Below are 72,089 nucleotides of genomic sequence, written 5' to 3'. Positions count from 1 at the left end.
GAATCAGGTTTTGCCTTTTTGTTTGATTAAACATGCTGAAAACGGAGAAGTATTTTCCGGTTAAAGACGGTTCCCTCAACGTTTAACCAGGCTTGTCAATAGCATGTAAATCGCGCTTGCCAATTGCACAACAAAAACACATGTACAATGTAATTTCGCTGAGTATACAGACACCAGATCTGATTGCACGTGCAGACACATCAGATTGATTCTGAGTTGAATATAACTTATTATCCTACAATACAAAGCCAATTACCCCACAGACAATGTTAGCCGGGGCTTCTAGAATGTTATTTCATGACACGAATTTCAATAATAATATACATCTTACGCCCACTTACGCAATAAACATGATTTGTATTTAACAGGTGTGGAAATCAACAGAAACCTGGCGTGGATGCACAGAGAAGACAAACAAGAACAAAACATTTTAAACCAAGGAGACCTGACCATGATAATGTGATCCATCCAGATCTAGACGAGCAATTTGTATGTCTCGGTAAACAGTCGTGTGCTTGAAGTCCTGTCTAGGGTTTTGTGTTGTTTAATCTGTAGATTAACAGCTCTATATAATCTAGTAAGACTTGTTATGTCGTATCGCATATCGCACGGCGAGATACGCTTAGCTAAATGATATGTTTACATGCCAGACTAGATAACAGCTCATCACCGCTGGTTGTGGATATGGCAAGTTATATACTTGTATAAGCGTTTGTAGATCATTGATATATATCTCTAATATATCGGATCGAAAGATTGTAAAGCTGCTCAAAATAATAATGATAATAAACGTTAACGTGTATTTCATTCACAAAAACGTTACTAGAATTGGTCACTTGTAATTACTACATAGTGAAACAGGACGTGAAAACATGGTATGTATGTATGTATGTATGTATGTATGAATGTATGTATGTATGTATGTATGTATGTATGTGTGTGTGTGTGTGTGTGTGTGTGTGTGTGTGTGTGTGTGTGTCTGTCTGTCTGTCTGTCTGTCTGTCTGTCTGTCTGTATGTATGTATGTATGTATGTATGAATGTATGTATGTATGTGCGTGCGTGTGTGTGTGCGACATGTTTCAATGGCTACTTCAGGGAGAAGTCTTTTACATTTATATTTCCCAGGGTACAAGTATTTTCTCCACGAATCTGTGTCCTCTCCAAGAAAACACACAGCGACACACAGGTATCCACGAAGACGAGCATTTCCAGAGTTAAATGGAATGTAAATTTATTCTGGCTATGCCGTGTTATTATTCTTACTGCTATTGGCATATTAGTAAGAACGTTCAGTCAATGTTTAGTCGAGCTGAACTTTTAGTCATTCAACCTAGAGGCCGCATGTCATTTCTGAAATAAACATGAACGTTCGCCGTCAGTTGAGACATCTTTGCATTCCATCATGCTTTTCATCCGGTCGAATGGTCATCACCATTGAAGTAGACATAAAGTTGACAAACGTATTGTAATTTTTCACAATACTTGGTTGGTTGGCTGTTGTTTAACGCCGCACCCAGCAATATTCCAGCTATATGACGGCGTTCTGTAAATAATCGAGCCTGGACCAGACAATCCAGTGACTGACATCATGAGCATCGATCCACGCATTTGGGATCGATGACATGCATCAACCAAGTCAGCGAGCCTGGCCACCCGATCCCGTTAGTCGCCTTTTACGACAAGAAAAATCGCCTTTTACGACAAGCATGGGTTGCTGAAGAAGTATTCTACCCCGGATCTTCACGGGTCCACAAAAGTCGCATTTGGCCATGAATAAGACTATAGACTATAAGACTATAATGGTAAGATTTTTCATGTGTAATCTAAAAGTAAAGTCGACGTAATCATCCGTATATTTATTGCAGGCCAAATATAACTGATGTTTTTAGAAGAAAAAAAACTATTAAAAAAATGAAAATACTCAACATTAACTGAAACATATCAATGAAAGCTGATAAAGAGTTACGGTCGGTAAAAATACTAGGAATAATATTATGAAAATAAACGATATCTTGGCGGTAGAATATACGCAAAATGTCAATTTGTGTCTTTTTATCTCAGATGAAGACGGACCTTGTTACAACCATGTAAGCATAATGTGTACGTCGACCATCTGCAAGTCACAAGTCATTGGCAGTTTGGAAAACAGTCAATTTAAAAAGCTGTAAACGAAACGAGATTGCATCCCCAACATTCCTGAACACTAAGCATAGGTAGATAAATGTCAAACTAAACTCATGACAAATCCACTACACTTAATACATTGTTAATATACCGCCCTAATCACAGCAAACAGAGCCATAATATTTAGCAAGTTTACACCGCAGCGGACAAACTGGGCTATTGGTTCGAGGGACTAAATCCACGCATAGGTTCGTCGCTCAAGCCGGGCAGAGGGGTCGTCTCATATGTACCAAAGATGAATATTATAGAAAAATCAAAGAGTTTCGTGTGATAGTATATATAAATGATCAGTTTAAAAAAAAACAGAGCCGCTCAGTAACTGAAACTTAAATACATAATTTAATATGATAACCAATATTATTTCCTCTACCATCATGGATAATATCATGGAATAAAAGTTGACAAACAATTTCAAATTATGATCAAATTTTTTGTGTTCAGTATATGTATTATCTCTCCAGGTACCTAGTGTTTTGGTAATAATATGTCATTTGTATATACATTTTATCTAGAAGCAGAAAACATACTTTCATGCAGGTGTGTTTTATTGATGAAGAAAGGCCTTGGACTAAGAGTGAATGTGTGTTTTAGCAAATGAACATAATTTATATAATATTATAGAGTTCATACCAAATGTATTGGATTAAGATTTCGATAATAAACTAAGGGCCAAAAGAAACATAACCATTTTAAAAATGAAATTGTAAAAAGTTTAAAACACAAGTTTAAACAAAATCAATGCCAAATACATCGTCCAAACACAACAATGCTGTACAGTAAATGATACATGTCGACGGTACGTTTTTTTGTTTGTTGTAGAAACTACACGTGCAAGAAGGTTTTATACATGACACGGACGGCATTTCAGGCACTCACACTGATGGGGAAAAAACACAGAAATGCCATGATTGACACCAGAAAAACACAAGCTAGCCCTGAGTATGATACAGATGAGAGAGTACATTGCTAGAACACGTTCCCGTGTTGCTGAAACTAACCTGATGCAACATTACAGACAGACCGGGCAGACATCAGACAGGCCAGGAACAGGCAGATCCAGGGTAACAACGCCCAATGAAGACCGGTACTTGCGTGCTTTGCATCTCCGGAATCGATTCCTGATAGTAACGTCATCAGCGACGAATGCACTGTGGCATGTGGTCAGTTGACAGACAGTGGCCAGGCGACTCAGGACTCAAGGAATTAGATGGGCCCGGAGTGTAAGACGTTGGCAGCGACGTGACTGACAGAGAGTCGTCTTCACTGATGTAAGCCGGTTCTGTATGTTCAGAGCACATGTGAGGCGACGTGTTTACCGCTGAAGAGGAAAACGATCGGGGGCATGTTGCATTCAGGAGGTGGTGCTGTATGGTGGAGGGGGTGTTATGGTGTGGGGATGAATTTTTGCACATGAGAGAACAAGGCTGGTCATTGTAAACGGAAATTTGATACTTCAGCGTTACATGGACGAAATTCTTCGTCCGATTGTCCTACCATTTCTGCAACAGCTGCCAACCCCAGACCCCAAACAACCCGAATCGCGGCGAACTTCCTTTCAGCCAACAACGTCAACATGTCGCCGTGGCCTTCACGCTCCCCCAGACATGTCCCCCACAGAACACCTCTATGATATCATGGATCGTCGTGTTCGACAGCGACCCCATCCTCCAGCCAACCAACAAGAACAGACCCAGGCCCTCTAATGGGGACGTATCCCACGTGACTTTTTCTGTGTGTCGCAGAGGTTTTGCGTGTCTTGTAGCAAGGGGGTGGTCATACACACTATTAATTTTTACGTGTGATTGAACTTGAGCGATTTTGTATGTGTGTCCTTTGTCCATAAATTGAAAGCTTCTTCTTGCTACGTCACCCCAATTCGGTCAACTTTCATGCCAATATTGGATGCTGTATGACTGTCATTTTAAATGTTGATTTCGTTAAAATTGTGCTCTTTCCAATACATTTTTCTTCCTGCAATCGTTTGTGGCTTCTAAACAAGAGTGATTTAAAACTATGGTAACGTTTCTTTAGGTCGTCAGTTTTTAGTCATTGATATGTAATATATGGCACGGCGTCTCGGTGATATGGTTGAGCCTCTGCAGAGTACAGGAGCTTACAAAACTAACAATGGTTAGAATTGATCTGTAAAAGTGGCCGTCAACAACTACCAATATTCAGCCGTCGCACTTCCCCAGTTGTAATGGCCTATGACGACATAAATCTTGTTTTGGTGTCTATTCTGTCAATAGAATCCAAAGTACAAAGACCAGAAATACCAGAAACTGGATTACATCATCTAAACTTACATAAAATAATACCAAACTTGCCCAGTGAGTGAAACGTGTCTACTTGATTATCTCCCCTTGAATAGCAAGCAGAATAGAGTGACGCCCCTTTAAAAAAATTCTATGGCGGACAATATTCCAAACTAGCACTGACCGAACACAGCCGTTTTTTTTATCACACACTGAGCCGTTCCCTGTTATCTGAACCGTCTAATCCTGTGTTTACAGCGTGGTGAAGTCAGCTCCCCGACAGACACATGTTGTCTCCCTACACAAACTGAGACTTCACTCCGCCATTGTTTGGGCTTGTTTTGACATAACATGACGATTTCTCCACACTTCCGCGAAGGATCGGTAATCCGGTGTTGAGATATGCTGGGTAAAGTACGACTGCGCAGTTCAGATGCACCCAAGTGTGTATTGTAAAATTTGAAATAGTCGTTTGATATCTGGAATTATAGGGAGATCGGTCGCTCCGGACCCGGGAACCAGTTTGCCCACGACCCGTGGACATCCGGGGTAGAATAGGTCTTCGGCAACCCATGCTTGCCGTAAGGGGCGACTACCGGGTCTGGTTGATGTATGTCATCGTATCCCAATTGCCTGGATCGATGCTCATGATGTCAATCATTAGATTGTCGGGTCCAGATTCGAGTATTTACAGACCGCCGTCATACAGCTGGAATATTGCTGAGTGCGGCGTTAAACAACAAACAAACCAACAAACAAACCAACAAACAAGACGGGTGGTCCTGTGGTCTAATACTGTGCAGAATTTTGTGTCAGGGTCCTAGATGTGTCTCCATTATGATTCTTTTCAATACCATACTGTGTTCGTTCTCTAAGTGGTAAATGTCTAAGACATGCATAATTTCGGGCTTTCCTTCCACACAAAATCTACACGCCGTGATAACCGACATACTGTTAAGTGTGGCCTAACAGCAAACTTCCTCTCCGGATCACGTGAAGAAAAAACGTGATTTGGGTCACACTGCATTTCATGAACACGGTACAAAAAGGCCACGAATAGAAAATGGGTCGATGGAACTATGAATTAATACCATGCAACTTGCATCAAGCTATCACAGCATTGACAAATCAAACAAATGCAGTTGATTGTGTTGTGTAATGGCACCTAGAATTCTCGAAATCGATTGGAATGGTCAAGGACTTGGCTTCGTGATACATCTACAGCGTCATTGACAGTGGTGCATCATCTACCGAGTCATTAACATTGGTCCATCTACTGAGTAACACAACGGTGGTACATCTACCGATTCATTGACAGTGGTACATCCCCCGAGTTATTGACAGTGGTACATCTACCGAGTCATTGACAGTGGTGCATCTACCGAGTCATTGACAGTGGTACATCTACCGAGTTATTGACAGTGGTACATCTACCGAGTTACTGACAGTGGTACATCTACCGAGTTATTGACAGTGGTACATCTACCGAGTTATTGACAGTGGTACATCTACCGAGTTATTGACAGTGGTACATCTACCGAGTTATTGACAGTGGTGCATCTACCGAGTTATTGACAGCGATACCTCCACCGAGTTATTGACAGTGATACCTCTACCGAGTCATTGACGGTGGTACCTCTTCCAAGTTATTGACGGTGGTACATCTACCGAGTTATTGACAGCGATACCTCCACCGAGTTATTGACAGTGGTACATCTACCGAGTTATTGACAGTGGTGCGTCTACCGAGTTATTGACAGCGATACCTCTACCGAGTTATTGACAGTGATACCTCTACCGAGTCATTGACGGTGGTACCTCTTCCAAGTTATTGACGGTGGTACATCTACCGAGTTATTGACAGTGGTACATCTACCGAGTTATTGACAGTGGTACATCTACCGAGTTATTGACAGTGGTACATCTACCGAGTTATTGACAGTGGTGCATCTACCGAGTTATTGACAGCGATACCTCCACCGAGTTATTGACAGTGATACCTCTACCGAGTCATTGACGGTGGTACCTCTTCCAAGTTATTGACGGTGGTACATCTACCGAGTTATTGACAGTGGTACATCTACCGAGCCATTAGCAGTGGTGTACTACCGAGTTATGGACAGTGGTACATCTACCTAGTCATTGGCAGTGGGACATCTACCGAGTCATTGGTAGTGGGACATCTACCGAGTTATTGACAGTGATACCTCTACCGAGTTATTGACAGTGATACCTCTACCGAGTCATTGGCAGTGGGACATCTACCGAGTTGTTGACAGTGATACATCTACCGAGTTATTGACAGTGGTACATCTACCGAGTCATTGGCAGTGGGACATCTACGGAGTCAGATACATCTACGGAGTCATTTAACAGTGGAACATCTACCGTGTCATTTAACAGTGGAACATCTACCGAGTCAGATACATCTACCGAGTCATTTAACAGTGGAACATCTACCGAGTCATTTAACAGTGGACTATCTACCGAGTCAGATACATCTACGAAGTCATTTAAAAGTGGAACATCTACCGTGTCATTTAACAGTGGAACATCTACCGAGTCAGATACATCTACCGAGTCATTTAACAGTGGAACATCTACCGTGTCATTTAACAGTGGAACATCTACCGAGTCAGATACATCTACGGAGTCATTTAACAGTGGAACATCTACCGAGTCATTTAACAGTGGACTATCTACCGAGTCAGATACATCTACCGAGTCAAATACATCTACCGAGTCATTTCACAGTGGAACATCTACCGTGTCATTTAACAGTGGAACATCTACCGAGTCAGATACATCTACGGAGTCATTTAACAGTGGAACATCTACCGAGTCATTTAACAGTGATTCATCTACCGAGTCATTTAACACTGATTCATCCATCGAGTCAGATACATCTACCGTGTCATTTAACAGTGGAACATCTACCGAGTCAGATACATCTACGGAGTCATTTAACAGTGGAACATCTACCGAGTCATTTAACAGTGATTCATCTACCGAGTCATTTAACACTGATTCATCCATCGAGTCAGATACATCTACGGAGTCATTTAACAGTGGAACATCTACCGAGTCATTTAACAGTGATTCATCTACCGAGTCATTTAACACTGATTCATCCATCGAGTCAGATACATCTACCGAGTCATTTAACAGTGGAACATCTGCCGAGTCAGTTACAGTGATACACCTACCGAATCATTAACCATACTTCACAAACACACACACTTACTGATAATAAGATTTCTGAACAATATGAAAAAAGTTATTATTTGACTACAGCAATGTACATCTTCCCCGGTCACTGAAACTGACAAGTATCACCTCAGTTATGCTTGTGTGTGGTAGATATTGTTCAATCAGGCTCACAATAATCTCAGATTTACAATGGGGCTTGAAATATATTCACTTCTATTGTGAGTCGTACTTCGAAGCAGTCAGTCTGTGTGAACAGGCTCACTGAGAGTGACATTAGTCGGGCTGAAGATATATCAGTATTTTTATGCTCTCACTTCAGGATTGCATTTTGTGTTTTATGTTCGACACAGAGCTGAGCAAATGTTAGCTCACAGAATTAGAGGTATGTCATATTCTCTTTTTAACGCCCAACAGTATACAACTCATATTTTACTCCGTTGAATAAATACATGTTTATATCCCCCTAAGACATTCCTCCGGTTAACTGACCTTTCTTAATTTCTCATCACTTTCCAGACTCCCCACGATAAGACGAATCACCACATTTGTCTGTTTGTTCCCTGAAATTGAAAGTTTGGCCAAACACAGAATTAGTTCAGTGGAACGTGACTCGGTTGGCAGAGCTGGGTCGTAAACATCTACAGCAGTTATCTCCCTTACACAACTGACCCGCCATGAGTTTTTTGCCGTTGTTACATCTCACTTCGGAGTAATGGAGAGGTCGTAGGGACACACAGACACGCTGTCTCCCGACCCATCAGTGTTATTGTGTTTATGTTTTCTTGGGACCATCCTGCTACATGTTAATGGTATTTGTGTGGGCTTGTTGCGACCTTTCGTTCGCGAACGAACGTCAACCTGTGAAAGTTGTCAGTGGTCATGCTCTTGGGTATGCGACGACATGGGAATTTATTCATTTCATGAGTGAAATTGATGTCCACAGTTTGGGATCCTTATAGGGACACGCCAGGAACCTATGATTGTGGGTTCAAATCTCAGTTTGCCCCGATTATGTTACAAGGTTTGTCAGTACCCACCCGTGCTCATGGCTTTCACAAAGCTGACATTAAGCTGACACGCCGTGATATAACTGAAATAGTTGGTTTGAATGTTGTTTAACGCCGCACTCAGCAATATTCCAGCTAAATGACGGCGGTCTGGAAATAATCGAGTCTGGACCAGACAATCCAGTGATTAATAACATGAACATCGATCCCCGCAATTGGGATCGATGACATGCATCAACCAAGTCAGCGAGCCTGACCACCCGATCCCGTTAGTCGCATTTTACGACAAGCATAGTCACCTTTTACGGCAAGCATGGGTTGCTGAAGACCTATTCAACTGAAATACTGTTAAAAGCGCCGTTAAACCAACTCACTCAGTTTCTCGATCCCTGCAGAATATTCAATAAGTAGTAACAGTGATGGTATAGATTGTATGTGCTTAATTGCTGCATGTGGGCATGCATCGGGAAGACGTAGTTTCAAGACTTTGTTTTATTAAAAATATACAGCAATGGCGCGTATTTCAGACAGGGTTCGGGGGTACGGATGGCCCAGTGGTACAAGGCGCAAGGCTGGACTGTGCAGAAATCAGCTGTCGGGATCGAATCCAATATTCCCTCTGATATTGATAATTGCATATGACCTGACAGTACGTAACTGACCTACCTAGACTGTTTCAACTTTTTCTTACCATGACCGGGGCAAAATGGGCGTGGTTGGGGGTAGGATGTGTGTGTTTGGGGGGGGGGGGGGGGGGGGGGTGTCGCACACTTAAGGAGCAGCAATTCTCTGTGCTGAGGTGCGTTCCTAAGTTCCCAAGGCGTTCCAGAAACGTATGGTCGAGGTTTGAATCACAGCTTCGCCCTGGTTCTGTTCTTGATTTGTCTGTACCATGCTTCTGCTCGTATGTTTCGTATGTGCTTGTGGCGATGGACAGGATCGGGTGTTCGAGCTCGTTCGCTGGTGAATGCATGTCATCGATTCCCAAATCCGCAGATCGATGCTCAATCACTGGAATGTCTGGTCCAGACTCGATTATTTACAGACCGCCGTAATATAGCTGGAATATTGCTGTGCCTGCGTCAACACAACAAGTAAACAAACAACTTTACTTAAAAGCAGATTTGGAGATGTAAATTGAAAGTAAGATTACTGACTGGTTAAATAAACGTCATCGAAACCTTTTTGACGTCAAAACGTTTGATTGGTTCATGACTTCAGTTATCGTGACGGTACAACGTTAACATAATCGTGTGCAAAATATCAGAACACATTTCGTGTCCATGAAGGAGCGGTTAAATGTATTAATAGATACAATTTAATTTTAGATGAGAGAGACATCCACAACAGGAATGACAGATTATAACCGTCGCTTTTTGGATATGGTTGTAGGCCACTTTTAGCAATATTCCACCAATACCAAGGCGCGCGGGGGTAGGGATGGGGTGGGGGGGCACAGGAAATGGGCTTCACACGTCGTACCCATGTGGGGAATCGAACCCGGGTGTTCAGCGTGACGTGTGAACGCTTTAGCCACTAGGCTATTCCACCGCCCATGATGAAAGACCATCGTAAAGCTAACATCAGCTGACTTGATTCCACCCGGGATTCATAATCCGGAATTATATTCGTAGTTTTTGTCTGCAAGATTTTAAACATGACTGTACATTTTGAAATTTTATGCATGATAACCCGTCAAATGCAAGTATTGGACCCTTACCAGTCCTAAACTGGTTTATTAGCTCGACAGCTCTGCCCCTCTACGCTTCATTTCCACGTTAGGTTGCTTGAGACTTACGTGCACTTTGAGATAAACTTAAAAAATAAAGACTATTTTAAACTAACCTGTTTTCTGAAGTTTAAATTGGTGAATTATTCCACAAAAACGTTTCCTGCAGGTTGAGCGCGTTTGATCGTAGCGCGCCATCAGTACAATCATTGATCCGGCATAAATGAATGCTGATAGTGAATGACATTAACAGGGAATGCAAGGCATTTAATGTTATTTATTTAATCTCAAATTGTATACGTTACTTTCATCCGTGTTTTTATGCTTTGAAATAGTGCACCAAACACCCCAGTGATTCGGAATTTTTACCCCGTTCACTTGTTTATAAGAGACTTGAGTTCTATTGGACGCAGTTCATCGAAGACTTTTAATCATCATGGCTTCCTGGTCAACCTCATTCAAATGCCCCGCTCCCTCTGAGGTCTCATCTTTCAAACCTGTTCAAATCTCCCTAAGCAGCCCTTAGTTTCAAAACTATGGCAATCTATAGAATTGCTACAACATACGCCAATTCCAGCCTTTTCTCTTGCCAAATATTTTATGGCCTTGTGTTTTAGCCATAAAATTGGCAGTCTGTTTGTCGGCCAAGATTGGGAAAACGCAACTCTCTTGACGCTTTTAATGAAGTCATTCCCGTTTAATGAAGACCAACCTCGGAATGTTTTTGTGATTCCCTATCCGTCCCCAGCGGATAAGGAATGGGAAGAAGCCCTCCCAGCAGATGTAATAGTTGGTCCAATCTGGCCTCTCCAGTTAGACCCCAATACAACGTGTGATTCCCTATGCCTTAATAGCCTCTTTCCTCTCCTTTCCGTCCGTTCCCATTGACCCAATAGCTATTAGAGCTGAGGAAATGGGCCACTATTTAAATGGCTAGAATTCACTTGATCAAGCTGGCTCTATACCCGGCTATAAAGAACTATTGGCATCAGAAAGTCGTAAGGGGCCTTTCATTGTGAATGCGAAAGCACTTAGAAGCATAATCAACAATTAATCTTGAATGCTATTAGGTTTAGATTGATAGCCTTGGCTATTAGTGATCAGCAATCGGAATATTTCGGCTTGACTTGTACATCCCGTCACTTCCCGACCTGTGACAGTCTTTCTGTGTGGGATACTCTCGCGAGTCACCCTTCCAACGCCATTTTGAATCTGAAACAAACACTGAAACAACTTTGCCATTTGGCGAACTATGTCATGTGTTTCATCTATTTGCTTGTCGAGGATAACATTTCAACAACAGAAACTAATGTCATCACACTCCAAGAATAATTCTAAACAAAAACAAAATTTGCAAGAACCCCTCACAGCCATGTATACAAAGTACAGGATGGTGGAACCCCCGAGGTCGTTGTTACTCTGTGCAAGTCTGTTCCAACATCGGATATCTATGCCTCACACTGTGTATATGGTATTTGGTTTATGCCGTGTATATACAAGTTCATTTATCACCTTCACAAACTGCACGACTACGTTCTCTTGAATTCATGTCAAAATCTGTTTACCATGATTTCCTTCTCGAATGATGTCTCTACTCGAATGCGTTATATAATGGTCATGATATATTCGGAATCGTACAATCGACTCTGCTTTTGGCAGAGATTCCTTAAGAATATGGAAAGGGTTTTGTCGCTTTTATTTTTTTTTTTATTATCATCATCATCATAATCATCATCATAATTATCATTATTATTCGTTATTTAAGGGTACAAATATTATTTAACGGTGCATATAGTACATAGCATGAATTCTAGTATTTTTGGATTGCATTTAAAATTGACACGCACAAACAGAAATATTTTTCATTGCCTCTTGATTCATAAAATCTTCATTGTACCTCTCTTCAGACCCAAAACCCGTCCTGATGATAAAACGTCATTTATGACAAAGAGTGGTTTCAACACCTACGTCACAAAACCACTTTATTCAAAACTAAAATCATTTCATTTTCAAGTCTAGTACCAAATTAAATGCCATGGTGCTTGTTCTACACTGTGCATCAAAGCAAATCCGGAGCATAATCAGTGACACAGCGATATGATTATTGTAAACATATTTATCTTTTATACAACCATAACACATTTCTCGTGTCCATATCGGCGTTGAATTCGACGAGAGTCGATAGTTCCCGACAGACACATAAAGAGAACAGAGCAAGCGATATAGTGCTATCTTTACAGCGCGCAGTCATTAAGACATGCTGAGAGGCAACTTCTCCGACAGGCGCATTAATACACCTCATTAGGAACAGCGTTTAGGCGAGTGCAAAACAGATAAAAACTAATTGATGAGGGGCGCGCTTGAGAAAATTGTGTTGGGCAGATCGGATTAAGTGGCAGATTACTTCTGTGTAGACTTTCGAAGTGGCGTTACGATTTATGAATTGTCTGATACCGGCAGAGCAATATGATGATTGGGTTTTCCGATTGCGGAAGGAAGGTGTGATGAGGTCGTGACATGGAGTTTCCCCCGTCACGCCATGTCACACATGAGTCACGGTGTAGCTCACGGCTCATTAAGTAGCCAAATATTTGTAATAATTCAATTGAGAACGCGATAAAGTGAAATTCTATGTACAAGGGAGATTCTATTTCATCAGCATGATCAATGAGACCACTGACAATCATGCTCAATTGCCTCCTATTTCCAGGTTATCGTATTACGGGACAAAAATAACATCTCGATCGTCTTTATGAAAAAGCGTTGTCTTTGATTTTACGATAACGTTGAATGAGAAATCAGTGTCTGAATCTAACAGTGTTATACTGCAGCAGTGTTACTGGAGAATACTCATTGATTGCTCATTGAGACTTGATAAAGGTTTATCTAAACTACTCAACGTTAGTTAATAGGAGCAGCTTTTATCTTATCAGAAATAATTTAACATTGCTTTCATTCGGTTTGCCTTTCAAAAAGCTAAAACGGCTTTCTCAATAGTCTGAATAGTCTTGGCTTATCATGTTTGTGATCATTTGAATCGTAATAGGCATCTTAAGCCAGTGAAATTGGTTTAACGCCGATTTGAACAGTATTTCAGTCATAAAACAGCGTGACATCTTGGTGTGGGAGGCCATTTAATACCACTTTGAAAATCTATGAGCACGGATATGGTGCTGAAAGACAAATCAGAACAAACCTGGGATTCGAACCCACGACCACCAGACCCTTACAGTGAATGGCTGCACCTTAGTCCACTTGGACCCCGATGCCCATCCATATCTTTCGAAGTTTCTTTGTCAACAGTACTCTAGCCTTTACCTAATTTACGTTTATGTCCTATTTTTTATCACGACCAGCTGACAAACGTCTGAAACACCTGACAAACACAAAATCATGAAATTTACGAAATGAAAGCATTTCTCACCGATTGTTAGAGTATTACTCTTTGCTGTAATCGGCTAATATTTTGAAGACATGACCCGTGTAGAATAGGTATTCAGCAACCCATGCTTGCCGTAAAAGGCGACTATGTTTGTCGTAAGAAGCGACTTGCGGGATCGGGTGGTCAGGCTCGCTGACTTGGTTGATGCATGTCATCATATCCCAAATACGTAGATCTATGCTCATGATGTCAATCACTGGATTGTCCCAGACGCGATTATTTACATATAGCTGCGTGCAGCGTTAAACAACAAACAAACAAAATAAAAAGACATATCGTCTTACATTTCACTTGTTTCTCTTTGCCGTTTTCACCTATGAAACCAATATGGCGGAAGGCATTGTCCTCGCATAGCCTTTTTTCGGCTTGTTAAAGGTCGGCATGCATTTAAAACAAACAGTTTCTTCACGAATTCACATCGTAATTCATTGTATAAGTAGAGGAAACATTTTATATTCACACAATTTCGTATAATATATTCATAAAATTCAATCAAGCAATGTGCACCCGCAAGACTTGAATACCCTCAAAACACAAGGCGTAATGAAGCTAGGGCCATGCCCCTTGATACTGTGTAACAATGTTTCTTTCTAATGAGGAACGTGATTAATTTATATACACGGTACAGATTCTGCAGTTAAGCCGTAACTCTGATGCTAAGTATCTTTTAACATGTTTTATTCATACTTTCTAATAAAGACATCTTGTGAAAAGCTATTCTGTGAAACACACCACCTGCTTTGGACAACACACAACACAGACTATAGTAAATTATGTATGTGCCGTGTCAATCGCTTGTCACATATAGATACAGGCCTGTGCTTGTTGCGGAACAACAGAAGATAATGTGATGGCGGTGTTGGATTACCATGTGTCTATATGTTCGTGTGTTGTGTTATATAGATAGCTGTTCCAGAACGATTCATGAGCAGGGTTTTTTTCGTCGGATCGCATGATTCATGACTGAATAGAATGGCTGTTCTTGTTGACCTGAAATCGGCCCAGTTCTCGTTGCGGTGTATTAATATCGTCTAAGTTCGAAATTCGTAATAACCTTTGATAACAATACAGTATCTTCTGGCTTGCTAATGTAAATATAATGCAACTACAATCTATTCGGTGGTCCAGAAAATAGTTTTGTTATAACGAAATCGAATACAATGAATTTCGAATAGTTAACGCGTGTTGGGTTGATCGCCTCTTTGAACAGTATTCCAATTTTGTATCACGGCGTGTCAGCTTGAAGCCCGAAGTGATGCAGGTCTCGTTTACCTCTTTGGTGAAACCCACGAGCACGGGTATGATAATGACAAACCTAGAAACATCCTCTGGGCGAATCGGGATTCGAACCCACGGCGAATTGCGGCGCCTTTGTGCCACTCGTGCCCCCGAATAGTTAACGAAATGTATAGGTTAATATACAGATTATAGTGAGTGAGTGAGTGAGTTGGGTTTAACGCCGCTTTTAACATTATTCCAGTTATATCACGGCGTGTCAGCTAAATGTGGGAGGAAAGCCCGAAGTGATGCAGGCCTCAGACGTTTACCATTTCGGTGAAAACCACGAGCACGGGTATGGTGCTGACAAACCTAGAAACATAATCGGGGTGAACCGGGATTCGAACCCACAATCATAGGTTTCTGGCGTGCCTAAGGGACGCAACTCTGCACAGCGAATCGCGGCGCCATAGACCACTGGGCCACCCGTGCCCCCTACAGATTATAGGTTCTACAGAGTATATAAAAACAGGGTTGACTTATGGATGGTACGACGCCGGAGTTGAATATAACGGATAGGTGCATAACAAGAGAGGTTATTGAGAGAATATATAGAAAGTGAGAACTAAGGAATATAGTATTCAGCTACGGTGTAAATGATGTATGCTATGACGTTGTATATTAGAAGGATATAAGGAATAGTTTGTTTTACCGAAATCAGTAGTATCTACTAGGAGTGTGTGTATGTGTTCGCGCGCGCGTGTGTGTGTGTATGTGTGTGTGAGTATATGTGTGAGTGTCTATTTTCGCGCGCGCGCGCGTGTGAATGTGTCTTCATGTGTGTGTTCGTATGTGTTTCTGTTCGTTCGTGTGTGTGTGTGTGTGTGTGTGTGTGTGTGTGTGTGTGTGTGTGTGTGTGTGTGTGTGTGAACGCTTTAACGCCGCTTTCAGCAGTGTTACAGTTATATCAGGGCGTCTATTTGATGTTGAAAACCCCCTAAAATGATGCAAGTTTTGACGTTTACCACTTCGATAAACGTACGAGGTATGGTGTTCATAAATCTAAGATTCGAACCGACGATCAGAGATTTCGGTCACGCATAAGGGAGGCCACTCTGTACAGCGAATTGCGGCTCCCAAAGGCGACTGGGTCACTCGTGCCCCAATCCCCCAAGAGGGATACTTAACGTTACAGCAATGAGAAAAATAAGTTCAATGGTCCCACATAATTCGTCACATCCGATGTATGCCATTCAACTGCACGTGTGGCCATGGCGAGGCATTCCGCTGCGACTCCCCTCCCAGGTATGCATCGTGAGTGAGAGGCCGTTAGAGAAAAAAAGATACATTTCTCAAGTCGACTTTGCGTATTGCGTGTAAAAACTATTATTCCAACGGAGAGAAAGGTGGTTTTATATAATTTCTCTGAGAAATTAGAGCTCCATTCTCACGCATCCATCCCTTATATCAACACATGTAGACGGCATCCCGCAGGTCCCCTGTTGGTGATATACATACCAGATTGTGTCGGTTTATGCTTGAAAGTAGAAATAATATACTCCAAAGCCTATCTTTGGGGGTCTGCGTTCAGTATGAAGCAAATTAACGATTTCTGGATGTTGCCATGCCGTAACGATGCCGATTGCATCGGGATGTCAATTTCAAGATGAAATATACATCCATCAATATCAGGAAGCCACACACCGGTGATTCGAACGACAAGAAGTAAATTTCATTTAAATGCCACTTTCTTAATGTATCAAAGATGTACGGGAAAGCAAACATTTGGCGATATGTTTTGCAGACGGATTTAAGTGCGGTTGTTTGTTACATCATTAAGTCTCAGTGTGACGTAAATAAACAAGAATCCCCACCACGATAATGAGGTCCCGATGTGCCTAACATCCTTCACAGGCGCACGTGCTGTGCAGGCTTACCCACACGAAGTCAGGCATCCGCACAGAGTAGACTGTGTCTCGGGCTCCTATCGGGTCACGCCGGGTATGTCCGTGTGGAAAGCACCTCGGTGGGTGTTCGTCAGAACACGCGTTTTAATATCTAACTGCAATGATATTAACTCTCATTGAGGTTCAACAGCTTTTTGGGTGGCTTCTCGAAACAACACGTTTTTACTTTGAGTGTAAGATCTGTTTGTTTATTTGTTTGTTTAACGCCGAACTCAGCAATATTTCAGCAATATGACGGCGGTCTGTAAATTACGAGTCAGGACCAGACAATCCAGTGATTGACATCATTAGTATCGATCCACGCAATTGGGATCGATGACATGCATCAACCAAGTCAGGGAGCTTGACAACCCGATCCCGTTAGTCGCATTTTACGACAAGCATGGGTTCCTGAAGACCTATTCTACCCCGGATCTTCACGGGTAAGAATATCAGATGTAGTGAACATTTTGTCACGGAGTGGTCAGCAATATTCCAGCTACGTCATTGTGGATTGTCGACACGCGAGTCGGGCCTGGCAAACCAGTGGTTGATAGCATGAGCACCCACGACATGTGGTGCGCTGGTACACATTCAGACATGTCACACATAATATTGAACAATTGACTTGCCTTTGCATGAGTTTGTGACGGGTGTCACCGGTGGGCCAGCCAGCATACGCTCACAATTTGATAGTGATTCATAAACACATGCTTATGGTATAGTCACAATTGACCAAATTACGGAATGGGTTTTTGTCGCTCATATTTAAACCCTATATTCAGTTAATTCGAATGGCCTGAGATACTGGGGACCTAGTTTGATCCGATATATTTATTGTGTTTATTGAGCCGGTGTCAAATTGTGGATTCATTCTGGAGAAAATCATATTTTTCAGATTTCAGCCTATTAAGACTAATATTCGATTTCTGGAAATTTATTTTTGAACCAGCGGCAATAGAATATTTTGACATTTTCATACAATGAATGAATTCATACTGTTCTCTCCGGGTTGGAATTGGTCTTCAGCAAGCTATTCTTGTGGTAAGAGGCGACTAGCGGGGTCGGGTGGTCATAGCTTGGTGACTTGGTTGATGCAAGTGATCGTATCCCAATTGCGTAGATCGATGCTCATGATGTCAATTACTGGATAGTCTGGTCCAGACTGGAGTATTGGCAGACCGCCGTCATATAGCTGAAATATTGCTGCATTCAATCATTCACTCACTCAGACAACCACTCACGTATTCACTCACTAATCTACCCACCGAATCACTCCTTCACTCGCTCACTGCTCGCGATCGTGGGTTCCACCAAAGCGGAGACCTGCATCACTTCGGGCCTTGCTCCCACATTAAGCTGACACGAGGTGATGTAACTGGAATACTGTTCAAAGCGGCGTTAGAAATGACACTCCCTCCCTCACTCACTCACTCACTCTCTCGTATTGCGCTAAATTGATAAAGCTACAAGCACAACAACTTGACTTTATAATAATGGTTAGATAGTTTCCTTTATATAATGAGACCCGTGAAGATTCCAGGGTAGAATAGGTCTTCAGCAACCCATGCTTGCCGTAAAAGGCGACTATGCTTGTCGTAAAAGGCGACTAACGGGATCGGGTGGTCAGGCTCGCTGATTTGGTTGATGCATGTCATCGATCCAAATTGCGTGGCTCGATGCTCATGATATTAATCACCGGATTGTCTTGTCCAGACTCGATTATTTACAGACTTCTGTCATATATCTGGAATATTGCTGAGTGCGGCAAACCTTTATATAATGAAGCCCTTAAACCTTACTTATAGACACATTGTACTGACTGGATACGGGGTCGTATTTTGTACCCTGATCTACTGGGGGCGGTTGTAGGGTCTGTCGTTACTCCGATGACGGTATGCTATATATAGAACATATCACGTGTTCATTGAACTATGGTCGATCCCCATACTGCGCCTTACATCACAATACACCTATAACAAGAAGCGATCCTTCAGTGTGGTTTAGGCATCACGCGATGTTTGTTGCATTAAGGATACCTGCAGTTGGCTGGATTTTGACTTCCAGGTTACTGTAACCTGACTCGGTTTTGCGTATGTTAAGTTATGAATATCACTCAAAAGAAATTAAGGAACACAAGATTTAAAAAAAATACTATAGTTAATCTGTCATGGCCGATGGGTATTGCAACACACAGCCTTCCAGTTGTGGTTGTTCCTTTTAAGTAATGTAAAGATCAACAAAATTAATGAACGGGAACTTCTTTGTTGTTTAACGCCGCACTCAGCAATATTCTAGCAATATGACGGCGATCTATATATAATCGAGTCTGGACCAGACAATCCGGTGACTGATATCATGATTTTGTTTGTTGTTTAACGCCACACTCAGCAATATTCTAGCAATATGACGGCGATCTATAAATAATCGAGTCTGGACCAGACAATCCAGTGACTGATATCATGATTTTGTTTGTTGTTTAACGCCACACTCCGCAGTATTCCAGCTATACGACAGCAGTCAGTAAACAATCGAGTCTGGACCAGACAATCCGGTGACTGATATGATTTTGTTTGTTTGTTGTTCAACGCCGCAGTCAGCAATATTCCCGCTAGTCGCCTCTTACGACAAGCATAGTCGCCACTTATGGCAAGGACGGGTTGCTGAAGACCAGTTCTAACCCGGATCATCACGGGTCAAACCGACCGCCGTCATATAGCTGGAATATTGCTGAGTGCGGCGTTAAACAACAAACCAACAACCAACGGGTCAAACATTCTACTTAGATGCACTATACGCTAGACTAAAATCTAGTCTCTGAAATGAACATATCATACATAAAAACAGTTGTTCAGTTATCTTAATAAAAATATAATAAAAAGGAGCCCAGTGACTCTCTTCAATTTCTGATACTGCAGTGATCTAGACTTGCCAAACATTATAGACTTGCATGGGCTGTATTTGATATATATTTGTATCAGGGTCTGTAAGACAGACTACACTATACGCAGACGCCACCTTACCCCTTGTACATCCCATCAACAACCCCTCCCATTCATGTGCATCATAGCATAAACATTGCTACATTTGGAAGTAGTTTGAAAGAGTCTCTACACAAAGTGTAAAGCACAAAAATAACTCATTTCAAAACAGATTACACGACTACCACCGCACCTGTATGTTAACTTATAATGCACCCGTCCTGTTTAAAGCTGTATAAAGGCTTGTCACTATAAACCCAGATGAAATATTTTGCTCTTCTCAAAGCCATGTTTCATGTTAATAAAATGATACAGTGTCATGGCTGTTTGTTGACCCGCCTCTGTAACACAGGGGACAAGCAGTGACACATCTCGGTCGGTGCCCGTGAAGATCCGGGGTAGAATAGGTCTTCAGCAACACATGCTTGACGTAAAAGGCGACTATGCTTGTCGTAAAAGGCGACTAACGGGGTCGGGTGGTCAGGTTCGTTGAATTGGTTGATGCATGTCATCGTATCCCAAATGCGTGGATCGATGCTCATGATGTCAGTCACTGGATTGTCTGATCCAGACTCGATTATTCACAGACCGCTGTCATAAAGCTGGAATATTGATGAGTGCGACGTTAAACAACAAATAAACAAACTTGTCGTTCAGACCCCAAGTTTCTTACGTCGTGTGTGAAATCGCTTGGCGTCGGTTACATCGAAATATGTTCGTTGATAAAATTGTCGAATGATATGAATGTACTGATATTTCTCTCTGACAGACCTGATTATGCTAGACAGATAACGGTGAGGGTTTATTAGTTGGTCTGTCAACATGACTTTCTCGCCTGGGAGAGATATCACCTTTCCTGCATGCGAGATCTCTGGTACCGGTATCTTTATCAAGTATTAAAACAACCATGTTCCAATTTATAACGCTGTCCCATTAGTTCCGCTCGCAAGGATTTCTGGTCCAGACTCGATTATTTACAGACCGCCGTCATATAGCTGTCATATTCCTGCGTGCGGCGTTAAACAACAAACAAACAAACAAACAAAAATCTTCAGCCCGGAGCATACCTATATGTTATAACGTTCTCTGTAATCAATGCAACTAGTTGTCCAGACCTGCACTAAGTATTTAGTTAAACTGTAAATTATAGACTTTTAACGACGTATCAAGTCTAGGTCTCAGTTCCATCGCTTTCGGCGGAATTTTTAAACTGATGATTTAAAAATATGTTTCCTGATAACAAAATCATGTAATCATATGGTTGTACACAATCTTTAAAGCATGTTGGGGTTATTAGAGGAACACCAGCTGCTCCATGTCGACAGTTCCCAGGTCAGGAAGCTTGGCATGTACGACTTGTTTCAACGTTAACTGTGCTAAGTCTTTTATTCCTGAAAAACAAACAACCACACAAACGCATGGAATCGACATAGCAAACCAGCGTTCGTATACTTAGTAGTCAATATTGATACAACAAAAGTGTGAATTAGTAATAACAACACATTTATGCTGACATTGCTGTTTATTCAATGTAAATTTACATGTATATGTGAGACCGATCATTTTGGCGGTTCTTAATTTTCTGAAATTGACACTAGGAAATTGACACCACACAGGTAGATATTTCATACCCTCAATTAAAGCTACAAATCTGTTAATTCAATTTTTTTTATTTCCATATTTTGTTTAATTATAGCAACAGAACCCTTTTCATAATCATAAAACATTAAGTGTCAACGCCAGAGAATAATCAGTCTCGATTAAATTAAATTAAATTAAATTTGGAAAAAGGTAAAATAGTGGTGAATATATGAATGGATCACTGAAAAGCAGTGGTGGCACCAGGTGTTCGCGTAAAGATTAAGCTTTTCTTGCCCTAACGGTGTAGCACCTGTCACTCATACAATTTGTATTAAAAAAGTAAGTTTGTGTTGTCTGACGCTGCACAGCGTCCTGCCATACGACGGCGCCAGTAAACAATCGAGTATTGTCCAGATAATCCAGTGATAGACCAGACAAACCAACGAGTGGCACATTTAGTGATTTTGTTGAAACTAAAGCCGATATGCTAATTTTGAATTACGTCCGCTGTGTAATGTGTAATTATACCCCGTTCACATGCGCCTCTATACATATGTGTGTATATGTGCATACGTGTGTAGAAATACATACGTGAGTATACTTGTCATGTGAACGCGTTTACTCATGTGTGTATATTTACACTAGGAGCAAATTTGCATCATGTCTGGAGCAGGTGCAAATGTAAATGTAAATTTGCACTGTGTGTATATGTTGCAATGTGAATGTTTATGTTAACGAAAGAGGATGATCTAATAATCTGTTCTTTTGACAACACCAAATTAACTATCAACAGTTGCCAACTTGTATGCGTATATACAGTTGTTGAGCGTACGGTGTTTTCTTTTGGTTTCAAGGAGTCAAAACTTTGTGTAGAAATTAAATCCAACACATGTTGCCTCACGCGCAAATTTTCGGTGAAGTAACGCTCTTCTTATTCAACTTTGATTGGAAAACAACCTGCTTTGTGTTGAAAGTCGTAAACAGACAGACGAATATTTGTGCCTTACATAATTTACATATTTATTTACACACCTAAGAAGCTTTTCATGTGAACGCATAATACATTTACAGACACGCACGTATGTATATATAAACATGTGTAAAATTACTTACGTTAGTAAATGTTGTGCATGTGATCGGGGTATCAGAGTACAGATATTCCGCTGCTTATAAGTCAAGAGAAACGTTGAAGAAATATGTTCGTTTTGGGGTCGGGGACTGAGTGAGTGAGTTGGGTTAAACGCTGCTGTTAACAGTATTCCAGTTATATCACGGCGTGTCAGCATAATGTGGGAGGAAAACCCGCAGTAATGCAGGTCTCAGACGTTTACCACTTCGGTGAAACCAACGAGCACGGGTATGGTGCTGACAAACCTAGAAACATAATCGGGGCGAACCAGGATTCGAACCCACAATCATAGGTTTCTGGCGTGCCTAAGGGACGCAACTCTGCGCAGCGAATCGCGTCTCAGACGACTGGGCCACCCGTGCCCCTTGGGGTCGGGGATAGGTGGGTGGGTAGATGGGGGTGTCTGCTAAAGCCTCGGCACAAACGTTGGCTCTGCATGATAGATAAATTCTACTGAGCTTGTGATGAAATATCTGCTAAAATCGTAAGCATGTGCGTATGAATCACTATCAAATAGTAATAAAACACGTTTGAAACATATACAAAGCTATGTCTGTGATATATATAATGGCCTGTAGTGATTATTCGCCCCTGTATACGGTGGACTAAATTGAACAGTGTACGTCTGTCTGTGACATCCAATCTGAACAGGTGATTATGTATGATGTTTATTAATAGAAAATCGTCCACAATTTCTGACAACGTGTCATTTCTACGCACAACACATGTATTAACCTTTAACCCATTACAATACATAGTATCCTCAAACACATTTATTTTCCGTCACTCCCCGTGAAGATCCAGGTTACAATAGGTCTCCACCAACCCATGATATTCGTAAGAGGCACCTAACGGGATCGGGTGGTCAGCCTCGCTGACTTGGTTGATGCATGTCATCGTATCCCAATTGCGAAGATGGATGGTCATGTCAATCACTGAATTGTCTGGTCCAGACTTGATCTTTAAAGGCCGCTGGAATATTGCTGAGTGTGGCGTTAAACAATAAACAAAATCTTATTCTTTAACTAAATTCAGGATATCAAACATTCACCTGCTACACAAATTGTGTAACTTGTGTACTGCAGCGGTAGTTCAGTATTTCTTCCTTGTTCAGGTGTGAAACCAGAGCTACATTTCAGTTCAACACATAAATCAACAAATGCTGTGAATGTCTAAATGTGGTGAAATGAAGTAAAATGTTTGATCAGCACTATTTGACTAGTTAATCACCACTATTTGATGGTGATTCATGGACGCATGCTCAAGATATGGTCGGTATTGTACAATCATCTCTGCCTTTGGCAGATATTTTGTATGAATATGGAAAGTGAGTGAGTTGGGTTTAACGCCGCTTTTAACAGTATTCCAGTTATATCGCGGCGTGTCAGCTTAATGTGGGAGGAAAGCCCGAAGTGATGCAGGTCTGAGACGTTTACCACTTCGGTGAAACCCACGAGCACGGGTATGGTGCTGACAAACATAGTAACATAATCGGGGCGAAGAATATGGAAGGAGTTTTGTCTCTTATATTTACTGTTACAAAAACAACAATGGCATGAAGGGACAGTCACATGTTAGGTAGCTGTATTTAACTGTGGTTGTAACACCTGGTGTCATCACTAATTCATTGTGAGTCATAGACACAGGTTTTTGATGTAGTTCAATGCACTCTGCTTTTAGCAGAGATTTCTTATGATTATCTAAATGATTTTGTCGGTTTAATTTACAAAAAATATGTTTTTGTCAAATCTACAGGTATTAATGTTGTTTTATGGCGCTTGCCTTCTTCATCGCTACATCTTATTGCAATGGTAATGTCATATGCATCTTGAAAATATCAGGTCGGAGAGAATTTATTGTGGTGTGAGAAAATACACTTGCACGACTATGCTAGGTATTGTCAACGCTAAGCTCACTTTTACTGTCACATGGGGGCCTTGTGGTTAAAGTGTTCGCTCGTCGCGCCGAAAGCCCGGGTTCGATTCCCCATATGTGTACAATGCGTGAAGCCTAATTCCGGCGCTAAAAGCTAACCTCACTCATTTTCATAACCATAATGATGATGACAAATTGCATCATACCCGTGAAGATCCGGGGTAGAATAGGTCTTCAGCAACCCATGCTGTAAAAGGCGACTATGCTTGTCGTAAGAGGCGACTAACGGGATCGGGTGGTCAAGCTCGCTGACTTGGTTGATGCATGTCATCGATCTTAATTGCGTGGATCGATGGTTATGATATCAATCACTGGATTGTCTGGCCCAGACTCGATTATTTACAGACAGCCGTCACATAGCTGGAATAGCTGAATGCGACGTTAAACAACAAACCAAACAACCAAAGTGCATCAACACTATCCGATGATGTGTAACGTAATGTGCATCTAGCAAAACAACCGTAATTATACGTTTAATGTTTAAAGTTTTCAACATTTTCAACTAAAAAAACTTCGTGAAGAGAACATACAGAGAACATTGGCAGGTTTTGTTTTGTAAACCAGAAAACTTGCTGGAACGTGACTATGCATTGAAAAGGGCCGTTTGCAATTATTGGACGCCGAGCTACCATGTCGTGAACGTGCACGTCAATCATTGGCAAGGCAGTGAGAACACCAGGTGTTGCTGAAAGGGGTGACATCTCTGTGCGTCGGGTGCATACGTCATGTGCACAGCTGGTGATGCACGGGTTTACCGGGAACAACAGCAAAACACTTTCTATACAAATATCTTTTGGTGATGAAATTGTTTCAACTGTCATAAAAAAAAGGTTCTTTGACAACAGTTGGCCTTTTCAGATATTTCATATTTGAATCACATGTTTCATTTTTTTTTATTTCAAGTGAAACTTTAGAATATCGATATATTAGTTGAAACATAAGTTTTTTTTATAATATGTGTTTTATTTTTTTGTCTCGTAGAATATCGTTAAAACATGACGATAAGATTATCGGAAATCCCAAAAGTGGCTTGTGATACGATGGTTCATTTCCTGATGATGCGTTTCATGTCAATTTCCAAAATATATTATTTTGTATCATTGTCGGGGCAATATGTTTACATAGGCAGCTATACACAGATATTATTTCACATGGAGTGAAATATAAAACTAGTTCCAGTACGCTGGTGGTAATTTATCTATATCTAATCGCCAGCATCATCAACTAATCTATTTATCTATATGGCTGGAATGACTTAAAACAGACTTTGTTTAAAGTAGCAATTTCAACATCACAATTACAACGTTCATTTCTATTGCATTCCATTTGATCGGAACCCCGTTTTCTCACTGTTGTTACCTGGATCATATTTTATTGAACAAAATTCACTCAAATAAATTACTTTCCTTGGTCTATTATTGTAAATAAAATATCCATTGTAGGTATTGGGTGTTACAGACAAATCTTCATGAGAAATACCTTTCATGGAACTATTTCAGAAGCTTATGTAATATGCTCCTTACTCGATCAGGTGTAATTCTAAATTGTTCGCAATAAGGCAATGTATTATTCCAAACTAAACTTGAAACTGAGTCGAATTTAATTGATCAATGTCCTTTTCAAACACCTGCTGGTACATTTCATTAATACAAAGCCTTGATGTGTTTGACAATTCTTCCAGATTATCAAGTAATCAGTTCATACCTACCACAATCTACATCTGAGAATGCCGTGATTGGCGTTAATGGCGCTGGAAGTCCCTTTAGATTCCATAATGACAATATAAAACGAAAAGTCCCGCAAACGAGTCAACAAAAGTTACTTAACCTATTTGGAATTTAAGATACATGAAATTTGCTCTCAAATCTGTTTAACCCATTATCGTCTAATGACAATTTGAAAACTCTGAACACAAACCGCCCTCCAAAATGTTCGCTTTGTGGATGGTGGACAAATTTATCGGTTAATTATAGTGTGTTCTAATCGCCAGCATCATCAACTATCCGCTTGACTGAACAGAGCAACGGTCATAGACTATAGGCCTTCAAACTGTAATTAACAGTTTCTCCATTCATTAAAGATATGTTACGGGAAGCTTACTGTCAAAAGGTCACAATATAGCTAACCTCGTTTTAATTACACTCCTGGACTAAGAACTATACTTAGATGCTGGGGCCATTTCCTCTCTATTATTCATGATGCTAAAGACATGAGATTCATTTGTGATTACTTAGATTTCATTTGGTTAATATTCTCATTTCACAAAGGTCATTAAGAGCCTCCAGTATTAAATTCATTATTAAACTGTATCATTTTTAACTCTACTGAGATTCATTGACAAATCAGTTGGTTAAATTCATTGTCAAATCTTAATGCATTGATAATATGCTTGTCCGCTTTATCCGAAACACGGTATTCATGTTTTAGTCATAAAATAGGTCAGATAATGCTGTTGAATCTGTAAATGACAAGTATGTAACTTAAATTTATAATATTTGTTTATTTGATTATTAATATCGAATAATCATTTTAGTTTGCTTCTTCTGTTTCAAAGAGATATTCTGCAACAGTTATGCTTCCTAACGTTCGTGCGTCAAACAATTCTAGTAACAAAAATAAAACTTTTTAAAAAATCATGTATATTTATATCTGTATTTAACCATTTTGTTTCAGAGGAACAAATTCTGAAAAGAAATGCAGGTCAACAGATTATAAACAAAATGTTAGAGATGGTTATGAAGCATTGATAAACAAATCAGTTGCACTGCATCAACAGAGAACATAGAAGTTACCCAAAAGCCAAGCCTGATACGAACAGTTAGATGATATGAAAATTATACAACAAAACTTTGCGATACAAGACATGCATGATGTAACAACTTCAGAGTGTTTAGAGTGAGTGAATGAGTATGGTTTTACGCCATTTCAGCAATATTTCAGCAATATCACGGCGGGCACACCAGAAATGGACTTCACACATTGTACCCATGTGGGGCCTTGTACCTGGGTCTTATGCGTGAAGAGCGAACGCTTTTAACCATCAGGCTACCCCACCGCCCCTTAATAACTTTAGATATTTCCGAATGCACAAATATAGCTTCTTGTCATGACCATATAATGTGATGCGTTAAACATGTTCCGGCAGGTGATCAATACGATAATCATCCAATAAATTGGCTCGTAACTCAAAGTGGACGAAAATAGTTCAATATTTAAAGAATTATTGAATTTCCTGATTTACATAATAATGTTTTATAAACAGAAATGTATCAACAAAAATCATATATATCATGCAACCTTTTCGGACTGGTTTCACCGTGACCAGTGTTTGAAACAATCGATCGACTTTGAGGAAATTAATTTACAAACACATCTGAAATATGTTGAATATACCAATTATTTTGAAATGTGTACCCCAGCTGGTTCCTCTGCAATCGAGACGAATATTAGCACGGTGCAGACCTGTAGTTATTCCGTGATAGCAATATACTTTATTTAATTGTTTGAAATGAAGGCCAGAATGGAAATGGAACATTGAATATAGCATTCCAGAATTCCAACTGACTTTATCGGATATTAAGTGTAATACTTTGAATATATTGGAAAATATCAATTATCAAATAATTTAACATCAATTATATGAGTTTTTAAAATAAAATAAAATCATTATGTTTATTACTATTATTTTCTGTTGTCTATTCATAAGTATCAAGGAATGTTTTCCAAAAAAATATATAAACGAAAACCTATGCTAAAAACTGTTATATGACACCATGCTCACACTGAAAGTCTGTCAATAGTTGCCCAATAACAAACATGTGTGCACATTCTCGACAATTGCATGTCATGTCAATTACAGGGATATCTTGTCAATAATAGATACAGATGTCGTTTCCTTGTCTTACAATGTATTCCAGGTAGCTACCTCGCAATCCGGATTACAACCATGCCTTGTCAATTACATACGGTACATGTCACATCACCAGGTGAAATATACCACACTTGCTCAAGGCCAATACAGGTGTAGATAGCGATTGTGTTGGTGTCACTTCAGGCACCCCTAGTGGTAATTATACATCACGGTTCATATCCAAATGGGGGATCATTAACAACACGGGAATAATTCGCTCCCCCGCAACGTGACGCGCCCCTCCGTTATGGACAGTGGTCAGTGGTGTCACCGTTGTATGGGATGTACCTCTTGACCATTGTCCTCGCTGATCTCCACTTCCGATGTCATTAACACGCGGTGTTAATCGTTGCACCACGCGGCACGTGCTGTGACGTCATAATCCCCGATAATCAATTTCGCCGGGGGAGAGAAAGAGCTATGAAACGATTCATGGTGAAACATGTTTCATATCAGAGGTCGAATTCAATAAAACGGATATTATTGATACATTATAGCCGATTATCTCATGATCGTGAAACTTTAAAAAATTAGATTAATTTTAAAAATTATTTAATTTTTCAAAATTATTTTATTTTAAATTTTGAAACAAATCACAGATCTTTAAGTATTTTAAACTGTGTCTTCTGTGATTGTGTTTATTCTGATGTTTCCTTCTCACAAATTCATATTTTCCGAAATGATGAAACATGACAAGTTAAGTGCTTTTCCATATTTACTGCCACGTTAGGCTAACAGTTGTATATGTTGATGTTCCACATTTCATTTCATCAATGGTTGAAGCGAACCGTGCAACCTATATTTGTGTTGTCGTTTGTTCGTTCTTTTGAAATAATAAAAGGGAAAATTACAGTGATGAACAAAGCGATGAACTGACTAACCTGTCTATGTTTGTATACAAAACTATTCTATAACAATTGCTAAGTAAAATTTACTCTTAAACCAACATCAGATAACTAGGAGAGGCCACCTACGCGGCCTAGCCCCATATCTGCTACCGACGTGCTAGATCTCATGCCATACGTGATCCAAGCATTATTATATGGGTTTTTTTCTGTGACTAAAAGTAATAACTTAACGAAATATAAAGTCTGCATTTATTGTCTGCAAATGTGACGAACTGCATGAAACATGAAAAAATATAGAATAGGACTGTTCAGTAAACACACGTAGATTTCTTGTGTGGTAGATTTTACTTGTGTTTTATGTGCGCGGTAACATAGGAAAAGTTGTATGCTTTCCGATGTGCCGTGAGTTAGGAGCAGTTGATGTACTAAGCTGAACCTATGACAACAAACAAATGGCAATATTTCATATCTGTCGCAATCTTTATGGCTATGCCATGTACGCTAAAAAACATGATGACTGCCGCGAATAGCGGGTTTGTTTCAGAAACATTGCTCTTCTAAAGAGAGATGGTTTATTCATTTTGAGGTTGAGAAATATTTTGTACATTCGGATTCTCGGGCCGTGCAAACGTGATGGCATATGTGTATCCCTGAAAAATTGTTACAATCAATCAAAAGGTATTTCAGAACATCTTGGAAATACACATTTGGATTTTCGGAATATCGTTCGCCATACCCGTCAGCCAGGCGTATAAACAATGGGCGAAATGCCGTGTAGATCATAACATGGAATTTGCTGTTGCGTTTAGATTGAGCCAATAAATACCATGTTGCATATCCGTGATAGCTGCATTGCTGATCAGCAAATAATATCAAGTGAAAAGAATTATGTACAAACGAGCTGACGGGAGAACATTAGTTAAAGATACACTCAGGGTAACGAAATTAGCTGACGGGGAATATTAATTAAAGATACACCCAGGGTTACGAAACGAGAAATTGGAACACCATTAGTTAGAGATATACTCAGGGTAACGAAACAAGAAATTGAAACAACATTTGTTAAAGATACACTCAGGGTAATGAAACAAGAAATTGAAACCACATCATTTTATTAAAGATACACTCAGGGTAACGAAACAAGAAATTGAAACAACATTTGTTAAAGATACACTCAGGGTAACGAAACATGAAATTGAAACAACATTATTTTGTTAAAGATGGACTCAGGGTAACGAAACAAGAAATTGAAACAACATTTGTTAAAGGTAGACTCGGGGTAACGAAATAAGAAACTGAAACATTTCTCAAAGATACACTCAGGGTAACGAAACAAGAAATTGAAACAACATTTCTCAAAGATACACTCAGGGTAACAAAACAAGAAATTGAAACAAAATTTCTCAAAGATAGACTCAGGGTAACGAAACAAGAAATTGAAACAACATTTGTTAAAGATACACTAAACGAGCTGATAGGGAATATTAGTTAAAGATAGAAGCAGGGTAAGGAAAGGATCTGACAGGAGAGAGATAACTACATGCATTTAAAGATATACATTCTGGGTAATACAACAGACGTATGGGAAATATTAGTTAAAGATACAATGAGGGTAATGAAAAGAGCTGGTGTAGGTGAGGGGGTGTGGGGTGGGGTGGGGTGGGGTGGGGTGGGGTGGGGTGGGGTGGGGTGGCAGTTAAACATACACTCAGGCTATCACAGAGAGAGAAGAGAGAGAGAGAATATTGTTTATTAAATTAAAATTAAAATTATCACAATGAACTAAGGCTGGGTGGGGTGGTGGGTGGTATAACATACATACACACACACACACACACACACACACACACACACACACACACACACACACACACACACACACACACACACATACATACATACATACATACATACATACATCGTGTGGACAGCAATGTGGACACTTTCATGGGATTGTAGACGATATATATATCGTCTACAATCCCATGAAAGTGTCCACATTGCTCTTATATACCCAGTATGCAACATCAGATAAAAAAATATATTGATAGTGATCAATAGCATTTACTGTTATATAATGAACGCTGTATAGTTTGTTTACCCAGTCGATACAACTCGTACTCAGCGCTGATTATCATTGTTACAGTATGTATACGACAGCAGCGATTGCGAAACCGTCATTTCATAGATTTCGGAGATCAAAACCTGATAATCAGTTTTTGATCATCCATTATGTTAATTTCATTGTTGTGTTTACTAGATAATTATTCATGACATTTTTGTAACAACATCGCAGCGTATCATGTAAATAGAGTTATAATTCATGACCAATAACGATTATATATCACCAACGTATAAATATTAAAAGTCTGTATATGTAATTTCCACCTATTTCCAGTGTGTGTGTGTGGGGAGGGGGAGGGGGTGGGGGCAGTTGGGCAGGGGTAGCAGTCAACTGTAGAAGCTGCTGCAGCCATTGCGATTACTAACAGTAACCCGCTGTTCCTGACCTTATTAATTAACAACTGCTAATTGCTGCACTGTGCTTCGCGCTATGACGTCATTAGCATATCTTGCTTACCCACCTGTAGTCGTGTCGTGTCACCTCTCGCCAACGTATGGATTGCACATATGTAGTTTATTTCAAAACTTCCTTAACTGTTGTACAAGTCACCAAACTTTCCCCTTGTTAAACTAGTCGTCAATTGAGATAAAAACATATTCATAGTTTTAACAAGACGTCAATTGAGATATAAAATCCTTTATTATTTTAACATGTAATCTGTTGATTGGAGATCAAAGCCTCATATAATAAAAGGAAGTAATTTGTGAATTGGTCCATGACTGTTTGTTCATCTTGGTATTTGTTAGTTTGTGCACAATGGATGCAAGCGTTGTTCTGATCAGTTATGCATCATAAAACATATCTAACATTCGTTTGTGATTAAATTAAAGATCGCCGAGAAGACGTGCATACGTACTGCTCAGCCCGACAGGGGAAGAAGAACAATTATCGCATACTTTAAAAATACGTTTCAAAACTGTCAATAAGTCAACAGGTCTATAATCATTTGTGACGACAATGAGTACCAAGTTATGAAATGTTCACAAATCGCTTACATTAACATCGATTACCGATAACCTTTGTTGCAGAGTACACAACATGTAGGTGTTTCTTGTTGCAGCAACTGAAGTCTGTAGAAACCAACTTACAATTGTTCTTGCCTCTGTTTCTCCATATGAGAGTTACGGCAATACATTATAGGAATCCAACACACTTTATATCAATACGAAGACAACAAAGGCGAGACCCAGGGTGGTTAAGTGACTACTGTATTTGCTCATGTGATAGGTGAGCTTCAGTAACGGCTACACATTGTTTGGGGCGAATTAAAACTTATTTGCATTAAATGGGAGAAGCATTCGGTAGCAGAGACTCGTGTTACAGTGAACTTACAATATTACTCCAACATTGTGTGTTCATCACTACAGCGAAGTTACAGTTTCACTACAGTGAACTAACATTATTACTACAGTGAAGTTACAGTTTTACTACAGTGAAGCTAGTTTTACTTCAGTGCAGTTACAGCATTACTACAGTGAAGCTGAATTACTTCAGTGCAGTTACAGCATTACTACAGTGAAGTTACAGTTTTACTTCTGTGAAGTTACAGCATTACTGCAGTGAAGTTACAGTTTTACTTCTGTGAAATTACAGCATTACTGCAGTGAAGTTACAGTTTTACTTCTGTGAAGTTACAGCATTACTGCAGTGAAGTTACAGTATTATTACAGTGAAGTTACAGCATTACTGCAGTTAAGTTACAGTGTTTGTTACGGTGACGTTACACAGTACAGTCAAGCTACAAGTGATATTGCAGTAGCGTAACAGTGACAGTAGTCAAGATACAGTAGTGACACCAGGTGTTTGCGAAACAGATGCGAGTAGTTTGAATGTTTCAAGGCATATATGAAACACTGGATCATATGTTTGTTTGAATATTGAACAATGAAAGTAAGCAAGACAATAAACACAACACAAAATTCAACTCAACCATGGTCAAAACAACGTATGAACACATTTAAAAGTTTCATTTTTAACACAAACAATTGGCAAATGTTACATGAGCAACAACACGCACTGGTGTTTCATATACAGTAAACTACGGTTAGAACGAACTCAAAGGGACTACTGATTTTAGTTCGTTATAACCGTAGTTCGTTATAAGTACATATACAGCATGACTACAGCAAGTACTCGGGACCAAAAAGTAAGTTCGTTATAAGCGTGTTCGTTATAACCGTAGTTTACTGTATATAACTGGGCTTGGTGTGACGTGAAAAATGATGGATTTACTTTTTTCAAGACTGGTAAAGCACCTTTAAAATGTAGCAACAGTATCACTCCTGATTGCACCAAGACTGCGTGCTTGCACGGAGAACGCTCTATCTCGGGGGGACCGCTGGTATATGAATCAACATGCAAACGGTATAGACTGATGGAGTTTTTCCCCCTCCCTCCCGTTACGAGACCACCCAAGATGTTTATTCCTCTAGTGACAAATTTGTAGCGGACTAGGCATGTTGTATAAGTCTCCGCTCTCCTAAACCCGACACAATGTCACATTGCTCTATAAAGCAATCATGTTATCCTCTGGTACAAAACAATGATAGTTTTTTATCCCCTGGATGTTTTTTATTCCTTCCCTCAACCATGCGTCGGAGGGAAGGAGGGAGAATTATGAGATATTATAAAACAACTATGAGAAACATTATCGAGTTAATGCTCGGGGTATTGCAGTTACATACTCTCCGTCGATAGTAGAACACAAAACGAATCTAATCGTATCCCAAGTGGCGCTATGTCGCGTGTGTTACTTTAATGCACATACATCTAACGACCCTCTCTCCTCGCATGTATATATCCAAGGTGTAGATAACAAACGATGCACTTTGTGGAGTTTTTGCACCACTAGTTTTCTATTCCTGGTTGTTCATTTCACCTCGATTGCATGTATATGTCACTGTGGCTGTTGCTTTTGAAAACGATGTACTGCACTTATCTGTTTGTAAAAGACAAGATACGTTTACCTGCTTGTAATGACGGGAGCTGGAATTGATCCTGGTGAAATCTTTAGGCCGCAAAACCTTTTTTGGCTTAGTTATCTTATAAGAACATATGTTTTGAAAGTAACATTTGATCGATAATTTTAATCTGCTGTCGTACATCTTAATTTCAAGGAAATATTTCCCGGCAATGTAGTATACCTGTTGTTCTTGACATACGTATCATGATGACTGAAAATTATTTCAATACACATATCTTTACAATCATGTAATTATAAATCCACCTGCGTGAATATCAAACTATAAATTTAATTTAAACTAACAGTAATTATAACCAGACAGGTCATTAAAACTTGTTTTAACAAAATGATATGTCCTTATCGTATTGATAAAATCATATTATCATACTAAATATATGAATGAAATTATGAATTCAGCATAACGTAAATTATAAAATAAAGTTGCTCGTATCTGCCCAGACATATCTCATATACCATGGCTATCAAATTTATTTATATTTTATCATTTCCGATAATATGTCGTATCAACAACAACAACAACAACAAACAATCAATCAATCCTCGTTGATAACAATATTTTAATTGTATATGGGGCATTACTTTGTATATTTATTTTTGTCATTTGATTATGCATATGAAAATAAGTATGTACAAAATAAGTTTGAAAAATAACAATCATTTTAAAGGGCTCGTTAAATCATTTATAATCTATTAAACTAAAATCAAACATATGAAACTGTACAAATAATCAATAGTAATTGTTGATAATTACAAACCGGAAGCATATTGTAGGCAACAAAAATAAGTTAAGTGTCTCTCAGATCCACCTCGAAAAGTTGAATGACGCTAAGCTGCCAGGCAAAGGAAAGTACACACTTGAAAACTGGATCAGACCAAAACATTGCAAACGTTATCAAAACGTTACTAAGCTGAAAACAGTCACGAAACACCGCAAAACCCAACCGTATCATTTCTTGTTTGTTTAACTTTTAGCAACCATCAAAGATAGGTTATAGTTTCTTTTGCAGTTTAAATATTGACCTAAAGCGACAGTGTCTATTTTGTTCCCAATTGAACTGTTTTCCTGATTGACCCAGTGCAGTAACAAACTGAAATCCGGGAATATTTATTATCATTCATTTAAGTGTTAAATTCTGCTTCAATTGTGGTAGCAACAAGACACACCAAACTGGCGAATTCAAATGCAGACACATTTTATCAAAAATCTATAAGAAAAAGATTCCACAGAATTCTCAAACAACCTTACATTACTTATTATATATACACACATATAAATAGTGGAACGCGATACTGAGAATACATCACTAAACTAAACAGTAGTTATTGTTGCTTTAAGTACATGTACATGTACGTCTCTGATATAGACTCGGTAAAGTTTGACTTGCTGTAAAGTAACATTGGGTAACAACGCATTGTACCACCATCTTAAACCTTAACTTACCTGTTTAAATTTGAAAACCACCAGACAATATACTGCTCAGATCAGTCAAGCCGCCAAGCCCATCTTATGTCAGAAAATAATTACGTTGGTTTACTGTATAAGGAGCTGCTGAAGTGTAATGCCCCGCATCACTATGTTTCTATAACTAACGCTAAAGAGGGTTCTTTGAAGGAGAAAATATATTCTAACAATTCTACAGATGGTCTTTTAGGAAGTTGTCGCTACAGTGATGTTTTGTGGAAGATGAAGAGACGCTACGCATAAATGAGTAATGAGTTTCAAGCATATTTACTTCAGTTTTTTCCTTCTTTAAGTGGAAGGGAGTTAACACCGGTATGCTCCATTGACTTTAACCATGTTGTGTTATATCCAGAAAAGGGTTTAAATTATTCGAATAAACGTTTCAGTTTGATAACACACGTGTTTACATCAACAACAGCTATCAGATAGATAATCTCCTGGGTATACCGAAAAGTAATTCATGATAATACCACCACATTATCAAACAGGGTTTATGTATACACCGCTAGACATGACAAGATAGATAAATACTTGGATTAACAGCTTACAAATATTACAAAATATCAACATTTTGTGAATTTCAAAACTGAAACAGGTTCTTTTGTCGTTATTACTTAATCAATATTGCTTTGAAGCAGACAAGTTATCATATAAAAATTGATAATTTACCTAACATATATTTTATTAAACTGCCGGGCAAAAGAAAGTATACACTTAAACATTGGATTTGACTAAAACTAAAAAATTATTAAAAATTTAACAAAATATTGCCAGGCTAAAATGGTGAGAGAAACACTGCAAACTTAAGGTCCAAAACATAACTATCAAACACGTCACCATCAAATAACCACGTCTTATGTTTTTCAAATCAGCCACTGTCAAACACCGGTGTATACTTTGCCCGGCAGATTATTAAGGGTGTTTTCATAATGTGTCTACATAAATATATTTTTATAATATGCATGCATATGCATTGTATTAATCACCTATTATACTTCATAGTGTTGTATGCATATATACTACATGCAACTGATCACACTGACTATGTAATATTTTCCTGTATTATTCTTAGTTGAAGTAGGGAGCATAATATCCGTTGAAGTGGTATTGGTCGTATGACTGTCATAGAGATCTGTGTCAACACAACACGTGTCATGAATTGACCTCCATCTCAACTCACAACAAACACATGCATATTTGACAGCAAGACTAGATATGATGAATATTATTAAAATAGTATTTAAAATTAAATATTTGATTTTAAACTAATATTCATATGTTAATGAGACACCATTAAAGAGGCGAATTGTGTGTAAACGGGCATCAAAAGAACACTTACCGTTTCAAGCAACAAAAACACACATTATAATATCCGCCGCCACTTCGAAACAATATCCTAAAAGCTTACTTTTATTTAAATTTGAATTTAACTACAGAATAATCATAACTGTAACGAAAAAAGATTTAATGAAAGATGTTAACAATAAACTTGACACATATCTCCTTGTAGGCTCCGAAACGCCACCATGGAAATCGAAAAGAATTTGCATAATTAAAGACATTTTATGCGCAGAGCGTGGCAGCCCGTGAAGAATATAAAACACAACTTAATCAAAAGGTTGTGAGAGAAAGAACGAAAAAGTAATTAATTTTGTAAAAAGGGTAACACCGAAAAAATCAATACTTTACAACTTTGTCACCAGAATGTCACATGAAGAAATTACCTGGGTAAAATCCCTTATTGAACCCGACCCAACTCAAACTCGGGAGTGTAAAACATAACACTTTCCCCTTGAGAGGGTGATAACTGATCACTGATAAACTGAATGGTACAAACTGGGTATATGCGACATTTCAGTCATTTATTTTCACTGACACGAGTCATGTGTGATATTTGAAAGGCGGGTCCTTCAGATAAGGGATTTTATGTCATTTGAATAACACCAGGATCTGGCTTTCGAGCGAGGTAGCCATTTTAAACGCTTTAAGTGTAGCCATAGCAACTCCGGTGTCATCGGCCAGGCTGTGTTTAGAACTTCTGGTGATAGAAATATGTAATAAAGGATTAATACAGGAATTATTACAACACGATTGGGTTAATTGTTTGTGCGTTGTGTTGAGTAAATATCATACAATTGGGACAAATTTTAATACGATTGTGCGGTTTTAACGAATTTTGACCCCTATCAATTTTCTTCTCGTTTGTTAAAAGATTTTCGTTCAAATTTGACATTTTTCTATTCGGAGTTTCGTTTTAACACAATTTCCAACCCTCTGGCAAAATTACTAAGCAATACGGAACAGATCTGCCGTTCCACTTTAGATGCGAAAAGTGATTAGGAAATTGGATCTTATCTTCACAACATGTTGTAGAATTTTGTTTGTTCGATCTTAAACGACCAACACGTGTAGCTGAAGCCAGCGCCGTCACGCTGCTATAGCAAACCTCAAACACAACGCCTAATCATTTTCTTATCCTCAAATCCCTCAGCCAATAACACCTTACCTAAACCAGCAGACAGTTCGAATAAGCCCCGCCCCTCAACCAATCAGAACGCACGATACGCACGACAGGACTCGCCTCCGGCGGTACAAGGTGTTATGAATTACAGGTCCCAGTGATTGACAGATCAGTGTGTAAGTCGGCCCGAGTTAGAACTGTCAGAGACGTGTACATTTCTCAAACGACGACGTACTATCGCCGAGCGAACACATACTTACCTTCATTTTCTGTGAGCGTAAACATCCAAGGTGACGGAAGACAAGTCATTCGATGCCAACATGTTGGACTACTGTGCCAACGATGTGTCGGGGAACGGGTACCCAACCTCAAACCCCTCAATGGCATCAATTCTAAACATGAGCGGTTCTATGGACACCTCGAGACAGAATTCCTTCGTCCTAAGCAGTCCCCCTTTAGCGGCGTTACATAATTTAACCGAGATGAAGTTCCCTTCATCACAACAGTTAACAGACTATCAACAAAATGCGTTCAAGCATTTGGCTGCGAACTCAACACCACATGGGATTAATGACATTCTAAGCCGTCCCTTGCCAGGCAATCCACTCGGAATACCCCGGATTAATCCACAGATGTACCTTAGCCCACAAGTACGGTTTCCAAAAATCGCAGAATTGCCAGGTAGACAACCAATCTACTGGCCGGGTGTGCTTCCGCAGCCTTGGAGACCGTCGCCAGGTAAATATGAAAGGGGCTCAGATATGTTCATAAAAAAAGTTATCTTGCTTGAACGCAGTCATGTGGGTAACATTTTTGTCGTAACTGCACCTTCTAAACTCCTCAGCTTTTGAAAAGAACGTACAGATGAAAAGTTAACTCTCTTTTATGACTTTTCGAGTTGATTTAAATTCTCTATTGAATTATGTGTTTCTGTTTTTTTTAGGTTATTATAACTGTAATAAGAGACACATATCCAATCTAACTGTAAAGTACCAGGAACGTGTGGTTGAATTAGATTTAATTCTTAATGTTATTTTTTAAAATATTTTTTCAATAATACTGTCCTTACCTCATGATTAAAGGACTGAGTAACTGTACACTGAATGTGTGTAGCCAATCTATCCTAAATAATTAAAAAATGTACTTTTTCACTTCTTCAAAGATAAGCGATAGGTTCTTATGTGAATAAAATAAATTTGTTAAATAGTATTGAAGTGATGAATAAAACGCCGTGCTCTTGCTACATCTATCCTGTAACAAATCGACTTACATTAGACGTTAACTATGTCATCAATGTTACACTCCCTACCGGGACGTCCCAAGGCGCTAATATCATCTTGTGCCTGTATTCTTTTTCTCAACAAAAGTTTTCGTCATTTTAAATAATCATTTTTCCTAAAGAACAATTATAATATACTTAAGTGTGGCGAAATCACATTTCAATATGCCTGTGTGAATAATAGGAGGTTAAATAAATAATTTAAACAACAGATCGAGTACAATTAACATATCATCATATCCCATGCTGGACCATTATCCTGTTAAAATCATGATGCCTTATTTTCAAAACAGGTCTGTGCATTTAGTGATGTTAAAACACTTATCACAAATGTATATACCATTCTGTATGGTAGATCTACCACCTGGTTAGCGTTTTGTTTAAGCACTTAAAAACTGACCGGAAAATATATATGTCACATCCTAATTACCTAATGACAAAATAACAGCCTTGTTATCTCATTTAAAGTACTTAGCTCTTTCGATATCTAACCATGCATTTCTGCTCGAACGCGCAATGCTGGGGGTCTCTGTATACCAACCGGGAGGTTTTTTTGAAAACTTTTTAATGTTTTTTGGGTGCGGTGCTTGTGTGGTTGCCGTGTAACGTTATCTGGCCGTAGGGGGTTGGGCCATCATTGTATATTTTTTATGTATATCCCCTCCCAAGAAAAGGGGGTAAGTGTTCACACATTTTGAACTTATGTTGGTAGCATTCTCGCAATGGAAAAGGGTTTGTAGGGTAACTGATCTTGGGAAGAAACATATGTACTTCTATCATTGATACATTCTGATTAAATAATCTTAAATTCTTTTCTGGACATACGGCTTTCTATTTCTACTCCTACATTAAAATACTGTATAATATACTCGTCAATGCAGTCATTCACGATACAGGTTACAGTCATTCCATTAACTATAAAAATAGTTGGTTTTGTGTCTTTATATTAATGTTAATAATAATAATAATAATAATAATAAGGTTTATAATATTTTATATATAGAATATATTAGAATAAGTTGCAGGTGTGGATTGTCGAACACATCTATTCTTCATAGATAACACCAGTCAATAGATAACACTCTAATTCTGATCACTAAGTACATTACAGCCATAGATAAGTAATTGGATAAAATACAAGTTGAATATTTTAAAAGAATAATCATGTACATTTCACTGACATTCTAATCAGGAGATGAGTGTTGTTTTCGTGTACTAGACTTTCTTTCGAAATAAACCACGAATTTGATTTGTTTAAATACTGTAGAAAAACGGAATTAACAATTAAACAAAATTCCTTGGGAGTTAGGGATTTAAATACCATTAAACACCGATAGAGAAAAATACATGGCGAATATTGCAATATTTTTTTCAAAACAAACGCTAACAACGCACGTGACAAATGATGGAACGTAGGCAAAATAATCTTGATTGACAGCTGCCGACATCAGTCCGCTCTGATTTTGACAGTAACCCGATTATATGGTGCACGCAATCGATGCCCAATAACAAGATATCGATAATATCCTAAATGATGACAGGACTAAAATCAGAGAGGAGGGGGTGGGGGAGGGGGAATAGTCTTCGTATCACGCAATTAACTGGTTAAAGATGACACCCGCTAATTGTTAGAAACCGGAGTGATAGCAATCGACACGGTTGTACATTTCAGCTTGTTCATAGCATGTGGTATCCATAGCGGATGTGTTCGTGCAATGTAACGTCCTTGTATATAGCAGAAAGGGATTTCGGGGCCCAGTGAACATGACAACTTCACATTGTCCACACATGTTCCAAATTAAGGTACAAAATTGGCCCCCGGCAAACGCACCAGAGATGTACATATCCTTATGTTCCTTTCGCTACAGACGCGTGGTGGTGGGATAAAAAACGATGCAGATCTCAAGATAAGGTTATATTGCAATTTCACGGTTATGTACAGCTTATACAAATTTTGAATTACTGTTTTGAATGAATCAGATGTTGTCTATTGAATATAACATATCCGAAATACAGATTCCAATCTACTGTTCATTCATTTCAAACCCTCAACAGCTTCTTGAGGAGAAAGTGAAAAGAAATATTTTAAACATTAAAATACATTTACTCTCTTCCCCAGTGTCTTAATCTATGGACTAACACGAACACTATATACACAAGTAGTCGCTCTTACATCTGTTAAAATTAAAATAGGCACATGTTATGTTCATAAACAAGTATTATATTTTAATCTTGCTACATACACTGTATGATCCCGACACAAGGGTATCATTTATGTAATAACCTAAAATTAGAAGTTATAAGTAGCAAACAATTTTCAAAATACACACGTCAGCAAATTGTTGCAAAGAGAGGACTATATTTCATATTTTATTGAACTTTTCATGTTTTACATTGCCTTCTTTGCGATACATTTGACTGATGTGGTGGCATTCATATAACGCCGCCCCAATATTTCATTTCCCATGTCTTGTTCATTAATTTACCACTTCGTCATTTGTCCTAACCCGCCTTTTTTTCGTTCCCCACGAAGGCTCCTGTGCACGTTTTACAGCCAACTCATCCAATGTAATTGTCGACAAGGATGGAAAGAAGAAGCATACAAGACCAACCTTTTCTGGACAACAAATCTTTGCACTTGAAAAAACTTTTGAACAAACCAAATATTTGGCGGGACCTGAACGGGCGAGGCTAGCGTATGCATTGGGAATGTCAGAGAGTCAAGTTAAGGTGAGTGAAATTTGTTTACACTTCTGGTTTATTTTTATTTTTTTAGTTATTCTTTCTGCATCTCTCCTTTCTAACACTTAGCATCAATAAACTATTTTTCTTTCCTTGTAAGCAAGCGAAACGAATTTTTACTCTTGAATTTATTTCTGAGATCTTTATTTCTGAGTTTAGAACTTAAATAACAATTGCATTGACATTTTGTTTAGATTGGATTAAACCCATGGCGCATCAATAACCAAAAATAAGGATTGAAAACATATAAATATAACAACATATCCAGTAGACCATGTTCAATTTGCAAGGGAAAATACTAAATACAGAGGCGATCTAATTCCTAATCACAGGGCAACTCTCCAACAATGGCAGTCAAAACTTAATGTAACAAAATGTGAATTCATATTCTTTTCTATAATAATAAGTGATCATATTTAATCCCATACGAATTGTTAATTACGGAAAACAATGAATACAAATTTAAATCTAAAACAATAAAACTCATGTAAAATGTTTCCCTGCTTGCCAGTGGGCGACATAAGCTGTTATTATCGCTGACAGTCGGAGGTGACTGATAGCCGCGAAATCATGAGGCCGAAGACGAAACAATTAAAGTTAATCCGCCAAATGTCGTCCGACAAATGAGGCGTAAGGCAACCAAACCGTCTGGTGACGATTGCACTTGAAACGGATTTCAGTTAAGAAATCCGATCGTGTCCATATCATTTTGCTTAATTTATTTGTTGAAAAAACATATCGGTTTATCCGCCACCATCCGCAATCTATGTTTGTGATATGGCCAAGTGGGTGTACTATCGAATTACATTGTGACAGATCTTTGATCTTTATTGACATGTTTGTCGATGAATTAGGCATATAATCAACAACACTGTATACAGTTTGTCAATTTCGATTGCTGTGCATGTTTACAAAGCGGCCAGCGATTTCAGGCAAGGGTAACTTTGTTGTGGTAGTACGCGAATCATTGATTATATTCGCAGGTGCGCATTTGTCCAATGACTTCAATAGAAACATGGTTTCAAATTTTATTGAATAGATTTAAAGTTTATTAAATAAATAAATCAAATTATGAAATAATAACAATCAAGTGCATAACACATAAACATGATACATAAATAAATATATAATTTAAATAAATAATTGTATAAATCAATAAAATTGTATTTCTTTGCAAACAACATTTTAGTCCACAGGCTTATCAATAAGATATAGTAGCCACTCGGGCAATCCGTGTATCTAATTTGTTTCCGATTATTGCTTTGGGGGTGTTAATTGGCCGTTGTGTGCCCCCAGGCGGTTTGTCAATCAAGCTCATGTCTGTTTAGACCATAGTTTTGATGGCTCAATTCCGGTGTTGGCTTGTCCCAATGAGCTTCGGTCACCTTCTTCAGAATCTTCTGACAAGTGATGGTGGTGGAACTGTTCGAAGCAGGGTTCGTGAACAGTCGGTCTAACCCTCTACTGAATACCTTGTCAATCATATTAGGCCCATGTGCCCGATCTGTTCATATCTGTCTTGAATAAGCCTGTCAGTTCGGTTTGGTACCAGTGGATTATGATAAATATATACATTGTGGGTTCTTTGTGGTTTGGGAAACCCTCAGAAAGTGTCATATGGCGCGTACTTCAGAATGGTCAGACGCATTACTCTCACAGACCGCTTCCAACAAAACCGTGGACCCGACAGCGTAATGATGGCAAATATGTGCATACATTTCCAGTGTCTTGTTACATGAACAGCTATTCGTTTATGATGTTAAAATGTGTAACTTTGATGAAACTTCTTGGCGTCCCCATTAGCATTGTGTCGTGGGATAAGGATAATATACACACTACTTACTAAAACCATCTCGGGCGTCTATGACAGTGAATCATGTATGGGTTTGCAGCAACAGCTGATTATATTAACATTTCACAAACCAGTAATCAAAAAAGCATTTACATCACACGATGAGCAATTATTCAGAGATGGTAAATCACTATAAGCCTCGACTAGGTTTTTAATCTTTCAAAACGTTTATTTATACCCGTTTATGGTAAATTCCAGTTCATTACACCAGTGTCACTTTATGTCACATAAAGCATAATTATCCTAATGAGATTTAATCTACTATTATGAGGAAAATATCAGTCTATTGGGATTATGCAAACCGAGCTGTGTCGCGATATATTTCCCCTTTTTTAGAAACTTCATGACCAAAGCCGGCGTGTTTAAAACGTGTATATTTCGCATAAATGAGTAGGGCTTCTATAACGGCTGCGCCACGGGAGATCTATCGAGTTAATATCTCTATTGAAATTGAGCTCGGGTGGCGGAGGGGAGCGCTTCAGACTGTAATCCTATTCCTTTGGTAGTCGGCTGACAATTCGCCCAGTCGGTTCTCACATCGCGAGATCCCGCTGCGCTTCGCGAGATCCCACTGAGATCTCGACTCGAGGGACACCATCACAAAAAAAGGTAGTTGACTTTTCAGAAAGGCACAGCGTGGCCTCTATTTAATGACTTCTCTCTGCATTACGATACATTTGCCCTGTGCCTGTGTCATCATTTCGCGCCATTACAGATGAAAGGGGGACATGTTAACTTAGCGTAAACAGCTATCATCTTTGGAGGGGGTTGATGGGAAATGTGGATGTCCACTCCATAATAACTCCCATGATGCCTTCAACTTGGAGATGCTAAAGCAGCCAAGTGGAAAAAGCTTGTCAGTCTATTTCAGGGCTCATTTTTTTTATTAATAAAATTCACTCTTTGAAATTGACACTTGTGAATTTTTAAACAGTCTATAATGCCTTTTGAAACTTCAAGTATCTGCGCTTGTTTGACGATATCTTAATCTAGTTTGTATCAACCTCCACTATGAATGACATGGGGTTTATGAAATATACAAGTCGCTTAATAGCAACTGTTTGGGCAACTTTGATCAGATCGTATCAATTTATGCCAAACCGTGGTATATCCGCTCACATATTTCGTTGATATAAACGTAAACAAATCAAAGTTTATCCGTTTGATCATGTAATCATTTCACTACAAGTGTAATAAACCTCATCACAAAGACTTATACACACAGCGGTGGGTGCGCTGTTGACTTCGAAGTCTGAATAGAAACGGAAGTGCACACTTGGAATGTGGATTACGAACGACTCGCGTGATGTCACTTTGACAGACGCGTAGATTTTTATCAACTTATGCCTGGTCCGAAAGGATATCAGCAAATGCGGAAATTGTACAATTTGGCGATTGTCTTGGGTTTTGGGGGTATTTAAACAGAAAAAAACGGTTCATATAAACACAGTATCTTTTCAATGGTAACATTTTTTAAACAAATACAAGCGACACGTCGTCACATGCAGCACGTGCAACAAAAGATAAACTGGATTTTCTGGTAATAAACTGCAATGTACATCAATAAGAAATCACACGGAACTGCTGTTTTATTTCAAAGCTATGGAAAATGTTTCCACATACATGGTATTTAAGAAATAATTTCTCATATAAATTGCAGCAGTCTGTAAAAATAAAGAAATATGCCCCAAAGAAATATGTTGCCTTCTGCTCAAAGAATCAGAGAAAAATCAAGCCTTTTGATACAAATATACAAAAGGTAATTGACGCGATATGCCTTCTCTCCAGGGATATTTAAGAACGAGTGGTTCTAATTACAGGGAAAGGATCGTTTTGTAGCTAGAACCTCATCTCAATCTCCTATAGTTGAATTTCTAGTATAAATAAACTCATTCTTTCCTAGTTCAAAGCAGCTTCGCCAAGGGGGATGGCTGGAACACGAGGACCTCCGAAGACTCCATTGATATTAAAGATCCGTCAACCTCACAACTTCAAATGATAACATAGTTTGTGAAATAGTTTCTGGATGAGGGAATAACGAATTATTTTCAAAACAAATTCACCATTCTGTCTTAGTCGGCATCTTCGTTTGATGCATTTCTTAGTAAATAAGACTGTATCGACGATACTTCATACAATTATTGTGCAATAATACGTATAAGGAATGGGTAATTATCACACGCAAGTTCGGGACCATTTACGATACTTAGTGAATGGTACGCTGTATCTATCTTGCAAACACCATGCAATATTACCTTACACATTCGTCAAAAGTAGGGACCTTCAAAGGGGACAAAAATGACTTCTCCTGTTGAACACTTCAAGCTATTTACGTTCAAGGCGAAGCTGTAATCTATTTACCTGTTTAGTTGTCCATTGTTGCTCTTTTTCATTTATTCGCTTTGATCTCGCCGCTTCTACTTATCACATTAATTTCTTTATCTCGAATCTTTGTAGTTGTATCAATGTTCTCTAAACCGAGCCGATCCTACCTTTAGTCAATTAATGCCGCTAATCTGTGACTTTAAACGCCTTACCTGTTCCCTGACAATAGAGTGTTATTGATGATATGATTAGCAAGGTAAGTTGACGGCGATCATCACTACAGGTGTCGGAACACACCTGAAGCTTTAACTCATTGATCATGTCAATTACACCCGGAGATTGTCGATAACGTTTGTAAACAGCAAGTTAGCACAACAAACTGGCTCGAAACGCTGTTATTTGCAGGTGTAATTTCAAATGAATTTATAACAAAGACGGCGCAAGTAAATATTCTGCAATAGGGTTAATATGTTGCAGAACCGAACGGATAAACTTATGCCCCTTTTGCGTCATTAAATACATGTACATATGGTAATGTTTTCATTTCATTTCATGAACCGTCATGAATTAATTATATGTGAAAGACGAGGGGTCGGAATTTCAAGTGAAATAAACAAAGAATTAATACCCACATCTGTTTATGTAATTACAGTGTTAAATGTGACAGGATATTGTCGCTGTTACAATCACAGTACCAGCGAAATAAGAATACTGATATGAATAAAGATTGGCACACAGAAGTTCTTGTCATTCTAATGTTTCTGTAATTCCGTCAAATTAACCCATTCTGTCACGAATGAGCGAATGTCATCCAGAAACGGTCAAGGATTAAAATTTCAACCTGAAACCAAGCGATATAAAGAAGCACATCAGGGTGGAATTCTTATGATATTGAACTTTCCCCTAAGCGACCCTGCAGTATAACAATTCTTCGATGTTTGCTAAATTCGATGATAAAACATTAGCCCTCACATAAGGAGGCTCTGAGCCTGAAACATCCCATAGCGAATTTGTCAAACGCGGTGACGTAGCCTTTGTTCACGCCTTTCACGTGCAGGGATGTCTTTGCCCGTGCAGCTCGGACACAATGGTGAGCGAAAATGAAATTGCGAGTTATTGGGGGAGTATGCATCCCTACATGCAATAGTGATCATGTCTCAGTTAAGGAGGACTATTCACACGGAAAAATTATTTCCTGAAGCGCAAGAAGGAAAGTCATCAGTCCTCGGTATTTCGACGGCCAACGATTCTCTTAGCACGGCAGCGGTCTTTTCTCATCGTATCCAATACTAGTTAATGAAATTTTATTTCGCTTTTATATTAATTTCATTTTCTGTGTGATAAAGTTTAATTCCGTCAAGTTTTTCACTCCTTTCACGCTGCATTGAACAGCAATTGACAAGCGCGTGCGCTCGTGCGGATGTCGATTTCAGATCAGCTGTCAACCCTTTGGTCGCTCGTGCCGAAATCGACATCGTTTAGACATCTCTGATGCACGTGACAAACAAGGAACTGCTTTGGGTGAAATGTGGTATTCTCTTGGAAATTCCTTTATTAAGTCTAGTACTTTTGATCATAAAATATTAACAATTCAAATATTAATAATAAATAAAATTGTCAGCATCTCCTGATTGAATAAAGTCGTAATGTGATCTATTTGCACCAGCCCTAACACTTTAATTATTTAGTGTGATGGGAAATGGCTTTTAAATAGGACATCTCGTTAGCCTGGAGGCAAACTTCTCGTAACATAAATAATGTGATCACATCTCGCAAAGGAACAAGTACAATATAACAATGCATGGAGAAATGTCCTGAGAACGTAAGCACTATCCTACCCGAATATTCTGCTTAACGAAACCCATTAAAGAGGCTATAACACAGTTGCTTTATAAGTGACAAATCTAGTGACTCCATATCTAGATTTTAAATAATCTTATTTTCTTTGATGGTGGAACATGTTAAGACAATAACCTTCTGAATCTCTTTAAATAATAATAACAAAAGGTTTACTGATTTTCACATACTATAATTCAGACCACAGGGCGAGAAAGTGCGGCAGCGGTATTTTTTGATTATCTAAACATAACGTCTTATTGTTTTTCTGAACTGCGGTGATATGACAACTGTTTTGTTCTTTGATTTATTGCGATGGAAATCTACTTAACATGACCAAGTTTATTTACGTGGGAATATTTGTGGAAGGCCCGATAAATGTATGGGAACCCTCGCACGGCATTGAATGACGGTGCAGCCTCAGAAATATTACCCTTCTTTAGTTATCGTTATTGAAATCCTCATCATAAACGAAAGAATACCTTGGACACACGCTGAGAACAAACATGTTATGATCGAAAGTACTTAAAATGAAATGCGTCGATAAACTTCGTCTCCGGGTATAAAACATCACTTTAGGAACGGTTCAATAAGACAAAAGATCGCTTTAAACGAATTATCATAATATAATCATCAAATGATACCCCAACATCAAGATTCTACAAAATGATTATATATTCTAAATGATTAATTCCTAAATGTTTGCTCTCAAGTATTAACACAAGAAATAAGATTAATCGAATATCAATAGCATCCTCAATTATGTGTGAGAAAAAAATTCGATTTCTTAATCACGTGATCTGACTGGTCGCTTAAGTCATTAGTTGGGGTAATGGATCACGGTACTTCGATTCCTCACCGTTTTTGTAGCGGGTTCATGACATTGAATTTTATTCCATTCGACCTTTCTTTGGTACCGCCTTAAAGCTTGTCTGCATTTAATAGGAGAAATATGTTACCGACCGTGTTCGCCTATATTGAACTCAACACCGAATACAAAGTGTGTGAATTTTCATTACCATTTTATCATACATAATTAATATATAATGCGCTGTATTAACTTTAATAGCACCTGCACTTCATTGATTTGTACTCACGTGGGTATAAAATATGATTCAAAGGGCTTAAGTATTCATTTAAGTTCAAATGTGCGACATAAGTTCACAATTCAACATTATACCTCCTGTATATAACCAATGCAGAGAGTAACGACAGTCATCAAGAACGAAGCAACACATTCAATCATTCAAATTCAGAATTGATAATTTGCTTTCAATAGTATTCGGATAACTATCCAGTATACTGGTAAATAAATAATGACTTCATAATTAGATATTACTAGCCGATGCACGTACACATTTTACGCTATACATCTAGATTTCATAGATTTCGTTTTTGTTCGAGGCTTAATTATACAATCGCGTCCAGTGTTTTCAAACAATAGGCAAGTGCTGTATCATTTCCATGAACGTGTGAAATTGTGCAGTTTGTGTATATTTGTTCAACATGCAAGGAACGCGAAGAACACAGCTCGCATTGAACGCGTGTTATTTCAACTGAGAAAGTCAAAACGAAACAAACAAGGAAACTCCTATACCATTCTCGGGATTTTTTAATCCGCGCGTTGCCCCCTAAATCATGTGCCTGTACTCCTTACAGCAAGCATATTTATTTATTTTAACAAGCAAACGAAATTCAGAATATCTTGATAACTTAATACATTCTTCGTTGATGCCCCTACCCTCCGCTAATAACGAGAAAAGCAGACATAAACTCGAAAAAGAATAACATATTATATAATTCCGTCATGTTATATGAGAGATGGGGTGATACAAGGGAACTGTGTACCCGTGTGGTCTCTCCCGTGGGTTAAGGGTCATATCCCACCCCCATAATGCCAGCCCGGGGGTGGCTGATAGGGAGAGTTAAGTTCTTTCGCTTACACGCTTTTACCGTGAGTTATTTACACTACAGCGGTGGGCTTATATCGAGGTGGGTGATTTATGGGGATTCTGTTAGTTCTAATAACATCACTCCAAAACACGTTCACATCTCAAATATGGCTCTCAGGGCTGCGATCAAGCACATGTTTTTTGCATCTTCAGTGAAAGAAACAATTTGTTCGTTATGCTTGTTAGTTCTAAGATCGTGATTGAGATTAGTAATAGCAGTCATCGGTGTGAAATTCACGAAGGACCACCACGAAAGTGGCTGCACTGCTGTGATAGAGAGATGTACTCAAGGGTCGTATCTGTTGTTGATTTCTTTTTTGTACCGTGAGATTCATGTCTGTTTTGTTTACACAACAACAAACTAGAACCACGATTCATATACTTATTTCCTTTATAAACAAACAAACTGCTGTTTCAAACCAAGATAATGCTTAGACAATGTTGCATGCTGCACGTGCACTGAAATAAACAAACATGTATATATATGTCAATTGTTCCTATTTATCTAGCAATTTATTGTAAATCTGATTTCTAATAATAACTACGAGGCGTCTTATTTGATAAACGAAACAGGTTTAGTACCGACTACTGTGTTCTCTGACCAAGGAGATATTTTCAAAGCTGGTGAATGTTTTGATTGGCGTGTCGTCTATTTCACACGTCTCGCAGTTCCATGTGTATATGATACACCTCTGACGTACACTCGCCACAGTTATAGCTATTGTTTTACACGCAATGTGTTTATACGCTACAGTGTTACTTCATAAAACACAAGTAAGGTACTAGCGGTTTTATTACACCTTTTGGTTGGGCTGTAAAGAAATTGTTAGAAAACTCAAACAGCAACTGTTCTGGAGCTGTTCCTAAGATTGCTGCTATATTTTCTCTTCTGAAGTCATCTCCTAAACATCGCTGATGTATTTTACAAGTTTTCATGTACCACCAAGAGAGAAAGACTCCTTTTGACTGCACAATCCTTCTGGAACTCTCTTTAACACTATGCTGGCATAATTTTCAGCTTGTAAAAGGATTTTTAACACTCAATTAAAGCCAATGAAAAGAATGCGGTGTTTTTACGCCAGCTAGCCTAGTGTGAGTTTCATCCTACAACAAACTTCAGCCAGTGTTGGTTTTAGTGGTGTGCGTTTTTATCTTCACCCTGCCCTCATACTCCATAAATTGTCAACAAAAATGTGACATCTTCCTCACAAGCCTATATTACTTGCATGTCAAAGAGCCCGTATCGTTGTAGATGCTTTGAGAAAACAACTAAAACTAACGAAGGGTAAACGAGACGAAAAGAGACAGTGCGTTAACGAAATCCCCCCTCCTTCAATCCACTTAGTTTTCGCTTATTACGTCCCAAGGCGCACATGCGTATCTTTTACCGAACGACGCAAGCAATCCAGGACCTACCTAAATGTTTTGCCAGATTTTTTTGGTGTCTGTCATCGTTTCAAGCCTGACTGTCACATTTTAGCGATCGTCCATTTTCCCAGAAATTCCTGTATAAGCATCCATTGTATGTCTGAGTTGTAGGGAAAGCGTTAGTGCAACAAGAGGCACATATTTGTCCTATCTGTAAAGACAATGTATGTTTTTTGTCCTTTAAGGTTCATGACATCTTTTCAGTTGGTTTTTTTTCTGTTCACTGTCATATACGCATTGTCTGCCACCTGACATCCGGTAGCCATTGTTGCTGTGGCTTTCGTGGCATTTCGCTGGTCTTTGCAATGGATGTGGTCTTTGTTTTCATTGAGAATCAGACAAAAATACATTACTTTCGTCTGTGTCCTTTCCCGCTCAACACGAGGTGTGAGATAACAGATTACTCACGTGGTCACTTATCCTAGCATCTTTATTACGTGTTTTTACCTGCGTAACATGTTTTCGATGCAACGCAATCCCCCCCCCCCCCCCCCGCGAGAAACCACAGCGAAACAATTAATTGCTTTTCTCACTGCAGTCATACCCTTTATCACAACATGTTGACTTAATTCTAAACAAATACCCATTCATTTCCTATCAAATAATATTGTTATATATATATACAACATTAAGCGCAACACACTTAACGACAAGGAAGCGTCCACGTATGCTTAAATCAAGCTAACACTGAACTCACACAAGGTCAAGATAACAAAGAAAAATGAAATGAAACATTCGTCAATCAATATTATTTTTATCAAATAACCAACCTGCTATTTGATTGACCTTGATGAACCTATAATATTTGGAAAACCCCACTGCTAGCGTTTAAAATAGCCACGTGTTATTTCACGTATGTAATCCCTATGTACATGTTACTCCCTTTAACATGGATTGACGACCGCTGCTGGGTTCTGTGTCAAAAAGACGGGTTTATGATTTGAGCGTTTGTGCTTGACAGGGCGATTCTTATCCATGTATTTACAAAATAGATTGTCCCCAGCTATGGCTTTAGCAGATTCGTTATTTGAAACCGAGGCGTAGAATGTCAACGGGAATGACATTATTTTGTGTACTTAAGAACTTCAGTGTTTTTGTTGGAACTTTGAAATTCACTTACTGTGTTTCCATCCTTCACGAACAAACAAACTTTGAAAATCAGCACCAGGTTTTTCTATAAGAAATAATGTCATCTTATCTAAGTACACTGCCCTCGTATAAACACATCAATTAGATGCATACTGTATATGAAAGATGATTTTAATCTGCCATGTCTGTATGTATGAAAATACAAATTCTGATAATCAATATTTCGCTATTAATAAAAGAATATATTTTCTCATATGTAAGTTTTAATGTTTATGTGCGTCGTGAATTATTATACTATTAAAAGCAGCGTTAAACCCAACTCACTCACTTACCGTTATAGTGTACATAGTTAACCATAGCTCATATTTGTCACTATTCATGATATCGAGAGTGTGCAATCGGCCTGGTTTAAGCTAGGGGCAGTTCGCCATCAAAGCTGGCGCAGGCACTGATATGTGTGTGTGTTTAGCTAGCCAACGGAGTCACACACTTATGGCAATAAACGTCATTCCTAGTAATAATGTACATACTCTATAGCCATGGAGAGGTTCAGGCAGTATATAAAATCCCAAATTTACATTCAACCGTAAACGAAAACTGGGTATCCAATCTCATGGAGACGCGATTTCCCCCTAATCAACTCATATTTATACTTTTACAAACGGAAATCGCAACTTTGATGTATGCTACCAACGCGACCGTTTACTGGACCGCGCCTACACATTTAACTGCTTTTATTCCCTGTTAAACATTTTGTAAGAATATCAAAAGTAATAATCAGATTAAAACGCGATCTTTCCTTGAGAGTATTTCTTTACAAATTTAATTGTTAAATAATTATTATCCTGAAGATGAAGTTTTAGAGCTTTTTGTCAACTGCTTTCATGCGACAGCTCAAACAGCGCGATTAGTCGAAACAAGCCAATGATTGACAATGAACTATACAATTTTATTGCGCACCGCATAGCCTATTTTAAAATCAAACCATGACTTAATGTTGTTGTTCTTCTTCCTGTGCTCGTAAAACTAACGACCTCTGAACGTAATTCAATACGTACCTTGCCCATAACTACAAATTATCAAATATTGATAATGCTGGCTGTATTATGGCGGGTATGGGTATAGAATCCTCAGATAGTAGCTCTGTGAACACCTGGTATTAATATGAGTTTTTGTTCGGTATTTACAATAGAGTCAAGTCGCTCTTTCACATCTAGGTTCATTGACAGTCTTATCACGAGCGCAAGGCATTCAAACTATAGCCTGTTTTGTAGATCAGCAAGACTTTAGTCAAGCATGGACTGCTCATTTGGGCTTTGTCAGTGTTCAACACGTCGGGTGAAGCGATTGGATTTTCAAAAGCGTTGTCAATAATTCATTTTTCTTGCAAAGGGATATTCTGTTCATTTAGTTCTATGTCTTCAGTATCACAAAACTTCGGCTTCTAATACTGGAAGTGGGTGGGCCTTCATACAGTTATTGCCCATTGATGAAAAACTACGAAAGCGTTTTCTAATGGTAGCCATTCATATCTCTTGCTATCGCTACTATGGTGACTATTTTGGTAGAATATTATTACGTCTCGTGTCGAGGCAGGTCGACACAGTGTGCCGAGGTTACTTCTTCTTCAATGCGAGTCTCGGCAAGAACACAATCTAAATAATTCAAAAGGGGTTGACAGATTGAATGTACCACCTACTTTAAGAGCGGGTTTAATCAACAATTAGCACAGTGCGTAAATGATTCGAATTAAAGCAATCTATTCATTTCAGAAGATCATTGGACGTTTGATTTAACGCTTAAATCAGGATTACTTCCCTTGGTTTGTAGCTGTTGTTTGGATTAATTCATACAATGCCCTAATATACAAAAATATCCACTTGCAATTTATGGGGCTGGGCTAAAGAGATAACCCTTCACATCTCCTCAAAACCTCAAGTAAAGGGCTATCACGCGCCTCTTTCTCAAACAAACCGTCATTGTCGCCATATACTGAGGCAAATGATTTATTTATAATGCATCGAGCAACTCAATTTGTAAGGCAGGATTTTGATAGCCAAGTATTAAACTGTTTTATACATGACTAGGCCAGTGTCATGATGAGATGCTGCCTTTTAAACATCCATCGGTTGAAGAAAAACCCTTTGGAAAAAGTTATAACAGAACGCTTTGAATAGAATACCAAACTATAATCCCCTTCCCTGTTGGGATAAGTCTATTTCATATTCAAGGCGCTGTTTAAATTATATTTTTAATATCGGCTATATCACATTGAAAGGATTTATAACGATTCTACTATACCGCATACGATTGGTCGTGGAATCGTCCTGCCGTAAACCGGTCGCTCTCTTCAAAGATAGAGTCGCTTTTCGGCATGTCGAAAAACCGCTCTCCCTGATCAGATAAAACTATTCGGCAATATTCGAGGCCGGCGCCTGTTTTATGTCCCTATCAACTTTATTCGCTTCTCGAGCTGAAGCTATAAGCGGGATTTATGGACAGAGAGGTGTTAAAATGGGTATATCCGATCACATCCAACAGTACTTGGTCATTCTGTAAGATGGATTTGAGTGTTGACCATTTAAATTCCTTTTACACACACGGGCGATATATACGAAGGCCTATAAACTTCCCATGGAGTCTCATTCTGTCAACATATATGAAAATGTAATAGACGCCCCATCTGTTTTAACGCCAAATAAAAGACCGTCATTTCTTATGTCTTGCCAACAGCTAACGGCCTATATAAGATACGATACATCTTACTCTCACTTAAGTCTGTGACATATATCGAGGGGAGATAACTGATGTATTTTAAAGGTCATTGACCATTCTGAGTGCAATTTAATGAAATAGCAGTGTTAGCATATCCCGTAACTTAGTGACACAGATTATGTGCACTTGATAACACGTTCTAGTTGAAAACTGTTTATAGTCCTACTCATTTGTTTAACTTCTAACCTATCCTTCTCAATCGTAATCATTTGGCAATAACCTTCCAGTTTAACATCTCTAACAGGAAGGACATTCTATTTCACCACTTCGTTTTTATAAAAGTATGGCTGAAATTTTGCCGAGGTGACGTTATATTATAACTCACACTTTATGTAATATATTCGTTTTCGGTTGTGTGTATGATAGTTGATGAACATTCGCATAATTTAATACATATTTTATTTTATTTTAAGGTATGGTTCCAGAACAGACGAACTAAGTGGCGCAAGAAACACGCCGCAGAAATGGCTACAGCCAAGAAGAAGCAAGAACAGGCGGAAGACTTGGAAGGTTCTGACTTAGAAGATGACAATTTTGATGGCAGTCGCCATGACAGTTACGAAGAAAGTACACTTGATCATAACGGTGTAAACGTGTGTTGAGATGCCACACAACAGACTCCTCTGTCCAGATGTAGATCTACCAGTGCTAATAATTACTCTGTGTGGTCCGGAAGTGACTGGTGCTGCAAGTTAGCCAATGAGAAGTCAGATCTCAGGCACGGCGTGGATCGGTTGCCATGGCAATAGATCTCAAGATGGCGGCTGGTCGCCGCGTATGACGCTATATAGTTATATGCCCATGATGAAGACATTTACGAGTTGGTCGCTCTCTGATCTACGTTGTTACTTAGTAACGATGTTTTGCCAACATATCTATATTGCTATGTCCTCTCGTATAGAACTTCCGGTCACCGAACTGATGCTGTGACCTTTAACCTTCAGCTGTAGCCACATAGGATCACCCATACCCTATCTCCCGGCCCTTTGGCAAAGGATAAAGTCAAATATATGGTTATAACTGCTATAAATACCCATTTCATATAACCCTACGACAAACATTATCGTGGGAGGTTTGAGTTAGGTAGCTCTATAAGCCATGTGACGCAGAGGTTGTCGGGATACGAAGTTGACCTACTGACCTTTCCCCGAAAACCCCACCCTGCATTGAACAGTCAGATCGCTTTTCTGCCATAGAGCTGTGATGTCAATAGAAAGCTATACATCACCTTGCATTGACAGGGAAAGTCGACGTTTTCATCTGACGGCAATTTATCAGGATAAGGGAAAAATAGAAAGAATTCCAAAATGACTATCGGCTTGCAGGTTGCGGTTAGGTGTGTTGTCTAACAATAAAAACTATGTTTCGTACTCATTTATTTGTAATATTTATCTTGAATTTAACATAGAATTCGCTTTCAAGAAAAAATATATTTTTATTTATGATATGTGCATTTTAACAGCTGGGTCTGAACATACGGATTTTGTAATACAACAATTGTTTCGGTTTTAGTCGCTTGGAGGGTATATAATCGGCTGGTCTTTCTTACGGGTGGTGTACAGACCAGGAACACATCGCCTCTGCCATGGAAATCCATGGCACCAGAGCAAGATAACATTGTTGAAAAGAACAAATCTTTAAACCCGGCAACCGGCTTGGGGAAAGGGTGTTTGCATAGTCAAGTCATTTATTCTGTAGCTAAGAAGTTATCTGTACCACACGATTTCTAACAGACAGCAATGATTTATCACTTGAGGACAGAATGATCGTTTCACTGACCCCAGCAAGATGGACACTGTCTGAGAACCACAATGTCATGAAACCAAGAAAATAGTTTAGTCTCGTTTTATTCAAACTTATATCATTCTTGCTTATTAATTATATTTCGACCATACATCTCATATCCAATATATTTAATTCGTTCAGTTACAAAAATTGATGTTTGATTATATTTTCGTTGGTCAAATAATATTCCAAAATCGCTAAAACGAATGTTATTGCAATTTTATAAAATATTTTCTTGGTTTAAACATCACTTTTCATTGACATGACATTTCGACGAGTACATACTGACAGAGGTTTGTTATATGAACCTACCATCCTACCTACCGCACGACAGCTTGTATTGTTATTAAACCATGCGTATGTCGTTTCATACATTTATGTATGGACTTTGTTTGAGAAAAATGACAAGTCGGAGAAGCCATGTTTGATCGATAATGATGTCATTAATGCATCCGATCACGATGGGCACACTTTCAAAGTGCTATTGATAAATTTGTAAAAATTGATTTGTTGTTAACAACCATTTGAATAACAATTGACTCTAATGATCCCTGCAAACTGAATTATGTCAATGAAAACAATCCAGATCATAAAACGACCGTTGCAAACCGGGTATAATTTCCCTGGTTCAATAAGCATTTGTCCGGGGATTAGTATCGAAATATTCTATGATTGGGTATCAAGTCCAACTGTCCACCATTTGCCAAGCGACCGCCTAAATATCGGGCGGCTTTTGTCTTGAAATCAATTAATTCTCCCTCAAGTTGAAGAGGTAATCATTTGTTTAATTTTGCAATCACCGTGATGTAGTGTCGATTATTGAAATCCTTGCCAGTGTGCAGACAAATTATACTTGAGACATTAACATCCGACAGCAGTTGTATGGCTAGTAGTATTGACGACTGTCGCAAGGGTTGACTTCGGTTGATAAATCGTGAGCCTATTATGTTGAATGTGGAAATTGTGCAAAATAAAACACATTCTATGACAACATATTATAATAAATACCAATTGTTGAAATTAATTGTTTTTCATAACATTGATTTATATCGTTCTCGATTAACGCAAAGAAACAAATGATATCAGTGTGTGAAGAAAATGATTTTGTTCATATTATGAACAATTATATGTATTCAAAGTGCAATCTGTTCCCAAACTGAGGGTTTATATATATTCGTGTTGTGACGCTGGAACACGAGTTATGAATCGATGTCAACCTGTTAGTCGAGGCGCAAAGTATTTAGATTAGAATCCCCCTACACAAACACCTGAGCGTGTTGACAGCTTATAGCATAAGCCGGACTTTTGTTTACTTTTATATCTTTTTGTTATGTCTCTGTTCTGTTTACTCATAGGAAGTCTTATACACTTCCACCATTATCATATAGATTATCATATAGATTATAAATCAATATCACTATTGCTTTTTAGTCTGAAATCTGTGATTTTAATTTCATGACTATGTATTTTATCCAAGGTCGTTCAAGTTACGTTTTCACCAAAAAAACTCAGTTTAGCTGAAGTATATGTTCTCTTTAAACGAGTTTTTTACAAACCTACAATGGCGCGTAAATATCTCGTGTCTTGCCAATGTGATATTGACAACTAGTGTAGATTTCAATCAATTCCTACAACGGCAACCTCGAATGATGACATACTGAACGTATGTGATCAATATCAGACAGAGTCTTCCAACAATCACATCTTCTATAACTTATCTTTCTGAAATGTAACCTTGTCAATATCTGGATCATATGGCCACTGCTAGCGTGTTTAAAAGGGTAAACTATTGTACATTGACCATAACCAAAATGTATTTCAGTTAAGATTGATGTCAGATTTAGCCTTTGTTGTTTCCTCACGTTTGATTGACAGTTGTATATTTCTGACCCGATTAGCGATATACGTGATGTAATATTAAATATTTACATTTCACGTCCTCTGTGTGGATTTCTATTGAAATGTACAAACATGATTTAAGTGTATAGTATTTAAATGAAATTAAGTTTATTGTTAATGATATTATTGAAACAATGTTTCCTAGTCAGATGTACCTGTATGTTGAACTTTGAGCTAGGAACTAGATGATACTGAATGCCATCTGTGTGTGTCAGCTATTCATACCATCCATTAACACAAATTAGGGGTCTGCAGTATCATCACTATTTTGTATTTTCATTGAACGGAAAACTGTTCCAAAGCTTTATTTATTAATTCCGAAAATGAGGATATTAATGATGTAAATCCTCAGAACGCAGCACTACCAGTAGAGAAAATATTTCATAGTCTATGAGTAGGAATTTATTTCCTAGCGGAAGGTTACAATTATTGCACGATGTATCAATTATTCCTACTCCCCTATGGCTGCTTGTACATGACAAAATAGTTCCGCCCTAGACCCAGGGTTGAAATTTTACAGGGGAGGTAATCGCAATGTCAGGTCTTATGCGGCCCTGAAGGGCCCCTTACGATGTGTATAATTTGTTTTAAGATGGTTCGAATAAAGAGAGCCTCGAAATTGACTATGTCTTTGTGTGGTGAATTATTCCAACTTTCTTAGTCGCCTGGGAAAAGGAGAGCCAATAACAGGCTTTGTTCTTTTTCTGTTGGGGCTTACCACTTTAGGCTAATCAGCACTCTAACAGTCAGATCGCCGAGCCGGCAGGGCGCTATTAATTTCTATCAGGTAGCCAAGCCAATTAATAATCTTGAATTTGCGCGATAAATCATCCATTTAAAGAGAGCTGATCCTCGCAATGGCACATGCCGCCGAGAGTAAATTATTTGTACCCCACACTCCTGAGAAGCACATTCTATTCAAGTCTGGCTAGCTCTCCGTATCTACAACATGACGGATAGCATTGAGGCTGGTCTCAATACCAGGGTGAGACGCGAACAAAGACAGGAATCTGATTGATAAATTTCAACCCATCACATTCTCAAATAAGCGTCTTTCCGACTCCCTCTGTAGCAAAAATATGTCGCCTGATCCCCTTACGACTACTTGCAGCTATTTATCTCGGCAAAGAGCCCGGTAGTGAGGTTTTAACGTAATTTGTACGTCTTCCAAGTTAACCTTTCCTAGCCCCTATTGTCAAAGCAGAGCAGGACGAATTGGTAAATCGCATTTGAAGAATAAGGGATGTTCGGTGATGACGGAGGAGAATATTGGTCGTGAGGAAGATATGATTGTAACGACTGCACCCTGAAAGTGCTTAGGTTCAGACGGTGGATGCTTTATATGATGAACACGAAACAATCCTGGAAGAAGTCGATAGGAAAGCATTACTGCCGATTCGAAAATTGCATTTTTCAAATTTACGATAATTGTGCCTATTGAAAGTTGACATTTAAAAACAGTGTGACAACAACTAGTAGGATTTATATGTTTAATCAAATTAGTTGTGACAGTTCATTTTCGGGGACATGGCTTTAGTGATATGTAGCTGTGATATTTCCAAATTTGTAAATGGGGACCATGGTCATGTGACACTCAGTACGATTTCAAAGGGTCAACATTATAGAAGCCATTTCCTTACTCACAAGGAACTTCTATCACCACACCGCGACAGAGAAATCGATATTTATTTTAACTTGTTCATATATATTTCCTCTAATGATAGGTATATTTATGTTTGACGCAACTATTTCCACGTCAGGGCTTATGATCGAACCACAAATAGAAACCAGAGAGACACGTTTGAGTTTCGAGTTGATCAGCTGACGTATTAAGTGATTATATTCAGAAACATACAATGCATGTTTTGGTTCTGTTATAGTTTTTTTAAAACTGCTCTTTTAGTTTTTACTTGTCTGTCTCTCAGAATATATTACAAATATGAATCCAACTCAAGTCTAGAATGATTTGGCAAGTCTAGGTTGCTTCAGCTCTGAAATTAAGCATTGTTCTGGGTTCCATTTGGATTTTATTTTGGATTTTGTAGAGACACCTTTTAAATATGATAACTTCTTAACTTCTGAACCAACATTTTAATCACCTTCTCCATCTTTAATGTTTATGTGTCGAAATATATTTTACACAAACACAATTTCATGAAAAAACTACAAGTGTCTTAATTTACTTTTTGCAAAAAATATAATAAAACATGCATAAATACATATCATTTGCATCTGTTGATAACTGACAAATAATAAAAAATTAAATGGACAACATACATGTATAATTTTCAAATCAATTTTTTTTCTGATCGTGTACACCCCAAACCACATATTCAGACTGATGGGGATAAATATTGATGCCTCTTTAATGCGTGTTGGGGTAAAAACAATAAGTCACCCTCAACCTTTTTGCATTTCAAACCGCTGCATATTTCTGAACGAAACCAAATAACGAAACATTTCACTACAAGTCTTTGAATGGCATTTAGAAGTGATACACATGAGGAAGAGAATTTATGGATGAAAACTTCTTTATTATGAGGATGAAGGAGTAAGCATATACTCTGAAACGTTGTGTTCCTCATAATAAAGAAGTTATCATTCATATATTCTCTTCCTTATTTCACTACAACTTATGAACCCACAAACTGGTGCGCCGAATTGAGTATTGGAAGACGTATTTCACAAAAATCATGAACGAATTAATTAATATGATATATAACAGTTACTTTTGACTCTGTACATAAAAGTCTGAATCTATTTGAAAAGCCACAAACACACGAATATATTTATTTAAACCGTTTTGTATATTGTACTGTGGTGTACATTCACACACATTTGATCCACACAATTTATGTGTCCACTTACAAGAAAGCCGTCTTTGTAGCTGGAATATTGCGACGTTAAACAACAAACAAAACCAACTTACAAGCCAAGACTTCCACGGTCGTTCATGGAGACGTTTAATCATGTGTGCACCTGCATATGTCTATAATGCTCAGCCAGTGCTGTTGCTAAGCAATCATACTCACACAATACTTATCTACTAGACGATGAAATTTTACATTACTTTACGTTTTACTTATTTCCTATTGCACATAATACATACATATGTGGAAACGAATTAGGGTAGTACCTACATGCTATATACATGTACAATTAAAGCCCTTCGTGGGAGCCATATCATCCTTGAAAAAGGTTCTAACAAATAAAACTCAACCAGTAACGAAACATAAAAGCGAGAAATGCAATTAAAACGTTTCATGAATGTGATATGTCCTCCGAAGGGAGTTTCCCTGCTTGGTGAATTTAATGTCAAATCTCCACCTTATAACAAACGTTCTCCTCAGGGGAATTGTACGCTATCTGTTTTAGCTGAATGTTTGTTATGCTGAAAACTGGTGACACAAACTTGTTTAAGGTTTCAGATTATTAAACCCATATAGGATAATGTAGCATTATTGGAATTCGTGTCGCGGAACAGACATGTTAGTACATGCATATCATACGGAGAACTTCACACGCGACTCATCATGCGTTAGTCAGGAGGAATTGTATATCACAAGGAACATATTGGTGAATATATACAAATATTTAATAGGTAAATATTAATGCTGTGCATTTTTGTAATTCTTTGAAATAACTACTTCCCATCGCATTTTTTTGTTCTTCGATATATTTTATTTATTAACCCAACAAGAAATTTATCATTATATCACAAGGGTATGGCCCCAATATTACGTATTATTCGACTTCGGATATAATACACTTCTTATGTGTACAGTAACTCTTCATATTCAACATTTCCTATTGACACGAAAAACAGAATTGCATGCTGGAAAAATACACTTTCTCAAAGCCTAATATTCGGCATAGCCGAATGTTCGTTATAGCCGATATTTGTTGTATATCATGTCAGAGGCTGTTTTCTCATAGTAATTGTTTCTTAACTTACACTGATACAATTCACACAAATAACCAACCACTACAAGTATAATTGTAAAATACATGTACACATTATTTTTTCGTTGTTAAAGTCAAACGTTGGACACTCGAACAAACATAAATAAGAAATAACCTTTGTACATTGTACCGGTCAAATACCTAATGACAAACAACTGGCACAATTCGTCGATTTTTATTTCTAGGATCTCGACATTAAGTAATCACCCTTGTGTACACATTTTCCCCTAATGTTATCTTCATACAGCGAGTGTTCTGACCCTACCGGGTTAACATTACAGATGTTTGCATATAATAAAAACATCGGATGACTGTATCCATACTACCCGTCATGGTCCTTTAAAGGCAATTTACTTCAATGAACGTAAAAGCATCCTCACAAATTGGTCCATTGGACAATGCATTGTGGGAAGTGAACCGAAAATTGTGCCAATAAATTCTGCAATCAGTCACTCTCAGATTGTGGCCAACTTTATCAAATTTTCCAGCGTCCATTTCAATTGACCATTTCGCCTGACCAGTGCAAACAATAATTCACACAGATGGACTTATCACATTAGTTGGATTACACGGATACAAACAGCGAGATGGATCGCACTTGCTTAAACCACGGCGATACAGCCTGAGCTGGTCATGGTGCCTTGACGTTGTTGTAGACAATACCTCATCAGATGGCTTTGTCATGTTTGGACGAGTTTCTGTTATGACATTGTTGCGGATGTTGCTGGGGGAAAAAAATTAAAAAATATTTTTTTTCTCGAAATATGTTTTTTAAACTTTTGATATACCATCGGGGATAAAGGAAGACAGGATTCTACACTGCCTCTAATTTCCTTATCCTAACACCTTGCATATCCCCACACACTCTTCTCGAGTCCCGCGTGGATTCCGGGTTAGAATAGGACCCCAGCAACCAATGCTGGTAATGATAGACGACTTGTATAATTAATGGCTCGGGTAGTAACCCGATCGTTGCCATCAGTATTAATCATCGGATGTTCTGGTCCAGATTCGATTTTTTGCAGGCCGCCTTCATACAGCTCAGCTGAGTGCGGCTTTAAACAACAAACAAACAAAATTTCTAGAAACGATCTTGGAACCACAGGACCTTATACTGATAGCACTTGTCAACGTTGCTATCACATTAAAGCTACATCCCATGGTGATATAAAGATAATCTTTCCCCACAATAAATCCCCATTAATCAGGACGTGACAGTTCACAGGGGACTGGATTCCGGATTAAACAATTATTGTTAAAAATTGCAAACATTGTAAAATATATGTTTCAAAAGAGTTATTTGCAAGCAACACAAACATTCTATTTTTATTCAAGTACAATATTAAAGAGCATACATTCAGTTAACGATTCCCAGATGGGGGTAAATATGACAATGACTCAAGATCTTAATGTCTCCAAATCATTCCCAGTATTCAGTAATATTTACATATTAATTAACCTGCTGGCACTCGGCATAATGGGGCTAAAACAAGGACTGGACGGCTCGGAGTCAGTATGCTGTGACTGAGTGGGGCACCCACGTTAAAGTGCGCCAGCATGTCTCAGTGGGCTGGCTCTATGAACCCGGACTAGACACACACACACACACACACACACACACACACACACACACACACACACACACACACACACACACACACACGTGCATACACGTCGCCTATATACACAAATTAACGTCAAATAGCTCACACAAATATGAGAAGTATTTTCATGGAAAAAAATAATGGGAATGGTTCCATTTTAACTCAAAATCATCCCTGGTTGCTCAGGGGAGTGCTGTGTAGAGCAATGGCCATCTGTCTAACACTTCAGTCTTTTTTAAGGAATGGTAATGCCATGTACATATACCTCTATGACCGTTAAAACATCAAACATATACATCAACAAGTTACACATTAAATTTGAACATTATTTCATCTTCACAGTCAAAATGAACAAAATATGAATCAAAGACCAGCCACGTACAGCATTTCTAAAACTCAAAAACTTGAAAAGTGGGTTAAATCCACTAAATCGGATGAAATAACCCACTCCGCCCTGAAATCATCAGCGTTATTTCCCACAGAATAACCCCCGCCTTACAGAACCGCCTATATCATAACATCGTGACGAGGACCTTCAGAAGGAATTATCTGTAGAAATCATTCGCCAAACGAAGTTCTCTTCAGTAGATGTAGCCTGTGGTTGGGGAGAGACTGGGTGGTCATGTATATAGACGCATGACTGGCAAAGTATGAGGGCGAAATCGTTATTTGGAGAAATATGTATGATTTCGATCCGGGCGGTCTGGCCCGGTGGAAAGGAGTCCGTGAAAGCAATCAACCAGTGAGAGGCCTCGATTTTCGGATGTCAGATCAATTAAACGGAGCGAGCAGTTGCGGGTGTGAGAGGGCCTACCTAAGCGCTAATTGATGTGTTTTTACATGTGTATATACACTTCAGAAATGCATGAAGCTGATAGAATTCACGCTTTTATAACTGGTATTGCCTTCAGCGGACATTACGCAGCAGTAGGGCGAACTGCTTGTGAAATATGACGCCGTGTTACTAAAGAAGGAACTACTTTTTATTGGACTTTTTTCCTATCTCCTGCGGACTTTGAAAAGAGAATAAAGAAAACAGAGAGGTATTCAGACAAAAGGATAAGAAAGGGCCAAAATGATGAGGCATTTCTGTTGTTAATTATGGCACGAACGCAGTGGTAAATCGTTCTCGTTGCTTCTCACCCAAATCTCGCGGGTTAAAGAATATACGGTTTCCGAGATGGCTGGTATTTAAAGAGCGCCACGTGGAATTTTTATACTCTCAAAAGAGATTAATTAGGATTTAAAGGTAACAAAAACGTTGAAAGTTGATTGAAATTACATCTAATTAGATCAAGCTACTCGAAAATATGGATCAGACGCGATGCACCATGGGATTGGTTTCTCGTTATTTCTGCCTTGTTTTTCCCCGCGAGTCCGTATATCCGAATTATATGTCACTTGACAGCGTATTAAAAGACGGGCATATTCCAAGCTGAAATATGTAATTTTGATACCATATGTAAGATACAATCTGGAGACAATTTGAAGTGAATAGCGAGGCGTATCAAATATAATGTGTTTTACCACATTGCACTGATCTCGCGTGTCTAGACACTCATATGTCATATTCTTACACTCCTCTTGGTTTATTTTTCTGTCGCACGCTCATTTGTATCCCATCCTTTTCTTGCATTCCGACATTGAAAAGCCAAAAACCTCAGTTATAACAAGATAAAGTGCACCCCACACTTCACCCCGTGTAAACGCTGTATCGTTTAGCCATAATCCTAAATATGACGAATAAAACCACGTTTAGATATAGCATCGTCATACAGACACATGTTAAGCGTTATAACCGCATGACAACAGTGGGGATGTTATAGAATAGGTATTAATGAGAAAATAACATGATAAGAAAATCTCATGTATTCACATGTCATTACCCGATAACAGACAACTATATTTCAAAATATAGTTCAGAGCATATATAAGCAATTATTTATCTGTCAGGGATACATAGCTATGAGCATGCATGGCTCGTAGGGCTATACCCGTCATAACTAGACAGTATTTCATTGATCTGCAAATGTCTGGCAGCCTTGCCCAGATGAAGTAGGATAAGAGGAAATATATATACGATTCTTATTAATCATATTTGAGTGGAATTATATCTCTGTCGGAATTATGTGTCTACAAAATAGATAGACACCTCATTTAATGATATATGTGAAATTGAAGCTAAGCTTGGGTATTATCGTATGTTTCTCAAACAGGCTGCGCTCTTCACATGGAAAGACCGACAGCTAGTATATAAACATCAGCCTCACGCAGTGTTAGATCTAATGAAATGGTCCTAAATTGTGCTTAATTATCCTCCTCAGGTTCTCGAGGGTCAGCGTCCCAGACGTCTCCTACATCACCAGAGTCAGCATTAGATTGTAATTTGTCAGATTCAGACGAACGTCTTACCCTTCCCCTTAACAGTCTCCCCCTTGACGCCCCTCCCCCCGTGTCCCGGGGAATCAGCTTTCTGTCGCAGTCATTATGCAGATTCGGGATCCGTTTGTCTTACTGACGAGCGTCTGTGATGGGTTTCTGTGCTTCTTAGTTGCTCTTGCTGGGGATTCCGTCTAACTTGTGTTCCACATTTACCACAGTGAACACCAAGTGAAGGGTTACGTATTGGTATATTTTACTTTTAATTACCGTATTCGACATAATAAGCGCCCAGGGCGCTCTCAAAATTAGAAATGGGGGACTCTTATTAGAATATTATTTTGGTGAAAAACAACAGTTGAAAAATCTTACATTTCGTGGTTTACGCTGACAGCCTGAAATGTTTATATACGACAGATATAGTTTTCTAGTATTTAATTTCCCATAATTAAGGGTGCATATAACATACGTATTTTACAAGAATAAATGTGTCTTGTGTACTTTCATCAATCGGAAGGGGTGCTTATTATTCACTAGCCAATATATTAGCAAATATCGCCATGGGCGCTGATTAGAGCGGGTCGCTTATTACGTCGAATACGGTAATTTATAACAGATTTTGGAGTTACTATTCATACAGATTCTCTTTTTCATTCCTGTCGCTTCATTTAGTATATTACCACGAAATGTCTGGTGAACCACATTAATTCCACCGTTATATGTGCATTCGTGTCAGCACCAGTCAACGGCAAGAATTTAACAACATAAGGACACTTTAAGTACACTATATTGTTCGTAGGTCTTTTACATTTGGTAAATTTCTGATGATATTTTAAAAAATGCATTCTACCAATTCCTTAAGCTGAAACAATTTCATTTTGAAGTTGAAACGTGTTCACGTTGACCGCGACATTGAATTTTATGTTGATTAACACCCTGTTCACGTGTGCAACCGGAAGTCCTCGATTGCTGAAAACCACGTGGTTTCTGTGACCAAAATAGGATACCAATAACCACCGACCCAGTCAGCACGTTTGACCCACTGGTATAGTGATGTATTGCTGCTTGATAGCCATCACAGGATACTGGCTGCAGTGACCACTTGTCTTTGAGGAAAGTGAGAAATTTATGGAAATATACTCTCATGATCAAACGTAATTTCATGAGAGTCTTACTACAATATGAACAAAGTTGACTGTAATCCCTGCTTGCCATCTCGAAGTCACCTCATCAATAAACGGCTGTAGAACAACATGAATTGGATTCTTGTTTTTGTATGTTCGTATATACGTACTTTTCAGAATGTGAAAGAAAAATGAGACCATGGGTCTCCCAAAGGATAACAGAAAGATGATAAAATGCCAATACAATTGAAATAGTAAATGGCCACCTGGGGATGCAGGGTTAGAGATGCTCCCCAGCAACCTATGCTGGTGGTGAGAAACGACTTTATGGAACAGTGGTCAGGCCCGCTGCCTTGGATGATTGCATGTCATGATTGATGTCATGATTGCATGTTCAGAATATCGAATCCAGTGCAGAATAGGTCTTCAACAACAAATGCTTGCCGTAAAAGGTGACTATACGTGTCGTAAGAGGCAACTAACGGGATCGTGTGGTAAGGCTCGCTGACTTGGTTGATGCATGTCATCGATCCCAATTGCATGGGTCGATGCCCATGATATCAATCACTGGATTGTCTGGTGCAGACTCGATTATTTACAGACCGACGTCATATAGCTGGAATATTGCTGAGTGCGACGTTAAACAACAACCAATCAAATCCGAATATCGATCACTGGATTGTCTGGCCCAGACGCGATTAATTACAAGCAACCGTCATATAGCGGAAATGCTGCTAAGTGCGGCGTTTAACAACAAACAACCAAGCGAAACAATAATCATAACCCTTCTAACAACGTCAATACTGAAGTCACTACATGGAAGTGCCACAAGAGGGCATAATATTGACAGATTTTAAAAAGTCTCGGCCCTTCCCCTTAAATGTTTGGCTATATTCTGTTCAAGTTCATTTTGTCAAGGTGTTAATGAAGCGACATTTTGTTTTCTTTTGTTTTGAGGGGGATATAGAAACGGGCTCCGTCTGTCCGTCCGTCCGTCCGCATGTCTGTCCGTACGTCCGTCCGTCGGGTTTCGTTTCCGGAGCAAAACTCAGAAACCGTTCAATATTTTCATGAAACTTTGCAGGTCTGTTAAGTACATGCTGAACTGGTGCCTTTTGCAATTAAGAATTTTTAGAAATTTTTCTTTTTTACGTTTCCATGGCAACAAGATGGACTGAGGGTCTGTGAGGTTAGGATTCGTTTTGCTGTCATTCGCTGTAAGTGCTTCAATGGTTTGCTACCGAAGTAACTATCCATGTACAAATTGAAGACGTTCATAAACTACGCTTATACTATCACCTCTATGGGGATCTGGGACCACATATAATAGTCGTCTTTACCTGACTGATTGTATGGCATCGTGCCCAGACTTCCTGGATCGTTTCTTGGTTATCAACCACTGGTCTGCCTGGTCTAGTTTGTATGCAGGTCTTCGTGATATTGCTAGAAAAGACAACGTCGCTAGCAAACGTTAACTCCCAGGCCTGTAAGGGGCTGCATTCGGAGCTTCTGATAGATGGTGTGACAAATCGTCAGCCGATTCAGATGAGCCATTGTCTGTTGTCCCTGTCGTCCAACCGAACAATAGAGCCATTGTCAGTTGTCGCTGTCATCATTCCATCCACTGGAGCCGGTATTTTCTGTCGCTAGCATCATCCCAATCAATAGGGCCAGTGTCAGATAGAGCTGTAACCATCCCAGTCGGTGGATGCAGTCAGTATGGTAGGTCTGTAACATCATCTGAATACGGGGTCAGTTATAGATGACCTGTCTCCACCCCGTCCAACAGACTCAGTCTTAGATGTCCTGTTTAATCATCCCGACCAGTAGAGTCAATATGAGATGTCTCTTTCACCATCCCGACCAATAGAGTAAATATGAGATGTCCCTTTCACCATCCCGACCAATAGAGTCAATATGAGATGTCTCTGTCTCCATGCCGACCAATACAGTCAATATGAGATGTCTCTGTCTCCATCCGGACCAACAGAGTCAATATGAGATGTCTCTGTCTCCATCCCGACCAATAGAGTCAATATGAGATGTCTCTTTCACCACCCCGACCAATAGAGTCAATATGAGATGTCTCTGTCTCCATCCCGACCAATAAGAGTCAATATGAGATGTCTCTGTCTCCATCCCGACCAATAGAGTCAATATGAGATGTCTCTGTCTCCATCCCGGACAATAGAGTCAATATGAGATGTCTCTGTCTCCATCCCGGACAATAGAGTCAATATGAGATGTCTCTGTCTCCATCCCGGACAATAGAGTCAATATGAGATGTCTCTGTCTCCATCCCGGACAATAGAGTCAATATGAGATGTCTCTGTCTCCATCCCGGACAATAGAGTCAAATTGAGATGTCTCTGTTCCCATCCCGACAAATGGAGTCAATGTGAGTTGTCTCTGTCCCCATCCCGACCAATAGAGTCAATGCTAGATATGTCAGACACCATCCCGATCACAAGAGCCAGGATTGTATGTCTTAATCGTCATCCCGATCAATAAAGCCAATGTCCGACCTCTCTGTCACCTCCCTATGAACGGAGCTATTATCGGGTGTCTGTCATCATCCCGAACAATACAGTCAGTATTCGATTTCTCTGTCACCTCCCTATGAACGGAGCTAGTATCGGGTGTCTGTCATCATCCCGAACAATACAGTCAGTGTTCGATGTCTCTGTCACCTCCCTATGAACGGAGCTAGTGTCTGGTGTCTGTCATCATCCAGATCAATAGTACCAGTTCTCTGTGTTCTCTTCCTGAAGCATGATGTCTCTGAAGTTGCCTCTGTCCTCATCCCATCCAATTGAGCAGTTCTCAGTTCCCAGCCTCCGTGTTCAGAAAAGGCCCACAGTGAGGTTTGTGGGGACAGTGTTGGTCCGCCACCCCTCCACTTGGTGGCATGTTGGGACGTGGCTTGCATGTCATCGCGCCTTTAATCTGCTCCCGCGAGTCGCTCTCATCGAATTTGGCCCTGGGGAACGGCTAAAATTTGTTGCAATCGAATTAAGAATTAATTTCCCTAGCGAGGAGGGCGATGAAATGCGACCGAAAATTAATGATAGCGGTGCGGCGTATTAATCATTATTACACAGACGTTTTTCTAGCGATGAGCAGCCGCTTCGAATGGCCGTAACTGATTGGCTGGGATATAGCCACTGGGATACTGGACGATGAGGAGGGGGGACAGAGACGAGAAAGGGGTCGGGGAAAGGGAGATGTAAGGGGCGGGAAAAACAAAAGTCATTAAAGGGTACTAGACGGTACCCTTCAACGACTTTAAACGGCCAAAAGAAGGAAAACGGCGAAAGAATTGATGCCGTCTTGGGAATGTTGATAATTGTATTTCGCAATTTAAGTAAAGGTGCATTGAAAAATGGACAGTCGTGACCTGAAAGTAATGCAAGATGTTCAAAATTAGATATTTATCGATTTATAAAAATAAATAATTTTAAAATTATATTTCTTATAGTATTGGTTTGTGTATTCTTATAATAAACTGGTGATTGAAGAGGGTAGAGTTAGAGTACCATATTTGTCGTGAATGTCGTTTTACCGTGATTTAAGGAAAAATAGCTTGGAACAGTATTATTACCTTAACTCGTGTCAATTTAAGTTAATCCAGCTGTTGACATCCAAATGT

At 38.9% G+C, this 72,089-nt stretch overlaps 1 protein-coding gene across 1 annotated transcript; it reads left to right on the top strand.

Moving 5' to 3' along the window:
* The first annotated feature begins 38,594 nt into the window (after positions 1-38,594).
* On the top strand, positions 38,595-59,993 carry LOC139452548 (homeobox protein Nkx-6.2-like). Its single transcript, XM_071234063.1, has 3 exons — positions 38,595-39,146; positions 42,221-42,417; positions 56,100-59,993. Exons 1-3 carry the CDS (start codon positions 38,729-38,731, stop codon positions 56,286-56,288), a joined length of 804 nt encoding a protein of 267 aa, XP_071090164.1. The 5' UTR covers positions 38,595-38,728; the 3' UTR covers positions 56,289-59,993.
* Positions 59,994-72,089: the final 12,096 nt, after the last annotated feature.

Source organism: Haliotis cracherodii, unplaced genomic scaffold (assembly GCF_022045235.1).
Source record: "Haliotis cracherodii isolate W230 unplaced genomic scaffold, xgHalCrac1.p SCAF_9, whole genome shotgun sequence".
NCBI lineage: Eukaryota > Metazoa > Mollusca > Gastropoda > Lepetellida > Haliotidae > Haliotis > Haliotis cracherodii.
The sequence above is the reverse complement of the archived record's forward strand: the minus strand, read 5'-3'. Positions and strand labels throughout refer to the sequence as shown.

Excerpts from the sequence above, each read along its gene's own strand:
- LOC139452548 (XM_071234063.1), top strand. The coding sequence starts at position 38,729 with ATGTTGGACTACTGTGCCAACGATGTGTCGGGGAACGGGTACCCAACC. Across the intron at positions 39,147-42,220 it reads GCCTTGGAGACCGTCGCCAG|GCTCCTGTGCACGTTTTACA; the intron begins GTAAATATGAAA and ends TTCCCCACGAAG. Across the intron at positions 42,418-56,099 it reads TGTCAGAGAGTCAAGTTAAG|GTATGGTTCCAGAACAGACG; the intron begins GTGAGTGAAATT and ends TTTTATTTTAAG.